Source organism: Pseudophryne corroboree, chromosome 1, assembly GCF_028390025.1.
Source record: "Pseudophryne corroboree isolate aPseCor3 chromosome 1, aPseCor3.hap2, whole genome shotgun sequence".
NCBI lineage: Eukaryota > Metazoa > Chordata > Amphibia > Anura > Myobatrachidae > Pseudophryne > Pseudophryne corroboree.
Window position 1 is genome coordinate 253352540 of NC_086444.1, and position 72089 is coordinate 253424628.

Sequence of the window (72089 nt, forward strand, 5' to 3'; positions counted from 1 at the left end):
TGAGTGCCACCAAGGGCGCCACTATAGACGAAAATCCAGCGATAAATCGTCTATAAAAATTCGCAAAGCCCAGGAAACGCTGAAGCGCCTTCAAACTAGTGGGCTGCACCCAATCCAGGACTGCCTGTACCTAGGAACCCTCCATTTGGAAACTTTCTGGGGAGATAATATATCCTAGAAATGCGATTTGCTGAACTTCAAATTCGCACTTCTCCAGCTTCGCCCCAAGCCGGTGGTCTCTGAGTTTCTGGAGGACTAAGCGTACATGCTTCCGATGTTCCTCCAGGGAATGGGAGAAGATTAGGATGTCATCTAAGTAAACAACTAAGAATCTATCCAAATATTCCCTGAGTACATCGTTCATGAAATCCTGGAAGACTGCCGGGGCATTACAGAGCCCAAAAAGCATCACCAAATATTCATAATGCCCTGAGTGGGTATTAAAGGCAGTCTTCCATTCATCCCCCTCTCTTATTCGGATTAGATTGTACGCCCCGCGTAGGTCAATCTTAGAAAAAATGGTGGCAGTACGAAGCTGGTCAAACAAGACCAAAATGAGAGGCAGTGGGTATGAGTTTTTAATCGTGATACGGTTCAATTCCCTGAAGTCGATGCAGGGTCGCGACGAACCGTCCTTTTTACCCACGAAGAAGAACCCCGACCCAACTGGAGACTGTGAAGGTCTGATAAATCCCTTAGCCAAGTTCTCCTGAATGTACTCTGCCATAGCCTGAGTCTCAGGACGTGACAGGGAGTACAACCTGCTCTTGGGAAGCTTAGCATTCGGCAACAAATCAATGGCACAGTCATAGGGGTGATGGGGAGGTAGTACCTCTGCAACTTTTTTGGAGAACACGTCCGCAAAATCTGCATAACACCCTGGCAATCCTGGCAAACTTAGCTGCGAGAGCCTGACTGGAAGGCTCAAGCAACTCCTGAAACAATCAGTACCCCAACTAAGAATCTCCCCAGAGACCCAGTCAAATTGAGGATTGTGGGTCCTTAACCAGGGTAACCCCAACACCAATGGGGCAAAAGTACAGACAGTCACATAAAAGGACAATTTTTCAGAGTGTGTGGCTCCAATAAACAAAGAAATCTGGCTAGTGCAAGAGGTAATTTTACCTTGGGATAATGGTTCCCCGTTTAACCCACAAATCTCAATTTCCAATGCCAAGGGTACTAAGGGAACAGAGTGTTTCAGGGCAAATTGGCGGTCCATAAAAACCCCGTCGGCCCCACTGTCCACAAAGGCCTCAGTCTTGACAGTTTGACCGAGGATCTTCAAGGTCACCGGAATGATAAAAGTCTTCTTGGGAAATTCTGACTTCTGGCCTGACAGGATATTTCCCATCACCCTCAGGCCCTGAAGTTTTCTGGCTTTTCTGGGCATGATACTACCACATGACCTTTATTCCCACAGTACAAACACAACCCCTGCTGTCTCCTCCGCGTCTTCTCACGCGAGGAGAGGCGGGTAGCCCCAATCTGCATAGGCTCCTCGGAAAATTCCTCAGAGTCTGAGGTTCCCTTGGGAAAGAAGGAAACCTCGGTCTCCCTTTCAAGCCTATGCTCTCTCAGCCGTCTATCCACCCGGATGGATAACTGCATGAGCTGATCCAAGCTATCAGGCAAGGGATATTGTACCAGTTGGTCTTTTATCTGATTAGAAAGACCTCTTTGGTACTGGTGTCTCAGGGCTGGGTCATTCCACTGGGTATCATGGGCCAACCTCCGAAACTCCGTACAGTAAACCTCAACTGGCCTTCGCCCTTGCTTAAGGATCGAAATCTGAGCCTCGGCTGAGGCCGTCTTGTCAGGGTCATCATACAACATGCCCAGTGCCGTAAAAAAAGCATCAACACTTTTAAGCGATGGACAGTCAGGCTGCAACCCATATGCCCAGACCTGTGGGTCTCCTTGTAGCAAGGAAATCACTATGCCCACCCGCTGAATCTCCGACCCAGAAGACTGAGGCCTAAGCCGGAAGTATAGCTTGCAGCTCTCCTTGAAACAAAAGAACTGCGAGCGATCTCCAGAAAAACGATCCGGGAGATTTACTTTCGGCTCCTTAACCCCTGAAGGTGCTGCTGCTGCGGGAGCTCCGCCAGCGGCCTGGGAGGTGTGCATTTTAATGGATAAATCATTAAATTGTCGAGTCAGGACCTGCACCTGATCGACCACCTGTTGCAACGTATTTTGAGGGGTATGCTCCATACTCCCACAAAATTTCAACAGGAGTATTGGGCTGCTGAACATGTTATGCACACCAGTGCCTGCAGGAATGTACTGGTGTCTGAACTGTTATGCACACCAGTGCCTGCAGGAATGTACTGGTGTCTGAACTGTTATGCACACCAGTGCCTGCAGGAATGTACTGGTGTCTGAACGGATAGGGATGCAAAACAAATGAACTCACAGACAGACTGGGGAATATGACATTACGTACACAGAAGGTGATAGGGTAACAAAATAAACACAAAGTGAACAGATAAGCCCAGAGGCTAGAAACTGGGTGTCTCCCTAGTATTAGGAATGCTCAGATGGAAAAAGCAAGATGTTGTGTTTTAATACGTAGAGAACCCGAAATGCTGTTGCTAAGGGCAACAGCAAACCCCTAAAGGGTTACCAACGGGTGTGGCAGTAAACTCCTTGGTCAGAGATGGAATGATAGACACAAGGAGAGTCTCCACAATCATAATCCTCACTTGCAGTGCACAGGTTCACCTTACTGCCACTAAACTGACACCTGAACACCTTTGCACAGTGAGAAAGGATTTAGGCAGGCAAGTCTGAGAATACAGCCGCAAACTTGCTAAGTTCACAGAGTAGCAAAAGAACCCCAGCAAGTTAAACGACTGACTCCAGTCTTACTGCTAGGTCTGGATTGGCAGAGTGTAGTACCAAACCCCAAGGCCTATTTGCAGTAAGCAACAACAAATACAAAGCTACACAGTACTGGCTAACTTTCAGGAACTGACTAACCAACAAAGATTCAGCAGCATCTGCTTAACCTGAGAAGAGGGTTTATATAGCAGGTGCTGTCCACGCCCCACTCAGACCTCACAGACTGTGAGCACAAAAACCAGCACCGGATCCCCTGCCGTGCACAAAGCCTGTAACCACTGCACAGCAAAAGACCCGAACCGGAGTATCAGCTGCGCTCAGGCCACTCCGCTAGCACTTGTCTCCCGGTTGCCATGACGACGTGGCAGCACAGGGCAGGAGACCCTAACACATGTTTGCTATACAGGGCTCTGTTTACCTCATCCAGCTATTACTGTCTTTTGATTGTATCCCCTATTTAATTCTGTTGCAGCTCCGCACCTCTGTCCGGCAGCACTCAGCCTCAGTCAGGAAGTGAGAAAGTAAACACATGACACTTCCTGTTTATCCAGAGGCTGAACAGGAGATGTGCTGTTAGTTCTGCCGGCGGCCACTAGGTGGCTTTGCTGATTAGACAGCAAAAAAAAAAGCAGGGGGAAAAAAAGCACTCTTCCCGGTGATTCTTTTGGCCACCCCGTCCCTGCTCAGACCTACGTTTGCTCAGACAGCAAAACATTTTTTTGATGTTCCAGAAATTCATATGCATCTGTGTATGGATAGCGATCTGCGATGCATTCTCAAACTTCCACGGGGCGTTTTTTCTTCCTGACGGGGTAGTGCTTTTCTACTCGCAGACAACTACAATTTCTCAGAATAACTATCCATGCTGAATTCGGCCCTTTCGGGGTCAGTGATCGCAAATACGCACTATGGTGCATATTTTACCCAAGATTTTATTGTGGGTACTCATAAATTTTAAAAAACAGGGTTCCTCAGGATGCGCAGTAAGTCAGTTTCCATCTCCACGGTAGCAGAGGGAGGCACTTGAAAGGGGAGGAGACAATTCAGAGTGTGTTCTCCCGCCTCCCCTCCCGCCCTGCCTCTCCTCACTGTCTGCTCTGCGCGCACCGTACATGGGGGGTAATTCTGAGTTGATCGCAGCAGCAAGTTTTTTAGCAGTTGGGCAAAACCATGTGCACTGCAGGGGGGGCAGATATAACATGTGCAGAGAGAGTAAGATTTGGGTGTGGTGTGTTCAATCTGCAATCTAAATTGCAGTGTAAAAATAAAGCAGCCAGTATTTACCCTGCACAGAAACAAAATAACCCACCCAAATGTAACTCTCTCTGCACATGTTATATCTGCCTCCCCTGCAGTGCACATGGTTTTGCCCAACTGCTAAAAAATTTCCTGCTGCGATCAACTTGGAATTACCCCCATGGAAGGAATCGTCCTGCTGTGTGTGTGGTAGCTGGGGCTGTGACCTCCGCGTGCAGGCTGAGCTACAGGAGCCAGACCGCAGAGGAAGCAGGAAGATGCCAGCGGTAAGTGGCGGGACAAGAGGCGGTTGCGGGTGCTACAGCATGAGGGTCATATGGGCAGGAGGGGAGTAGGGGATGCTCCTGCAGGACCAGACCCACCCCGTTCATTCCCTCTAACCTGCCGCTCTGTATTGTGCTCATCTCATTCCGAGGACTAGACTCACCCAATTTTTACCCTCCACCCTGTCACCCGCTCCCCTCTTATACGCCTGGCGCAAAGTGTATAATGTGCTATACCTGGCGCAAAGTGTATAATGTGCTTTACCTGGTGCAATGTGTATAATGTGTTTTACCTGGTGCAATGTGTATAATGTGCTCTGTCTGGTGCAATGTGTATAATGTGCTCTGCCTGACGCAGTGTGTATAGGAGGTTTTATCTGGTACAATGTGTATAAGCGGCACTACTGTGTTCTGTAAGGGGAATTGGCACTATTATGTGACCACGCCCCTTCCCAGCAAAGCCACACCCCTACATTTTAGCTGCGAACCTTTGGTACGCACTGTCCATTGTTTTGCATATAGGAGGGGGAACACCAATTCACTTTCTGCCAAAGTGCACCAAAATGTCTAGTTACATCTCTGGTGCGGAGTGTCCTCTATGCTACACAGCCCAGCAGTACTGTCACCCCTTCCTCCCCCTTGCAACACTTTTGTAGTGTCCAAATCAACTCTGTGTTTTTATATTTGAATCATTAATAAGAACCTTCATTCCGATGGGACCCTGAAAAGGACAGGTAGGACCGCAATTTTTAAAAGTGAGAGTTCCCTGGGATCCACTTTTTTTTTTCCGGCTCAGCGCTTTCACTAGCAACTTTTTGCAGCGCTGCAATCAGGTTAAAACTCGTCAAAACTGTGAGAGGGGGAAAAAGAGAGGGGGGGCACATAATTAGGCGCAAAAATCAATATAAACAGCAGCTACTGGGTTAACATTAAGTTACTGTGTTATTCCTGGGTTAATAGCATTCCCTGAGTGTGTGGTGTGTCAGTACGTGTGTGTCGACATGTCTGAGGTAAAAGGCTCCCCTAAGGAGGAGATGGAGCAAATATGTGTGTGAGAGGGTGTCTCCGTCGACAACGTCGACACCTGTTTGGATATGTGTAATTAAGTGCTAAGGTGAATTTATTGCACAAAAGATTAGAGAACAGACAGGAAATCTACCCATGTCTGTCCCTATGTCGCAGAGACCTGTAGAGTCTCTCAATGCTCACTATCCAAAATAATAGACACTGATATCGACACGGAGTTCGACTCCAGTGTCGACTACGATAATGCAAAGTTACAGCCAAAATGGCAGAAAAGTATTCAATATATGATTATTGTAATAAAAGATGATTTGCATATCACTGATGACTCATCTGTCCCTGACACAAGGGTACACATGTTTAAGGGGAATAAAGCTGAGGTAAATTTCCCTCCTCTCATGAAGAAAAAGAGCGGGAATCTCCAGACAAGAGACTGCAGTTTCCCACAAAGAATTCTCAGGCAGTATCCTTTCCCCACTAGGGCCAGGATATGATGGGAATCTTTCCCTAGGGTGTCACGTTTGCCCAAAAGGTAGCCCTGACGTAACAGCTATTCTCAGGGATCCTGCAGATAGCGTGCACATTCCCGATTGCACGCTGCAGTTTTTCGCAGTGTAGCGATCGGGTCACGTCTGCGCATGCGCAGGCGCTGCAGAGCGCCAGCGCATGGCCGCTCTTCGCTACAGTATGATCGCCTCTGCCTGATTGACAGGCAGAGGCGGTCGATGGGCGGGAAGGGGGAAAAACGGCGGCGTAAGGCCGCCGTTTCATGGGCGCGGTCTGGCCAACGCAGGCGTGACCGGACCGTGCGGGGAGTGGCCCGCAGTGGCTGCGTGACATCACACGCAGCCACTGCGGGCCGGGGAGCGAAGAGTAGCTCCCGGCCAGCACGCTAAAGCTGCGCTGGCCGGGAGCTACTCTTGAAGCGCAAAGGCATCGCCACTGTGTGATGCCTTTGCACTTCTGCGGGGGGAGGGGGGGCGTCACTGACATGCAGGGCATACTAGTCCTGTGCTGGGCGTCCCCCCACATGTCTGAGTTCATGATCGTAGCTGTGCTAAATTTAGCACAGCTACGATCAACTCGGAATGACCCCCTTTGTACCTTATTCAAGGAGTTTGTAGCATTAATAATACATACGCAGACTTTTAGATGATAAATGTTGCTGCTCTATTTTATAACTAATATAATATATGTAACATATTTTTAGTACATACAGTTTATATATATATATATATATACTGTATTTACTAAAAATATGTCACATATATTAATTTACATATGTTTTATTAGTTTAGCAGTTTTGTAATTATTATGGCAATATGTAACATTTGCATGGAGTGCTGAATTGCAGGGACTAAGGGTCATTCCGAGTTGTTCGCTCGCTAGCAGATTTTAGCAACATTGCACATGCTAGGCCGCCGCCCTCTGGGAGTGTATCTTAGTTTAGCAGAATTGCGAACGAAAGATTAGCAGAATTGCGAATAGAAAATTCTTAGCAGTTTCTGAGTAGCTCCAGACCTACTCACAGATTGCGATCAGCTTAAGGCCGTTTCGCTCCTGGTTTGACGTCACAAACACGCCATGCGTTCGGCCAGCCACTCCCCCGTTTCTCCAGACACTCCCGCGTTTTATCCTGGCACGCCTGCGTTTTTCCGCACACTCCCAGAAAACGGCCAGTTTCCGCCCAGAAACACCCACTTCCTGTCAATCACCATCCGATCACTTCAACGATGGAAATTCTTCATTCGGACGTGAGTAAATCTACTAAGTTTTGAGCTAAAATACTTAGCGCATGCGTACTGCGTACCATGCGCATGCGCATTTTCGCCTTAATCGCTCCGTCGCGAAAATCGGCAACGAGCGAACAACTCGGAATGACCCCCTAAGACAAGTATTTTGTGTTTAAACATTGCTACAGTATTTATTTTTCTTATTATTATTTTATCAACAGTACATGTCTGTACAAGTAATACAGCACTAATATAGCACTCTACAAATAGATCCGTTACGTACATGTGCTGTATTGTTATTTTCTGAAGCACTTTTAAGAGCCATTTCACAATGATGCAGTTTTATCAGGTTTGTTGACATGTTGCTTAGATACCATGAGATAGCAGATGTGTTATTGTTTCTATAGCTACCTGGTAAACTGACATTCCTGTGGAGTAAGGAGGACAGAGGCAGCAGCAGGTGCAGGCAAGCTGACCCATATCCCTCTTTTTAAGGTAAGGAACACAAATAAACATAAATTACTCTTCTCTGCTTGCTTACTATTTACAATATACTCTCTGGATTCTGTAAATCATTATGTAGACATAAAAAACAGATTTCATGTGGTACTATTGCACATTTAGGTTTTGTACCTCTGTCAGTTTCTAACGTATTTCCATTCATTTACCAGCAGAATTTTTTATTGACTGTATTGGTTACAATATGTTGAATCAATTTCTGAGGAAGTTTTAATGATAACGTGCTTACCAATGATTCAGCCATTTGAACTGCCACTGACATATCAAGCAGTAAAGTAACATTCTAACCAGGAAACTTTTATTTTTATTATATATTTGTGCAGCTACATTATGCCGTGATATTGACTCATTCTCTGCCTCATTGGAGGTGTACCTTCTCAATTCTCTTCCATACAAACAGTGTCTTGGGGATGTGTGACCAGTGCCACTACCCAGAGTGCAAGGTCCTGGCCTGACAGCATCGGCTTCCAGTTAGCATGGTGGCTGGACAGGCACCCTGATACATAGAAAGATGCTTGGTGTCCATCTTTCTGCTTGTTGGGTAGTGTCATGGCAGGATAGCCAGCCGAGGGTGCCTATGTGCCGTGCAATGACACTGCATGTAAACAGCCATGGGCTAGAGTCTAGTTTTGTAAAAAAAAAAATATAATAATATGAATATGAATAACTAAAATACCAAATAGCATATTTTTGGACTGTGAGAAGAAATCAGATCACCCTGAGGAAAGCTACACAAACATGGGGAGAACATACAAACTCCATTTGAATATTGACCTGGCCAGAATCAAACCCATATGACCCCATAGGAAATACATATACAATTTGCCGGCATTTGGGGTGCCGGCGGTCACATGACAACCACAACACTAAAGATGCCAACATTAGGGGGAGTAAGTATTTCTGCCCCCTGTACACTACCCTAACTATCGGGGAGTGGTGCCTAGGGCTAACCCTGCGGGAGTGTCAGCTATGGCTACCCTACAAATGCCTAGCCCTAACCTCCCCCCCTCCTAGTGCCTTACCCTAACTCTCCCCCCCCCCCCCCCTCCAGGCCCTAACCCTATACCTGAACATAGATACTACCGTCAGTGTGCCGGCTGTCAATGTTCCGGCATTGGTCTCCTGAGTTGTGTCAGTATTCCAGTATCAGTCACATAACCACCGGCATCCTGACAACTGGGTTACTAAACGCATCCCTCCCTCATATATTATGAAGCAGAAATGCTAATCAATGTGCAGGTATACCTTAAATGTGACTACTATATCTCTCTGAAAAATGGATGATACATTTCTTTCACAGAAATGTAAATGTTTACTCTTCACCTAATTTAGATTGTAATTGTTAATTAATTAATTAACTGTACTACTGATTACAAGTGCCAGTGCATAAATCAAAAAAACTCTTATCACAAAATACATTAAGTACTTCTATTTTCTCAGACAAGATACATATTTAAAGGGTAAGAAAACCTAGAGACTGGTCATGCGATCTTTGTGGCTTCTGCTCCTTCATTTTAGCAAATGCTACTAAAATATTACATTGCACACTCTCAAAGTTTGGGAAGACTGCTGATTTTTCAGGTAGTCCTCTGCAGCCCTGAAAGAGTGGCCAGATTGCCCGCATCCTGCCCAGTTGCACAGTGAAGTGGGCCGGTTGTAGAGAAAACACAGGGAATCACTCATTTTTGGGAAGGAGGGGGGCTAAATGACGTGAAATCAGATTATTTGGCCCCGCCCCTTCCTTGTGGTCCCACGACACACAGCGTTTTGCCGCTACGGGTACAGGGCCTAATGATGTAATAACCGAGCTCCACCCCTGAAGTTGCCTGCAGTGTCTCTTCTCTAGGCTTCTTCCAGAGAGGAGACATAATAAGTTGGCAATTATGATACATTGGGGTGATACAGAGCCGGCCCTAGGCATAGGCAAACTAGGAAAATGCCTAGGGCATTTGGTATGCTTAGGGGCACCAGCAGCTTCTGCTGATTAAAATGATATGCTGCATGCCTATATTCTATGTGTAACTGAGGCTGTATCTGCATACGAAATGCTGCGTTGCAGTGTATTCCTGGAAATCGCTGTAATGTAGGATTTCGTATGCAGATACAGCAGCAGTCGCAAACAGAATATAGGAATGCTGCATATCATTTTAATCAGCAGAAGCTACTTGTGCATCCTAGTCACATAGTCATGCAAATAAGATGCATTTTCATAAACAAAAGGTGCCCCAACGTTAGCAGAGCTGCCAGCTGACTCATGCCAGGCATGTCCTGCAGAACTAGCGGCGATGCTATGGGGCACCAGCCAAAATCTTGCCTAGGGCATCATATTGGTTAGGGCCGGCTCTGGGGTGATACTTTATATTTGTGGGAATACCTTGAAAACACCCGATATACAGCAAAAGTTGAATGATTAATAGCCACCTTATAGAGGTAATTATCAGCAAACAAATTACATTCACATACCTTCATGTTGAAAAAAAGGATGTAATAAAATGTAATGACAAATAATGTACACTTGAAAGTGAGACTCATTCTGTTTGGACTAGCACCCCTCCCATCTTAGGTGATTTTAATTAGTGTAGGGCCTTGCATTGCAGTCTACACATTGGATGGGCACTATTGTAAGTAAGACCTTGATAAATGTATATAATGTGTCTGCATTAGGGATGATAGTGACCCAACTGATGAAGATCACCTTGACGTGGTAGATGGGCATGTATTCTTGGCCAAACATGTACTAACAACCTCATTAATACTCAATTAGAATTGTAGAGTTTATCATTGTTGTTTTGATTATCAGTATTTTTAGTACTTAGAGCAGTGGTTCCTAAATTCTAAACTCCTAAACCAGCCTTTGGGTGTCTAGGGGCAATTGAAGTGGTGCTCTGGGTTGGTGGTCTAGAACCAATTCAAATTATGGTCAGTGTAATAGGCAACACTAGTGCTTGTAGCTTCCAATCATAAGATATGTGGACAAACAGAAGCAAATCCTGTCCCTTCACCACATAACTGAGCCTAAGGATGTCATACCGTATAAACACAATTTACTTAATTTAATATATTTTCTGAATTTCTCAATAAGAAACTTTTGGCCTAGGGCTTCCGTGAAACAAATTTTGATACTCTAGGGCGGTGTGATCCAGAAAATTTTGGGAACCACTGACTTAGAGTGTGCACCTGAATTTTCATTTATTGCTGTATAGCACTACAAGTCTCGGTATAGTAGGACATCATATTATGTTTAACATTTGGGTGTGCAGAACAGTTCCCCCCCCCCTCCCCTGCCATTCTCATACCTCCATTAAGTTATTACATGCTGATATATAAGTATCATATGGTATCTCCTTTGTCTTCCTTTCGTACTAAAAGTCAGCAGCTATGTAACTTGTAACCAGGGGCGGATCCAGAAAATGATAGGGGGGGCACCATGGAAGCGGCAAGTACATTTGCGTGCGGCTTCGGTGCATGGTGCAGTGTGCAGGGGGCAGCGTTTGAGGGACAGGGGGCAGCGTGTGAAGGTCAAGGTGCAGGGGGCAATGTGTGTGGTGCTGGGTACAGGGGGCAGTGTGTGAGGGGCAGTGTAATAATGCCCACAGTAGTAGCACCCCGTAATACACATAATGCCCACCACATTAGCGCTTCTTATACAATGCCCACAGTTGTAGCGCTCATTATGCAATGTCCATTGTACTGGTAGTGCCCCTTATATAGACCCCATAGTAGTGGTGCCCCTTATGCAATGCCCGTATTGCCCCCAGTAGTAATGTTGTCTGTAGTAATACCCCCAGTCATTTAGCACCCTAGTAGTTATGCCCCCAGTGGTAATGCCCCTGCAGTTATGACCCCAGTAGTTTACACCCCATTTAGTTTAGCCTCCCAGTAGTAATGCCCCCAGTAGTTTGCCTGCTTGTAGTTTAGCCACCAATGGTAATGCCCCCCTGTAGTTTGCCCCATTGTAGTTATGCCCCCCTTGTAGTTTAGCCCCCAGTAGTAATGCCCCCAGTAGTTTGGCCCCTGTAGTTATCGCCCAGTAGTTTGGCCTCCCTGTAGTTTAGCCCCCAAGTAGTAATGCCCCTGTAGTTACGCCACCAGTAGTAATGCCCCTGTAGTTACGCCGCCAGTAGTAATGCCCCTGTAGTTACGCCGCCAGTAGTAATGCCCCTGTAGTTACGCCGCCAGTAGTAATGCCCCTGTAGTTACGCCGCCAGTAGTAATGCCCTCCTGCAGTATGCCCCCAGTAGTTAGCCCTTTGTAGTGTGCCCCCTTGTAGCTTACCCCCAGTAGTTTGCCCCCTTGTAGTTGGCCCCAGTAATAATGTCCCCCAGTAGTTTGCCCCCCAGTAATAATGTTCCCCAGCAGTTTGCCCCCAGTAGATGCCCCCCAGTAAAAATATCCCCCAGTAGCTGCCCCCAGTAGTAATGCCCCAATAGATGACTCCCCCCCAGTAGTAATGCCCCCAGTAGTAATGCCCCAATAGATGACTCCCCCCCAGTAGTAATGCCCCCCAGTAATAATGCCCCAAGCAGTAATGCCCCTTGCTGCTGCCCCCTCCCCAGTAGTAATGTCCCCCGTAAATTGCCCCCAGTAGGTGCCCCCGCTGCACTAAGAAAGAGAAAAAACGACATACTTACCGATCCCCGTTCCCGCTTCCAGACATCCTCCTGGCGTCCTCTCCTCAGCACTATGAGAGAGACGTCATGACTGACGTCTCTCCCATAGCGCACGCCGCACACAGTGACAGCGCCGGAGGCCGGAGCTCAGTACTGAGCTCCTGCCTCCGGCTGCCGCTGTGCAGGGAGACGGGCGCCCGCTGGTAACACAATCTCAGCGGGCGCCCGTCATTTCCCTGTGCGGCAGCGGGGACGGACGACGGAGGGAGAACGGACAGGGGGGGCACGGGCCCGAGTGCCCCCCCCCTGGATCCGCCACTGCTTGTAACTGTTTATGGTATGAGCCAAACAGTATTCCTACATTAAATGTATATTATGTCTATCTCCCACAGATTTTTAAATAGTGGGGGTTTAAACCAGCAATAAAATTGTTATAAGTTTTTGAATGCTCCGATAATTAGAAAAAAAAGTCTTGGGGAGGAGCATAGGCTTTGGAACGGGGGGGGGGGGGGAGGCGCGGGATAGGGGGAGCGCTTACCCCCGGATCCCCGTGGGCGTCTCCTCCTGTAAAATCAGTGTGCTGCCGCTGTCTGCTATGCCCCATGTCCTCCTAGCTGTCTCTTCACTGATGCATTACCGGGAGGGAGGCGTGGCCATGCTGAGCCTGCTGGGACATCCCCGCCTCCTCCCAGTAATGCATCAATCAAGAGCCAGCTAGGAGGACATGGGGCATAGCAGGCAGCGGCAGTACACTGATTTTACAGCAGGAGTCGCCCAGGGTAAGCGCCGCTCACCCGCACTGTGGGGGGGAGGTTTTGGGGGGAGCACCAAAATGTAATTTTTACTATGCCCCCCCAACCTCAAAAACATTCCAGCACCCCTGGGGAGGAGCCTAACTTAATTTAAATTGAAATAAAATAATTTCTTTAATCACTGGTTGAAACAGAATAATTATTCCTGCTATGCATGATACTTGACTAATAGGCTTGTCTCCAGAAAAATATAAGGAACCCTGGGGTAGATATACAGATGGAGCCACGCTAATTGTGGCTCCATCTATGCCTTGGCTCATGCGCCCGGTCGCACCTACTGCCGCATCAGGGGTGCACGAGCGTCCGTGACCCACAGGCGCCCCATTCACTTGAATGTGAGCGTCTCTGTGCGCTCCCGGCGTGACTAAGCGGACGGATCGCCTAGTCACGCCGGGAACACTGGTATGCGATGGAGCCGCATCAGATGTGCGTGTCTCCATCTGTACAGGTGTGAAGCAGTGAAAACAGTGGAGAAGTGAGCCAGTGGAGATATTGCTAGTGGCAACCAATCAGCTGTGAAGTAACATTTATCAAGTACATTCTATAAGATTATATGTAGCAGTTGATTGGTTGGTTGCCATAGGCAACTTCTCCACTGGCTCACTTCTCCACTCATTTCACTGTTTCGTGCATCGGGTATGGGTCATTAGGTCGACCACACTTAGGTCAATAGTCATTAGGTCGACCACTATTGGTCGACATGCATTAGGTCGACATGGAAAAAGGTCAACGTGAGTTATTTGACTGTTTTCGGTGTCATTTTCTTCGTAAAGTGACCGGAAACCCCAATTAATGCACTGTGTCCCCTCGCATGGCGAGCGAGCTTCGGGCAAGGTGCCTTGCTCCGCAACCGCTACTCTCAACACAGGTTACCATTCCCAATTGTAGTCCACGTGGATCGTAAAGCATGTAAAAGTTCAAAAAATGGAAAAAAAATTGAAAAACTCATGTCAACCTTTTTCCACGTCGACCTATTGACCATGTCGACCTAATGCATGTCGACCATTAGTGGTCGACCTAAGTGCTGTCGACCTAATGACCGTATCCCCGTGCATCAACCCCCTTAATTAACAGAAGCTGCAGAATATCACAATATTATTATTGAAGAAATGACAAATCAAGTTGTAACAAATGTCAATACTAACAAAAAAAGCTATTTTTATACACTCTTTATTTTTTTATTTGTACCAAAAATACAAAATTGAGATGAGCGCACTAGTGATCTAGTAATCTGTACTGATGTATCTTTACAAGAATTATCTGGTTATAACGTGCTGCGTATTATGGGGGTAATTCAGATCTGATTGTAGATGTGCTAAATTTAGCACATCTACAAATACTTTCTCTGACATGCGGGGGGACGCCCAGCACAGGACTAGTCTGCCCCGCATGTCAGGGCCTGCCCCCCCCCCCCCCACCTTCCCCCCTGCACAGGTGCAAGAGCATAGCACGGCAGCGATGCCTTTGTACCTGGCAAGTAGCTTCCTGCCTGCGCAGCTCCTGAGCATTAGCAGGAGGCTACCCACTTCGTCCCAGGTCACAGTGGCTGCGTGTGACGTCACACAGCCACCACGGCCCGCCCCCGCAACGGTACGGATATGCCTGTGTTGTCCGGACTGTGCCCCACCAATGGCGTTCTAATGCCGTCGGCATGCTCCCTCTCACCCCGCGACCTCCTCTGCCTGTCAATCAGACAGAGGCGATCACAGCCCAGACATGCTGTTAGCACCTCACTGGGCTCCCGTGGTGCGCACGCACAGTGCGTCCGCTGCGTGTGCACACTCCACAAAGGGATTCAAACTGCGATCGCTGCAGCTGCAGCTATCCAGTCTGAATTACCCCCCATATTGGGTATATGTTAAGAATGAGAATAAAATATACTGCAAATACTGTAGGTTACATGCGTAATATATGCTAATATTATCTGTTGTGTATTTCAGATGGGAGAACTTATTACTGAATGTAAATAAAATGTAATTTTGAGAAGATAAATAAGCCCATCAGAAAGGTGCTAGTCCTTTATAAACACTGAATATGGAGAGAATACCATGCAAAAATTATATCTAGCCTTCAAAAGAAGTTAATCAAAACACATCCAACTTAAACAACGTACAGTATCTAATGACCAATAGCAAAGAAACAAGTAGGACCACTAAAGACGTAGATGAAAAGTCAGTATCACGTGTCCGTAGACCTATCAGACCAGAGACTGCTATATTAGTTAAAAGATCTACCAAAACTATGTCCCAGAATCAGGCCAACAGACCAGTTATCCCTCCCAGAAGACCAGGTTTTAAAGTATGCTACATTTGTGGAAGGGAATTTGGCTCAAAATCAGTTGCCATACATGAACCCAAATGCCTGGAGAAATGGCACGTAGAGAATAAACGTCTCCCAAAGTCTCTCCAACGAGCAGCTCCAATAAAACCCCAGACTTCTGCAGATGCCTCTGATGATGCTGAGAATGCCGCAGCCTGGCAAAGTTCCCAAGCACAGCTTATACCATGTGGAAACTGTGGTCGTACATTCCTACCCGAGCGGCTTCTTGTGCACCAGAAAAGTTGCAAACCAACCGGCAAGAGTTTAGGATCTCCACATTCCACAATTAGCAACTCAATGACAAATCCCAGTTCCATAACAACATCAAAAACAGACAGTGTGTCTTCCGATACTAAGACTCCAATAAAGCCAAAAACATTAGTATGTTACATATGTGGACGGGAGTTTGGCACTAAATCTCTCCCAATTCATGAACCAAAGTGTCTTGAGAAATGGAAAATCGAAAATGATAAATTACCTAAAGGGCAACGAAGGCCCATTCCCCAGAAACCTCAAATGGATTTCTCTGATCAGACTAGCAGGGAAGAACAAAATAAAGCAGCCTGGCAGAGCTTTAAGAATCAACTGTTGCCGTGTCCAAACTGTGGTAGAACCTTTGCAAGTGACCGCCTGATAGTCCATCAAAGAAGTTGCAAGGATAAAGCAGGAGGTCCAAGCGGCAAAAATATTACTATGCATGCCAATAAACAAATGCAAAAAAATGAAGAGACAGAAAGCACAAATCAGAAGGTAAAGCGCTAGTATTTGTGTGTAAACAATAATCTGTTGTAAATATTGAAAAGAAGAAGATTTTCTGGTATATTTGTCACAGTGGCTCACACAGTCCCCTCCCTGCTCTTGCGCCTTACGCACAGACTTTGATTGGCTGTGATTATGATTATACAAACATTCGTATGAAATTGTCACTCAAAAAATGCATAGGGACCAGGTGATGAATTATAGATGATCCATAATATCTACACCCATGACCTTGATACCTTTCGAGACAGTTCTGAATGTTCCTGTAATAATAAACAGACAGTAAAAAAACACAAGATTGGACATGTTACCAAGCAGACAGAGGTAAAAGAGCCATGCTCGCAAACATCCAATCTACAGGCAAAATCTAATCTGTATGTTTATAGCTTCCTGAAGCATGTGAAATATACCATATTACATGCTACATCCATATGCACAATACTAAATAGTGTATGAGGTATTTAAATATGCATGTATTGTAGGTATATGGTAATTATAATTTTATTATTTTATAATTATATATTTATTATACAGTATATAATGCTTTTCTCAGGGCCGAAACTAGGATTTTCGACACCCGGGGAAAGACTAAAATAATCAGATTATCCAAAAAAAAAAATTAAAAAAGGATACTATTGGGCAATATTCCCTTTGAGCCTTAAATGCCCTATGCGTCACATGCCCCGCCAGTAGCGTGTTCAACTACATGCTCCTCTGTGTCCCTATACATTGCACTATATCACTGCACTACATTCCCCTATCCACTGCACTACATCACTATACTACATCCCCTACATGCTGAACTACATCACTACACTACATGCCTCTATACACTGCACTACATACCCTATATGCTACACTACATCACTACACTACATCCCCTTATATGCTACACCACATCAGTGCACTACATGCCCCTATATACTGCAATACATTACTACACTACATACCCTATATGCTACACTACATCCCCTTATATGCTAGCACTACATGCCCCTATATACTGCAGTACATTACTACACTACATACCCTATATGATACAGTACATCACCCTATAAGCTACACCAAATCCCCCCATCTAGGAGGCAAAGCGGAGGTTGATACTGCTAACTGGGAGCACAGTGCCGATAATAAAGTCTGTCTTTAAACTCACCACAAAGCTGCTTTAGTGATACTCGGTGAGAGTTGGAGGTTGTCTAGGCTCTTAGTTTCCACTGTCAAGTGGATAGCTAGCAAAGTGAGCCTTTGCTTCTGTAACATCTGTGACTGCACCTGTTAACAAGCAAAAGCCTGGGGCAGTGTGTCCTCTTATGGTGTGTAGCCTGCAGCTTGTTATCGGCTGGTGCTGAGCAGGCAGTTGGGATCATAGCCTGCCGAAAAACACAGCACCAATAGCTCACTTCTGTAGCTTGCACAGTGCGCCACATGCTAGTCGCAACACTGCATGGCAAAGAAGAGAGTTTAAGACACTAGCCGGCACAGAAGAGATCCCAGGTACCGGAGCTCACCCGCACAGCATCAGAGCCAGCTGTGGGCAGTCAGGTTGGTCAGAGACACTGCCCCGGGAGCCGTCTGCTTTCTCACTGGAGCAGCACAGCACTGCTGGTTAAAAAACAAAAAAACTGCTCCTCAGTAACTCCATGCGCCCCCTCAAATCCTGTACCCGGGGCGCATGCCCCCTTAACCCCCCATCTCTATTTGCGGCCCTCCATAAATACATTTTACAATTTACAAATGTATATTTAATTACCTATTTAACTGTTGAACTGGCATTCAAACTGCAAGGTGAACTGACTGACTCTAACAAGGACAATGATATTCAGCCAGGACATGTTACAGTGAATGCAGTAAATTGAAAAAGTAATGCCACTGTCCCTGTGAACCTACATCCATGTTCCAGTACAGCCATGGTTGAGTTAGTGGACACACACAAGGCAGGTGAGCAGATTGTACTCCAGGACAAAGCATCCAAGACTCAGAGTAGGATCCCACAAGTTACCCAACCAGCCAGGCTGGAGGAAGCATTTACCCAGGGTGAGATCTGCACAGAAGGTCAGAGAGTGGATGTACCTCTGAAGTGCAGGCACTGACTAGGCATTGCGGTGCCGTCAGTGGCGAGAATTCATGGCGAAGGGCACTGTGTGAGCTGGTATCCCAAGCCAGGGGACACAGAACTACTGCTGGCATTTAACAATAGGAGGCCGCAGGCATTTGTAATCCTATACTACTGTGGGGACTTAGTAAGTATGATACCATCATGGCTTGCAATTGTGAATGTTTAGTGTACTGTGTATGTATATTTACAATAAAGGGCATTTGCCACTTTACTAAACTGTTTTATCCTCACAACTGTAATTTATATATTTCACTTTTCTTGTAAGTGAATACAGTATATCTTCCATTTAATTGTGAACATTACTTTCAGCCAGCTTTATATACTGTACTTTATTTGAACTTGTCCTCATCTTGAGCTAAATAAACATCTGTTATCTATTTTCTATCCACTCGCTGTGTTTTATTACTTTTGTGTCATTCTAACCATCGCTTTACTCTTTTAATCTCTTATACTACGCCGGAAGCCTCTTTGTCTCTTTGTTTGAAGCAGATGTCTACCAGGATGACATACACATCTCACAGCATCTCTTATGCATCTCTGTTTTAGTTCAGTCAAGCAGGCTCTAGCTTAATTTAAATAAACTGTCATGGTGGCAGTGCCAGATTACCAAATAGGCAGAATAAGCACTGGCCTTTTAGGGGCCCCGCTACAACAGGGCCCCTAAAACTCCTCATGAACGCAGCAGCATGAAACCAGAAAAACAGAAATAGTTTATGGGGAAGTATTGAAAGAATTTGCTTTATATTTTTACTCCTGATCCTTTCTAATAGAACAATTAAGAAAATATTCAACCTATTAGTGTGTGCAATATATTTTCAACTTACTGATTTATGATACAGTAATAGAACTACTTTCATTCATACTCTTTGTACTAGTATTGAGAGGCATCAGATAATCTGGACACTGTACTGCAATTAGAGATGTGTGATTTTTGCTGGATATGGCTCTGATTCGTCGTCCGGATTTGGATTTGCCAAACCGCCGTGACTGGTTTTGGATTTGCATTTGGATTTGGATTTTTTTGAAACATTGACAAAAAAAGGTCACTCACTGTATGCAGCAATGCCCTCCTCAGTCTGGCGCTCTATTCGGGCCGGCCCTGACTATACTGCAGCCACTTTGTGAAGTCTGGAGTCTGGATACAAGACATCCAAAACAGCATAGTGTAACGCAGCAAATAGCAGCATGCATTGAGTGAAATGGTGCAGAGTCCCGGCCACAGCGCCTTATATGGAATCCAAACCCCGTGAGAATCCGATGCCAGGAAGATGATGTTCAGCCTCAATGTGGAATCCAGGTCTGGCAGGAACACAGGATACCGCGCCTCGGGTGAGCTCGGATCCCAATGTTCGGAGCGGCTCGGATTCTAAGCATTCTGAACTGCTCATCTCTTACCATAATACATTCCAACTTTTCAATGCTAGCCATAGCTACATACACTGTAATATGTTTGACCTGCCTGTGGGCCACCGTGCCTTACCCACAGTCTCTCATGGCAATACCTTCTTCTATTAGCAATGCAACTAAAATGGTACAGTCAAGGCTGTAGCCGGGAACTGAAAACATGTTTTTACTTATCTTCTAAAGTTCATTAAATCAGTTTTTTTTCTAATAACACCATACTGCAGTGTGGCCCAGATGGCTTGAACGGGCCTCATGACTGCTCATGTGATGTACTGTACTGAAAATAGCTTTTACAAACGATGTATTATATATTCCAGCATGTGACTGGCCCATTGATTTGCACTTGCAAACATAAATAGACATCATATTACACAATGGGCCTGATTTCTAGTTGGATGGATCACTGTGCACAGGCGTAAACAGGGAGTTTATGCATACAGCGCATGCATAGATGGGAATTTATTAGAGATGTGCGGCCGGCACTTTTCGTGCTTTGTGCTTTGGTTTTGGATCTGGATCCCCGCTCGTGTTTTGGATCTGGATTGGTTTTGCCAAAACCACCCTTTCGGGTTTTGGTTTTGGATCTGGATGATTTTTGAAAAAAATATAAAAACTGCTAAAATCACAGAATTTGGGGGTAATTTTGATCCTACGGTATATTATTAACCTCAATAAAATTAATTTACACTCATTTCCAGTCTATTCTGAACACCTCACACCTCACAATATTGTTTTAAGGCCAAAAGGTTGCACCGAAGTTGCTGGATGACTAAGCTAAGCAACACAAGTGTACGGCACAAACACCTGTTCCATCTAGGAGTGCAACTGTAGTGGCAGACAGGATGGCACTTTTAAAAACTAGGCCCTAAACAGCACATCATGCAAAGAAAAAAAGAGGTGCAATGAGGTAGCTGAATGACTAAGCAAAGCGACTCAAGTGGGTGTCACAAACACCTGTCCCATCTAGGAGTGGCAGTGCAGTGTCAGACAGGATGGCACGTTTAAAAACTAGGCTCCAAACAGCACATCATGCAAAGAAGAAAAAGAGGTGCAATGAGGTAGCTGGATGACTTTGCTAAGCAACACAAGTGTGCGGCACAAACACCTGGCCCATCTAGGAGTGGCACTGCAGTTGCAGACAGGATGGAAGATTTAAAAAACAGGCCCCAAACAGCACATCATGCAAAGAAGAAAAAGAGGTGCAATGAGGTAGCTGGATGACTTTTCTAAGCAACACAAGTTTGCGGCAGAAACGCTTGGCTCATCTAGGAGTGGCACTGCACTTGCAGACAGGATTACAGATTTAAAAACTAGGCCCCAAACAGCACATGATGCAAAGAAAAAAAGAGGTGCAACGAGGTTGCTGGAGGGTTAAGCTAAGCATGAGAAGCTGAGCTACCAGTCATGAACATAGGCCAAGGCCTTAGCCTTTCCTTGCCACTTTGTGTAGTGAATGGCATATTGACAATTTTACATTTCTCTATGACATTGGGCATCGGCCTTAGCAGACGATGTTGATGGAATTGCATCGTCAATGTTATGACTGTTGGCAGCAGCAGCTTCAGCACTAGTACTAGGAACTGGAAGTGGTTCCTGATCTTCCATTATTTTTTCCTCCAAATTGTTGTTCTCCATTTCACAGGACAGCACCCCTTTATTAGTACAGCACACAGAACAGTGCCCCTTTATTTTCACAGCGCCCCTGTATTCTTACAGCATGTAATGTTATTTTAACAGCAGCAGTAGCACCGCTGAATATATACAACATACAGGGCCAGTGTAATGTTATCATGACATCAGCACCCCTATATTTCACAGCATTCAGGAACAGAGTGCTTTTAATTTTTAACTGCACCCAAACTTTTATAGCAGACAGGGCCAGTGTAATGTTATTAAGACATCAGCACCCCTATATTTCCCAGTGCCCCTGCCCCCTGTACAACACAGTGACAGCCAGGACAGCAACACACATGTACAGCTGCAGCACCCGGCAGTGACACCAGGGACAGCCAGGACAGCACCCCTAACACAGCACAGATAAACCACAGTGACTGCAGCAGCACCCCAACAGAGCACACACTAACCCCACGCCACCACCCACAGAAAGAGAGAGGTCTGTCTCCCTCAAACTCCAAGTCCGGAGTGAAAATGGCGGCAACGCGCAGCTGTTTATATGGGATCCAAAGCCTGCAAGAATCCAACAGTGGGATGATGACATTTTGCCTCGTTCTGGTTTCCGAGTCTGGCGGGAAGTCCCGAGCCGGGCTCGGATCCAGGCTCAGGACGTGAAGTTCGGGGGGGTTCGGTTCTCATGGAACAGAACCCGCTCATCCCTAGATTTTATGCATATTTGTGTATCTCCATCCTAAGCTGAGTTGGACAAAACTTGGCTGAATTTGTCTTTCTGCAAAATAGAGCATTTTGGTGTAGGAACTGGGCAGTGACACTGCGATCACATGTGATTGCCCTGATTTGTGGGAGTATCATGCGAGTCCCGTGGGTGTGCATCTAAAGCTTCAAGCTATTCTGAGCTGGGAAGCCTGTGCGTATGGGTAGCCTGTGTCTGACAGGTAACTTGCACATAGCATGGGGCAGGTGCAAGTGCTGATACTAATGGTGACAAGCAGGGGCGCCGAAAACCTTGCCGGGTCCCGGTAATGGGAGGGGGCATGGCTAATGGGGGGCTGCGGTGAGACTGAGGCTGAATTAGCTGTACAGGGGGGATGCTAGTCCCCTATGCGGTGGGCAGCGGGCGGTGGTGGCAGCAGCAGCAGAGAAAAAGGAATCGGTGGCAGGCGGGTGCAATCGCTACCCATCCGCACATCACGGAAATGGGAGAGAGGATTGACTGACTGCTTCTCCATCTCTGCCCAGCACAGCACACTGCAGTGTGTGCCATATGCTGTGCTGGGGAGATAGGCTGCTGCAGCAGTAAGTCCTCACTCTCCCTCCCTGCACAAAGTACCTCTGCAATGGGGTAGGGATGGAGAGGGGGAAGGGGGGGTGTAGCGGGACCCGGGCCCTCGCCGGGCCCTCCAACAGGCCCGGGTAAACAGTACCCGCTCCTGTCCCATCTCGGCGCCACTGGTGATAGGTGCTGTGGCTGGCATAAAATCAGTGGGCAGCACCTGTTTCTGCTTGCAGACACACGGAACCCTGCATTAGCCCTACAAATTTTGTATTAGCATAAGGCAGTAAGTCAGGCTTAAGCGGCTGCGTGCAACTCAGAATCAGGCCCAATATCTAATTAATATGTGATTGTTTTATACATACAGTATCTTACATAACATATTTTATTTATTTCAATAAATAAATCCTATTTTTGTTTTCATTCGATTAACACCATCCAGGGGTGCTTGTTTAATAAACTTCCCCACGGGTGTGGAATATGCTTGACCGGCGGTCAGCATACCGACGCCGGGATCCCAGCAGCGGAATCCCGGCGTCGGTATGCTGACCGCCGGGATCCGCCATGATCCGGAGACCAATTTGGGTAATGTGCATGTGCGGTAGAGATGAGCGGGTTCGGTTTCTCTGAATCCGAACCCGCCAGAATTTCATGTTTTTTTTCACGGGTCCGAGCGACTCGGATCTTCCCGCCTTGCTCGGTTAACCCGAGCGCGCCCGAACGTCATCATGACGCTGTCGGATTCTCGCGAGGCTCGGATTCTATCGCGAGACTCGGATTCTATATAAGGAGCCGCGCGTCGCCGCCATTTTCACACGTGCATTGAGATTGATAGGGAGAGGACGTGGCTGGCGTCCTCTCCGTTTAGAATTAGAATAGATTAGAGAGACACTTGATTTACTAATTTTGGGGAGCATTAGGAGTACTCAGTAGTGTACAGTGCAGAGTTTTGCTGATAGTGACCAGTGACCACCACTTTTATTTATAATCCGTTCTCTGCCTGAAAAAAGCGATACACAGCACACAGTGACTCAGTCACATACCATATCTGTGTGCACTGCTCAGGCTCAGGCCAGTGTGCTGCATCATCTATTATCTATATATAATATTATATATATCTGTCTGACTGCTCAGCTCACACAGCTTATAATTGTGGGGGAGACTGGGGAGCACTACTGCAGTGCCAGTTATAGGTTATAGCAGGAGCCAGGAGTACATAATATATTATATAGTGAGTGACCACCAGACACACAGTGCAGTTTATTTAATATATCCGTTCTCTGCCTGAAAAAAGCGATACACACAGTGACTCAGTCAGTCACATACCATATCTGTGTGCACTGCTCAGGCTCAGGCCAGTGTGCTGCATCATCTATATATATATTATATATCTGTCTGACTGCTCAGCTCACACAGCTTATAATTGTGGGGGAGACTGGGGAGCACTACTGCAGTGCCAGTTATAGGTTATAGCAGGAGCCAGGAGTACATAATATTATATTAAAATTAAACAGTGCACACTTTTGCTGCAGGAGTGCCACTGCCAGTGTGACTAGTGACCAGTGACCTGACCACCAGTATATAATATTAGTAGTATACTATCTCTTTATCAACCAGTCTATATTAGCAGCAGACACAGTACAGTGCGGTAGTTCACGGCTGTGGCTACCTCTGTGTCGGCACTCGGCAGCCCGTCCATAATTGTATATACCACCTAACCGTGGTTTTTTTTTCTTTCTTTATACATACATACTAGTTACGAGTATACTATCTCTTTATCAACCAGTCTATATTAGCAGCAGACACAGTACAGTGCGGTAGTTCACGGCTGTGGCTACCTCTGTGTCGGCACTCGGCAGCCCGTCCATAATTGTATATACCACCTAACCGTGGTTTTTTTTTCTTTCTTTATACATACATACTAGTTACGAGTATACTATCTCTTTATCAACCAGTCTATATATTAGCAGCAGACACAGTACAGTGCGGTAGTTCACGGCTGTGGCTACCTCTGTGTCGGCACTCGGCAGCCCGTCCATAATTGTATATACCACCTAACCGTGGTTTTTTTTTCTTTCTTTATACATACATACTAGTTACGAGTATACTATCTCTTTATCAACCAGTCTATATTAGCAGCAGACACAGTACAGTGCGGTAGTTCACGGCTGTGGCTACCTCTGTGTCGGCACTCGGCAGCCCGTCCATAATTGTATATACCACCTAACCGTGGTTTTTTTTTCTTTCTTTATACATACATACTAGTTACGAGTATACTATCTCTTTATCAACCAGTCTATATATTAGCAGCAGACACAGTACAGTGCGGTAGTTCACGGCTGTGGCTACCTCTGTGTCGGCACTCGGCAGCCCGTCCATAATTGTATATAGTATACCACCTAACCGTGGTTTTTTTTTCTTTCTTTATACATACATACTAGTTACGAGTATACTATCTCTTTATCAACCAGTCTATATATTAGCAGCAGACACAGTACAGTGCGGTAGTTCACGGCTGTGGCTACCTCTGTGTCGGCACTCGGCAGCCCGTCCATAATTGTATATACCACCTAACCGTGGTTTTTTTTTCTTTCTTTATACATACATACTAGTTACGAGTATACTATCTCTTTATCAACCAGTCTATATATTAGCAGCAGACACAGTACAGTGCGGTAGTTCACGGCTGTGGCTACCTCTGTGTCGGCACTCGGCAGCCCGTCCATAATTGTATATACCACCTAACCGTGGTTTTTTTTTCTTTCTTTATACATACATACTAGTTACGAGTATACTATCTCTTTATCAACCAGTCTATATATTAGCAGCAGACACAGTACAGTGCGGTAGTTCACGGCTGTGGCTACCTCTGTGTCGGCACTCGGCAGCCCGTCCATAATTGTATATACCACCTAACCGTGGTTTTTTTTTCTTTCTTTATACATACATACTAGTTACGAGTATACTATCTCTTTATCAACCAGTCTATATATTAGCAGCAGACACAGTACAGTGCGGTAGTTCACGGCTGTGGCTACCTCTGTGTCGGCACTCGGCAGCCCGTCCATAATTGTATATACCACCTAACCGTGGTTTTTTTTTCTTTCTTTATACATACATACTAGTTACGAGTATACTATCTCTTTATCAACCAGTCTATATATTAGCAGCAGACACAGTACAGTGCGGTAGTTCACGGCTGTGGCTACCTCTGTGTCGGCACTCGGCAGCCCGTCCATAATTGTATACTAGTATCCAATCCATCCATCTCCATTGTTTACCTGAGGTGCCTTTTAGTTGTGCCTATTAAAATATGGAGAACAAAAATGTTGAGGTTCCAAAATTAGGGAAAGATCAAGATCCACTTCCACCTCGTGCTGAAGCTGCTGCCACTAGTCATGGCCGAGACGATGAAATGCCAGCAACGTCGTCTGCCAAGGCCGATGCCCAATGGCATAGTACAGAGCATGTCAAAACCAAAACACCAAATATCAGTAAAAAAAGGACTCCAAAACCTAAAATAAAATTGTCGGAGGAGAAGCGTAAACTTGCCAATATGCCATTTACCACACGGAGTGGCAAGGAACGGCTGAGGCCCTGGCCTATGTTCATGGCTAGTGGTTCAGCTTCACATGAGGATGGAAGCACTCAGCCTCTCGCTAGAAAACTGAAAAGACTCAAGCTGGCAAAAGCACCGCAAAGAACTGTGCGTTCTTTGAAATCCCAAATCCACAAGGAGAGTCCAATTGTGTCGGTTGCGATGCCTGACCTTCCCAACACTGGACGTGAAGAGCATGCGCCTTCCACCATTTGCACGCCCCCTGCAAGTGCTGGAAGGAGCACCCGCAGTCCAGTTCCTGATAGTCAGATTGAAGATGTCAGTGTTGAAGTACACCAGGATGAGGAGGATATGGGTGTTGCTGGCGCTGGGGAGGAAATTGACCAGGAGGATTCTGATGGTGAGGTGGTTTGTTTAAGTCAGGCACCCGGGGAGACACCTGTTGTCCGTGGGAGGAATATGGCCGTTGACATGCCAGGTGAAAATACCAAAAAAATCAACTCTTCGGTGTGGAGGTATTTCACCAGAAATGCGGACAACAGGTGTCAAGCCGTGTGTTCCCTTTGTCAAGCTGTAATAAGTAGGGGTAAGGACGTTAACCACCTCGGAACATCCTCCCTTATACGTCACCTGCAGCGCATTCATAATAAGTCAGTGACAAGTTCAAAAACTTTGGGTGACAGCGGAAGCAGTCCACTGACCAGTAAATCCCTTCCTCTTGTAACCAAGCTCACGCAAACCACCCCACCAACTCCCTCAGTGTCAATTTCCTCCTTCCCCAGGAATGCCAATAGTCCTGCAGGCCATGTCACTGGCAATTCTGACGAGTCCTCTCCTGCCTGGGATTCCTCCGATGCATCCTTGCGTGTAACGCCTACTGCTGCTGGCGCTGCTGTTGTTGCCGCTGGGAGTCGATGGTCATCCCAGAGGGGAAGTCGTAAGCCCACTTGTACTACTTCCAGTAAGCAATTGACTGTTCAACAGTCCTTTGCGAGGAAGATGAAATATCACAGCAGTCATCCTACTGCAAAGCGGATAACTGAGTCCTTGACAACTATGTTGGTGTTAGACGTGCGTCCGGTATCCGCCGTTAGTTCACAGGGAACTAGACAATTTATTGAGGCAGTGTGCCCCCGTTACCAAATACCATCTAGGTTCCACTTCTCTAGGCAGGCGATACCGAGAATGTACACGGACGTCAGAAAAAGACTCACCAGTGTCCTAAAAAATGCAGTTGTACCCAATGTCCACTTAACCACGGACATGTGGACAAGTGGAGCAGGGCAGGGTCAGGACTATATGACTGTGACAGCCCACTGGGTAGATGTATGGACTCCCGCCGCAAGAACAGCAGCGGCGGCACCAGTAGCAGCATCTCGCAAACGCCAACTCTTTCCTCGGCAGGCTACGCTTTGTATCACCGCTTTCCAGAATACGCACACAGCTGAAAACCTCTTACGGCAACTGAGGAAGATCATCGCGGAATGGCTTACCCCAATTGGACTCTCCTGTGGATTTGTGGCATCGGACAACGCCAGCAATATTGTGTGTGCATTAAATATGGGCAAATTCCAGCACGTCCCATGTTTTGCACATACCTTGAATTTGGTGGTGCAGAATTTTTTAAAAAACGACAGGGGCGTGCAAGAGATGCTGTCGGTGGCCAGAAAAATTGCGGGACACTTTCGGCGTACAGGCACCACGTACAGAAGACTGGAGCACCACCAAAAACTACTGAACCTGCCCTGCCATCATCTGAAGCAAGAAGTGGTAACGAGGTGGAATTCAACCCTCTATATGCTTCAGAGGTTGGAGGAGCAGCAAAAGGCCATTCAAGCCTATACAATTGAGCACGATATAGGAGATGGAATGCACCTGTCTCAAGTGCAGTGGAGAATGATTTCAACGTTGTGCAAGGTTCTGATGCCCTTTGAACTTGCCACACGTGAAGTCAGTTCAGACACTGCCAGCCTGAGTCAGGTCATTCCCCTCATCAGGCTTTTGCAGAAGAAGCTGGAGGCATTGAAGAAGGAGCTAAAAGGGAGCGATTCCGCTAGGCATGTGGGACTTGTGGATGCAGCCCTTAATTCGCTTAACAAGGATTCACGGGTGGTCAATCTGTTGAAATCAGAGCACTACATTTTGGCCACCGTGCTCGATCCTAGATTTAAAGCCTACCTTGGATCTCTCTTTCCGGCAGACACAGGTCTGCTGGGGTTGAAAGACCTGCTGGTGACAAAATTGTCAAGTCAAGCGGAACGCGACCTGTCAACATCTCCTCCTTCACATTCTCCCGCAACTGGGGGTGCGAGGAAAAGGCTCAGAATTCCGAGCCCACCCGCTGGCGGTGATGCAGGGCAGTCTGGAGCGACTGCTGATGCTGACATCTGGTCCGGACTGAAGGACCTGACAACGATTACGGACATGTCGTCTACTGTCACTGCATATGATTCTCTCAACATTGATAGAATGGTGGAGGATTATATGAGTGACCGCATCCAAGTAGGCACGTCACACAGTCCGTACTTACACTGACAGGAAAAAGAGGCAATTTGGAGGCCCTTGCACAAACTGGCTTTATTCTACCTAAGTTGCCCTCCCACAAGTGTGTACTCCGAAAGAGTGTTTAGTGCCGCCGCTCACCTTGTCAGCAATCGGCGTACGAGGTTACATCCAGAAAATGTGGAGAAGATGATGTTCATTAAAATGAATTATAATCAATTCCTCCGCGGAGACATTGACCAGCAGCAATTGCCTCCACAAAGTACACAGGGAGCTGAGATGGTGGATTCCAGTGGGGACGAATTGATAATCTGTGAGGAGGGGGATGTACACGGTGATATATCGGAGGGTGAAGATGAGGTGGACATCTTGCCTCTGTAGAGCCAGTTTGTGCAAGGAGAGATTAATTGCTTCTTTTTTGGGGGGGGTCCAAACCAACCCGTCATATCAGTCACAGTCGTGTGGCAGACCCTGTCACTGAAATGATGGGTTGGTTAAAGTGTGCATGTCCTGATTTGTTTATACAACATAAGGGTGGGTGGGAGGGCCCAAGGACAATTCCATCTTGCACCTCTTTTTTCTTTTCTTTTTCTTTGCATCATGTGCTGATTGGGGAGGGTTTTTTTGGAAGGGACATCCTGCGTGACACTGCAGTGCCACTCCTAGATGGGCCCGGTGTTTGTGTCGGCCACTAGGGTCGCTAATCTTACTCACACAGTCAGCTACCTCATTGCGCCTCTTTTTTTCTTTGCGTCATGTGCTGTTTGGGGAGGGGTTTTTGGAAGGGACATCCTGCGTGACACTGCAGTGCCACTCCTAGATGGGCCCGGTGTTTGTGTCGGCCACTAGGGTCGCTAATCTTACTCACACAGCTACCTCATTGCGCCTCTTTTTTTCTTTGCGTCATGTGCTGTTTGGGGAGGGTTTTTTGGAAGGGACATCCTGCGTGACACTGCAGTGCCACTCCTAGATGGGCCCGGTGTTTGTGTCGGCCACTAGGGTCGCTAATCTTACTCACACAGCTACCTCATTGCGCCTCTTTTTTTCTTTGCGTCATGTGCTGTTTGGGGAGGGTTTTTTGGAAGGGACATCCTGCGTGACACTGCAGTGCCACTCCTAGATGGGCCCGGTGTTTGTGTCGGCCACTAGGGTCGCTAATCTTACTCACACAGCTACCTCATTGCGCCTCTTTTTTTCTTTGCGTCATGTGCTGTTTGGGGAGGGTTTTTTGGAAGGGCCATCCTGCGTGACACTGCAGTGCCACTCCTAGATGGGCCCGGTGTTTGTGTCGGCCACTAGGGTCGCTAATCTTACTCACACAGCTACCTCATTGCGCCTCTTTTTTTCTTTGCGTCATGTGCTGTTTGGGGAGGGTTTTTTGGAAGGGCCATCCTGCGTGACACTGCAGTGCCACTCCTAGATGGGCCCGGTGTTTGTGTCGGCCACTAGGGTCGCTAATCTTACTCACACAGCTACCTCATTGCGCCTCTTTTTTTCTTTGCGTCATGTGCTGTTTGGGGAGGGTTTTTTGGAAGGGACATCCTGCGTGACACTGCAGTGCCACTCCTAGATGGGCCCGGTGTTTGTGTCGGCCACTAGGGTCGCTTATCTTACTCACACAGCGACCTCGGTGCAAATTTTAGGACTAAAAATAATATTGTGAGGTGTGAGGTATTCAGAATAGACTGAAAATTAGTGTAAATTATGGTTTTTGAGGTTAATAATACTTTGGGATCAAAATGACCCCCAAATTCTATGATTTAAGCTGTTTTTTAGTGTTTTTTGAAAAAAACACCCGAATCCAAAACACACCCGAATCCGACAAAAAAAATTCGGTGAGGTTTTGCCAAAACGCGGTCGAACCCAAAACACGGCCGCGGAACCGAACCCAAAACCAAAACACAAAACCCGAAAAATTTCAGGCGCTCATCTCTAATGTGCGGCAGCCATTTTGGCAGCGATTTCCACCGCGACCGCAATACTGGACTCCGGAAAGGTAGGTATTAACATGGGTGCAGTGTGTGCAGTGTGGGGACCCAGGGGCCTGTGTGCACCGCACACATTGCACCCATTACAGAAACGCCAATGCATTGCTACTAAGCAATTAAGTTTTCATATCATAACAATTTCTTAACAGACCACTTTAAAAGGAATAAAAATTAAAAGTGTGTGATGCATGGGACTTTATGTTCACTTTCTGGAGAATAATCCATAAACTTATTTTCTTATTTTTCTTTTTTAATAACAGCAGATAACAATACAATAATATGGAAAAATAGGGAGGTATCCAATTACCCGTGGTAATTATATCACGGGGGGTTATCCAATTAGCCCTGATCGGCGCGCTCCTCCCCCCTATTCTGGCATTGTCTCAGGCACCCGAAGCATAAGCCACGATAAGTGGCCTGTCGAAGCAACGTTAACACAAGGGATCGGGAGCTTATCCCGAATCCCATGTGTTATTGCATGATCGTGGGTCCATTTTTGGCCAATCATAAAACCCTCTAATTAGATACCACAATATTGACCATTGGTCAAAAATCTCAATATCCGTCCATTTTGATTTGCCGATAACGGATCGCTTCTAATAGCCCCATAGACAAATAAAATCAAAGCATAAACAATAGAGTTTATTATACAGTTAATAGAAATAATAAACAGACAATCCCAGTTGGCTGCTCACTTTGATTAAATGTTCACAGTTTTTATTCTTTAAAGGTAAGTGAAAGGTATGCTAAAACCCAGTAGTCAAAGTGGGCTGATATACAGCAATATGCCATACTTCCATTTCTCCTACTGCTTCTTTTATAATAATTTTAAAAATGCATTTTAAATTTGCATAATTGTAATATCTATATCAAAAGATACATAAAACACTATGTATGCAGTACCAAACATCTGTAACTGTTATTTATTGGAGTAAGGGAGACTACTCAAATTACTTGTAGTCTCAGGCTCCAATCAGATCTTGCAGCCAATGGTTCTATACAAAGGGCATTAATGAGGGAAGACAAGAGGCAGCCTTGTGTTGTGACATACTGAGGCCAAACATTGACCAACACTTTTGCAATGAGCTTGATATCAATGTTCAGCCAGGAGATAGATCTGTGATAAGAACATTTGGTTGCGGTCCTCAAGTCACCCCAACAGTCCAGGTTTTAGGTATATCCATGGCTCAGCACAGATGGTTAAATCAAATTGACTGAGGTGCTAATTAAGTCACCTGTAGCCAAGCATGGATACATTTAAAACCAGGACCGTTGGGGTGCCTTGAGGACCGCGCTTGGGAACCTCTGGTTTAGGGCGAAACTGAAATAACTGCATTAAGTTGAGCTGATGCCTTGGCATGTCCTCTCTAACCTTTGACTACATGATAATTGCCTATTATAGCCCTTTCTTGTCAGTCACAACCAATGTAGATGCAAATGACATGCATCTGTCTCTGCATCACCCGTATTTGCATACATTTGGTTCCAGAATATACATAGTCTTTAAACCCAAAGAAAATTCAGTTTTGCCCTTGTCAAAATCTAATTGGATTTTCCCTCTCAAGTTCATAATTTGTTTATAGATCTGTCCTGGGTGGGTATATTATGAATCTGCCCCAGCCATTGTAACTTTTAAATTAAGGTGGGTATCAGTCACAATTGATGATTGCGCCTCTTACTACTGATTTATGAGCTGCCAACACCTTAAATAGCTGGAGATCTGCAGTTAAATTTAATTTGAGATATATTTGCAGTTGCACAGATATATATTATCTGTATATCTCGTACAGCTTTATTCAGTCTCCAGCAGTGACGGCTGCAGCGCCAACCATATAGTGCAGGAGGGAACTGCTTAGCACATATAAACATACATGTTTAATGTATATAATATATGTGCTGGCTGGTTCCCATGGGGATTGGCAGTGCTGTGTGCATCAGGTGCCATGTGGCACCCGGGACTCAGCATAAGACATCACACTCCTTCTAAGCCGCAGCCGCCACTGGACTCCAGCACGGAAGTCCCCTCAGGTTATCCTGCAGATCAAAGGAAGACCAAATGATTGAGCGGCCCATGTTACAGTGGATATACAGCCCCTAGAAAAGCTCTAAGGATGTAAATTCATGTCTTTATGTGAGTGGTGAGGGTGTTAGCGCAGAGTAAAATCTTTAAAGTTAGTTTGGTTGCTCACCAACAATCAAGCAAACCAGCCATAGAGAAATGCTAAGTTACTGCTTTAGAGCCGATCAGGAGTTTAGAGATGTGTCTGGTTCCAGATTTATCTTGTGATTAAGATATACAGTATATACATTGTTAATTAACATTATAGGCAGTCAATTAAAATCTATTTAGTAAAGCCAACTTCAGCACTAATGCTGTCACATACATACATACATACAGGGCCAGTTGGAGTTCCTGCTCTCATTCAGGTACAAGAGAAATATAAGCCGGATGCTTACAAGCACCTCCGTATAAAGTCCTTAGACAAACAAAATCCCCTGGACTTTGCAAATGATCTTTCTTGTGAGTTGCTTGGGAATTGAAGCTATTCTCCTTTGATGTAAAAGATGAAACTTACATATTATAACTAGATCAATGAAGCTACGTAACCTGGGAAACAAATGGTGTTTTTTCTTCTCTCACTACTAGCTTTAACATTTTTCATAAAGAAGTCAACATTCATTAGGAGTGCTGTGGGCTTTGTGTTACAGTGCTCCATAAAATTGTCTAGTTTTTCATGATGCCTCTATTAACACTTCATAAATTCTGAAATGTATCAGTCTCTTAGGTTGGCTGTTGCTTTTGTTGAAGTAACTGAATCCCTAAAAATGTTGATCTATTGCTTGTACTAAAGACCAACTCTCCATGACAGTCAATGGAGCAGCTGAAGAAGATTTGTGATGCTAGTTAGCTAAATTCTAGGGGCAAAAGTGAAATGCAGGAAATTAAAGACAATAGGGCAATATACTGTAGTGCTGACGATATTCACCTAGGATTATTACTCACACTTTGGAAATACATGGAAAAGTGTAGATCTTGTCACTCATTAATGGTTTTGCAAAGTATATTTTAAGAGAGTGGGGGTAGATTCTGCACTGTCTGGAAATGTACTTAAAGGGCATCAATAATTACACCAGCAGAAACATCTGTTAGTGTATCCATGGTGTTGGTGGTGCAAAAGATGCAGTAATGTCCAGTACTGTATATAGATATAAAAGACAAAAATAAAGAAACTCCTTTATTGTGTACTTCTTACTAAATTAAGTTTATTCAAATATAACTTTTGATTCAGTATTATTTAAATGGTGTAAGTTTATACCTTGTAATAAACAAAATGCATGCTAAAAAAAAAGTAGACTATAATAGCCATGTTTGTCCATATAGTTTATGACTGACAGCCACCAGTACTGGTTTTGCCTATTACATTGACCATAAATAATTTGAGTTGGTCCTCGACCACCAATCCAAGGCACCCCTGCAAGTGTCCCGTAGCACACAGTTTGAGAACCACTGTTCTATATAATGATGAGAAGCTCTTCTAAGTATCTTTCAAATGAATCAGTTTATTAAAAAATATAATAAAATGCAAAACTGTGAATAAATCGAGAGCTAACCTGAGTCTGTTCAGCTTACAGACAGAAACAATATTGCACATGTGGAAGTATGTTACAGAATATAACATTATTGTACATCAAAGCATTCTGTATGAATCCATACCAACTTATAATGATGGGTTTCCACAAAAGCAGTCTGTCCAGTACTGTACATTAAACAATCTGTCCAAGTACTGTACATTAAGGCACTCAAAACAGGTTCTTAACCATTAAACAGTCGCTCGCACATAATTTTTACATGTAGCAGGTTCATTTATGTGAGCAGTTTAATATACCAGAGAAATATATATATGGGGTTCAAATCAGGTTTGTTTTCAACTTTAACAATTATTAGAAAACATAACATAAAGATAATAAGAAAACATAAATTGCTAAATAGCCAAATTTAGGTTTATATCAGCATGTTTTTGTGTGAAATCCGATTTTCTTACTGTGCATAAAAACAAAATAGTTTTACTTTCCCCACCTATGAAGAGTGTGTTGCATCTTGTGTTTTATGATTCCTTGCACTTAGAGAGGCGGAACGGAGGCGGAATTGGCATAAAGTATAGATCGGTTATAGTAAGGGCATGTTCATGCAAATGTAACTTGGACCCCAATATGCAGCTTCACATCTATCAGGAGGCATGTATATGGTGGGAGCTCAACCCTTGGTGCAAAGTAAGCGATGAAGATGATGATGATGATGATGATGATGATGATGATGATGACGATGATGATGATGATTGGCAGTTACATAGGACTGGATGGGGTATATTTATTAAAGTGTGGGTTTATAGATGTAAAGATTCTACTTATCATTTATCTAGCACCTTCTAGAAGATACTAGCTACAATCTAATTTGTTGCTATGGGCAACATCTCCACTTCTTTAAACCCATACTTTAGTAAATATACCCCTATGAGTACCTTTTGAGCCTTTCCACAAGTACTGTACTATATAAATTACTACTACTACTACTACTACTACTACTACTACTAATAATAATAATAATAATAATAATAATGATGATAATAATAATGTCTCTATTTGCATTCAGTGTACAGCAGGCAAGGAAATTCCCATATGATTTTTAAACAGGTGTTTGTGTTATTTGAACTTAATCATTATTTTCATATTGTTTTTCTGTCTGTATTTAATCAAATTTCACATGGTGAATATGAGTTTCATTTTTATTTAACACTGTCCATATACAGATCAGAGGTAAATCAGCAATCAGAAGCGGCTAGCTAGCATGGGCCATCATCACCATCCTCATCGCCATCATCATCAGTGCATGTACTCAGGCACCTGCAAATGACAGGGCATGCTGTATGTATTTCTCTCTGTGGGTCTGCCTCAGTTGCAATTAAATGAACATGTGCTTACTTTATTCAGACCTTGTTTGACCTCCCTTCCCTCCCTTTTTCCTGCATACAGACTTAGTCATAAGCTTTATTTTTTGTTGGCATGTGCAACACAAAGTTGTGTTTTTATATTACACAAAATAAACAAGCAGACATATGCCCAACTAGCATGGGCTCGCTTAAAGTTCATTTTAAATTACTAGAAAAAGTTTGCGTACTCAAATACTATTTTTGAAAATATTTCTATTTACAGCCTGCAGTAATAAAACCACCACCCACAGTTGTATGCTACATATGTGGCCGTGAGTTTGGCACAAAATCTATCAACATCCATGAACCCCAGTGCTTAAAGAAGTGGCATCTGGAAAATGAAAAATTACCTAAGAATTTGCAAAGACCTGAACCAAAGAAGCCAGAAGTCAGAGCGATTGGGGGTAAGGCAGAAGAAAAACTGCACTTGATACTCTGTGATCTTCTATGTTCTTTAACATTAAATATTCTCAACCATTTTAGTCAAATTTGAGTACTTTAATTTATGCACAGCTGATAATTTTATGCAAGATGTGCTGAAACCATTGTAGATACACTGTAGAATTGATAGGTAATTGAACAATTTCCTAAATCAGGAGTAAAATTTATTTATTTATTTTATCATTATTATTATTATTTATTTACTTATATAGCGCAGCTTATTCCGTTGCGCTTTACAATTAGAACAACAGTGGGCATAAAGAGACAGACATAGAGGAAGGAGGGCCCTGCTTGCAAGCTTAGGGTGTGTACACATGGTGAGATATTTTCTTTCGATTTTGACTATATAGTCAAAATCGCAAGAAAAGTTAGTGCAGATCGCAAGGTGAAAGTCACCTTGCGATCCCAATTCGATCCCGATGCGCGGCCCCGCCAGGTCGGCATCACAAGAAAAGATAGACTGTGCAGGCAAGTCAATCCTTGCTAGATCGGTGTACTATCTAGTTCATCTCACATGTCAATGACATCTCACATAAGCCAAAATCTCACATAAGCCAAAATCGTAAGCACACATAGTCCATATCTCAAGAAAAGTTAGTCAAAATCTGTGGTGCTGGGCTCCGGGGGGGGGGGGAGGTTCAAGGGAAATCGCAAGTGAAAATTGGGCATAGCAAGGATCTCACTGTGTGTACACACCCTTACACCCTTACAATCTATAGAGAAATAGGCATTGATACACAAAGATAGATGCAACCTATTGCATAATGGTCCACTAGATTGCTAGGTTCTTAATGGGTTGGATGATATGATCACTAGAGATGAGCGCCTGAAATTTTTCGGGTTTTGTGTTTTGGTTTTGGGTTCGGTTCCGCGGCCGTGTTTTGGGTTCGAACGCGTTTTGGCAAAACCTCACCGAATTTTTTTTGTCGGATTCGGGTGTGTTTTGGATTCGGGTGTTTTTTTCAAAAAACACTAAAAAACAGCTTAAATCATAGAATTTGGGGGTCATTTTGATCCCAAAGTATTATTAACCTCAAAAACCATAATTTACACTCATTTTCAGTCTATTCTGAATACCTCACACCTCACAATATTATTTTTAGTCCTAAAATTTGCACCGAGGTCGCTGTGTGAGTAAGATAAGCGACCCTAGTGGCCGACACAAACACCGGGCCCATCTAGGAGTGGCACTGCAGTGTCACGCAGGATGTCCCTTCCAAAAAACCCTCCCCAAACAGCACATGACGCAAAGAAAAAAAGAGGCGCAATGAGGTAGCTGTGTGAGTAAGATTAGCGACCCTAGTGGCCGACACAAACACCGGGCCCATCTAGGAGTGGCACTGCAGTGTCACGCAGGATGGCCCTTCCAAAAAACCCTCCCCAAACAGCACATGACGCAAAGAAAAAAAGAGGCGCAATGAGGTAGCTGTGTGAGTAAGATTAGCGACCCTAGTGGCCGACACAAACACCGGGCCCATCTAGGAGTGGCACTGCAGTGTCACGCAGGATGTCCCTTCCAAAAAACCCTCCCCAAACAGCACATGACGCAAAGAAAAAAAGAGGCGCAATGAGGTAGCTGTGTGAGTAAGATTAGCGACCCTAGTGGCCGACACAAACACCGGGCCCATCTAGGAGTGGCACTGCAGTGTCACGCAGGATGTCCCTTCCAAAAAACCCTCCCCAATCAGCACATGATGCAAAGAAAAAGAAAAGAAAAAAGAGGTGCAAGATGGAATTGTCCTTGGGCCCTCCCACCCACCCTTATGTTGTATAAACAAAACAGGACATGCACACTTTAACCAACCCATCATTTCAGTGACAGGGTCTGCCACACGACTGTGACTGATATGACGGGTTGGTTTGGACCCCCCCCAAAAAAGAAGCAATTAATCTCTCCTTGCACAAACTGGCTCTACAGAGGCAAGATGTCCACCTCATCTTCACCCTCCGATATATCACCGTGTACATCCCCCTCCTCACAGATTATCAATTCGTCCCCACTGGAATCCACCATCTCAGCTCCCTGTGTACTTTGTGGAGGCAATTGCTGCTGGTCAATGTCTCCGCGGAGGAATTGATTATAATTCATTTTAATGAACATCATCTTCTCCACATTTTCTGGATGTAACCTCGTACGCCGATTGCTGACAAGGTGAGCGGCGGCACTAAACACTCTTTCGGAGTACACACTTGTGGGAGGGCAACTTAGGTAGAATAAAGCCAGTTTGTGCAAGGGCCTCCAAATTGCCTCTTTTTCCTGCCAGTATAAGTACGGACTGTGTGACGTGCCTACTTGGATGCGGTCACTCATATAATCCTCCACCATTCTATCAATGTTGAGAGAATCATATGCAGTGACAGTAGACGACATGTCCGTAATCGTTGTCAGGTCCTTCAGTCCGGACCAGATGTCAGCATCAGCAGTCGCTCCAGACTGCCCTGCATCACCGCCAGCGGGTGGGCTCGGAATTCTGAGCCTTTTCCTCGCACCCCCAGTTGCGGGAGAATGTGAAGGAGGAGATGTTGACAGGTCGCGTTCCGCTTGACTTGACAATTTTGTCACCAGCAGGTCTTTCAACCCCAGCAGACCTGTGTCTGCCGGAAAGAGAGATCCAAGGTAGGCTTTAAATCTAGGATCGAGCACGGTGGCCAAAATGTAGTGCTCTGATTTCAACAGATTGACCACCCGTGAATCCTTGTTAAGCGAATTAAGGGCTGCATCCACAAGTCCCACATGCCTAGTGGAATCGCTCCCTTTTAGCTCCTTCTTCAATGCCTCCAGCTTCTTCTGCAAAAGCCTGATGAGGGGAATGACCTGACTCAGGCTGGCAGTGTCTGAACTGACTTCACGTGTGGCAAGTTCAAAGGGCATCAGAACCTTGCACAACGTTGAAATCATTCTCCACTGCACTTGAGACAGGTGCATTCCACCTCCTATATCGTGCTCAATTGTATAGGCTTGAATGGCCTTTTGCTGCTCCTCCAACCTCTGAAGCATATAGAGGGTTGAATTCCACCTCGTTACCACTTCTTGCTTCAGATGATGGCAGGGCAGGTTCAGTAGTTTTTGGTGGTGCTCCAGTCTTCTGTACGTGGTGCCTGTACGCCGAAAGTGTCCCGCAATTTTTCTGGCCACCGACAGCATCTCTTGCACGCCCCTGTCGTTTTTTAAAAAATTCTGCACCACCAAATTCAAGGTATGTGCAAAACATGGGACGTGCTGGAATTTGCCCATATTTAATGCACACACAATATTGCTGGCGTTGTCCGATGCCACAAATCCACAGGAGAGTCCAATTGGGGTAAGCCATTCCGCGATGATCTTCCTCAGTTGCCGTAAGAGGTTTTCAGCTGTGTGCGTATTCTGGAAAGCGGTGATACAAAGCGTAGCCTGCCTAGGAAAGAGTTGGCGTTTGCGAGATGCTGCTACTGGTGCCGCCGCTGCTGTTCTTGCGGCGGGAGTCCATACATCTACCCAGTGGGCTGTCACAGTCATATAGTCCTGACCCTGCCCTGCTCCACTTGTCCACATGTCCGTGGTTAAGTGGACATTGGGTACAACTGCATTTTTTAGGACACTGGTGAGTCTTTTTCTGACGTCCGTGTACATTCTCGGTATCGCCTGCCTAGAGAAGTGGAACCTAGATGGTATTTGGTAACGGGGGCACACTGCCTCAATAAATTGTCTAGTTCCCTGTGAACTAACGGCGGATACCGGACGCACGTCTAACACCAACATAGTTGTCAAGGACTCAGTTATCCGCTTTGCAGTAGGATGACTGCTGTGATATTTCATCTTCCTCGCAAAGGACTGTTGAACAGTCAATTGCTTACTGGAAGTAGTACAAGTGGGCTTACGACTTCCCCTCTGGGATGACCATCGACTCCCAGCGGCAACAACAGCAGCGCCAGCAGCAGTAGGCGTTACACGCAAGGATGCATCGGAGGAATCCCAGGCAGGAGAGGACTCGTCAGAATTGCCAGTGACATGGCCTGCAGGACTATTGGCATTCCTGGGGAAGGAGGAAATTGACACTGAGGGAGTTGGTGGGGTGGTTTGCGTGAGCTTGGTTACAAGAGGAAGGGATTTACTGGTCAGTGGACTGCTTCCGCTGTCACCCAAAGTTTTTGAACTTGTCACTGACTTATTATGAATGCGCTGCAGGTGACGTATAAGGGAGGATGTTCCGAGGTGGTTAACGTCCTTACCCCTACTTATTACAGCTTGACAAAGGGAACACACGGCTTGACACCTGTTGTCCGCATTTCTGGTGAAATACCTCCACACCGAAGAGCTGATTTTTTTGGTATTTTCACCTGGCATGTCAACGGCCATATTCCTCCCACGGACAACAGGTGTCTCCCCGGGTGCCTGACTTAAACAAACCACCTCACCATCAGAATCCTCCTGGTCAATTTCCTCCCCAGCGCCAGCAACACCCATATCCTCCTCATCCTGGTGTACTTCAACACTGACATCTTCAATCTGACTATCAGGAACTGGACTGCGGGTGCTCCTTCCAGCACTTGCAGGGGGCGTGCAAGTGGTGGAAGGCGCATGCTCTTCACGTCCAGTGTTGGGAAGGTCAGGCATTGCAACCGACACAATTGGACTCTCCTTGTGGATTTGGGATTTCGAAGAATGCACAGTTCTTTGCTGTGCTGCTTTTGCCAGCTTGAGTCTTTTCATTTTTCTAGCGAGAGGCTGAGTGCTTCCATCCTCATGTGAAGCTGAACCACTAGCCATGAACATAGGCCAGGGCCTCAGCCGTTCCTTGCCACTCCGTGTGGTAAATGGCATATTGGCAAGTTTACGCTTCTCCTCCGACAATTTTATTTTAGGTTTTGGAGTCCTTTTTTTACTGATATTTGGTGTTTTGGATTTGACATGCTCTGTACTATGACATTGGGCATCGGCCTTGGCAGACGACGTTGCTGGCATTTCATCGTCTCGGCCATGACTAGTGGCAGCAGCTTCAGCACGAGGTGGAAGTGGATCTTGATCTTTCCCTAATTTTGGAACATCAACATTTTTGTCCTCCATATTTTAATAGGCACAACTAAAAGGCACCTCAGGTAAACAATGGAGATGGATGGATTGGATACTAGTATACAATTATGGACGGGCTGCCGAGTGCCGACACAGAGGTAGCCACAGCCGTGAACTACCGCACTGTACTGTGTCTGCTGCTAATATATAGACTGGTTGATAAAGAGATAGTATACTCGTAACTAGTATGTATGTATAAAGAAAGAAAAAAAAACCACGGTTAGGTGGTATATACAATTATGGACGGGCTGCCGAGTGCCGACACAGAGGTAGCCACAGCCGTGAACTACCGCACTGTACTGTGTCTGCTGCTAATATATAGACTGGTTGATAAAGAGATAGTATACTCGTAACTAGTATGTATGTATAAAGAAAGAAAAAAAAACCACGGTTAGGTGGTATATACAATTATGGACGGGCTGCCGAGTGCCGACACAGAGGTAGCCACAGCCGTGAACTACCGCACTGTACTGTGTCTGCTGCTAATATATAGACTGGTTGATAAAGAGATAGTGTACTCGTAACTAGTATGTATGTATAAAGAAAGAAAAAAAAACCACGGTTAGGTGGTATATACAATTATGGACGGGCTGCCGAGTGCCGACACAGAGGTAGCCACAGCCGTGAACTACCGCACTGTACTGTGTCTGCTGCTAATATAGACTGGTTGATAAAGAGATAGTATACTCGTAACTAGTATGTATGTATAAAGAAAGAAAAAAAAACCACGGTTAGGTGGTATATACAATTATGGACGGGCTGCCGAGTGCCGACACAGAGGTAGCCACAGCCGTGAACTACCGCACTGTACTGTGTCTGCTGCTAATATATAGACTGGTTGATAAAGAGATAGTATACTCGTAACTAGTATGTATGTATAAAGAAAGAAAAAAAAACCACGGTTAGGTGGTATATACAATTATGGACGGGCTGCCGAGTGCCGACACAGAGGTAGCCACAGCCGTGAACTACCGCACTGTACTGTGTCTGCTGCTAATATAGACTGGTTGATAAAGAGATAGTATACTCGTAACTAGTATGTATGTATAAAGAAAGAAAAAAAAACCACGGTTAGGTGGTATATACAATTATGGACGGGCTGCCGAGTGCCGACACAGAGGTAGCCACAGCCGTGAACTACCGCACTGTACTGTGTCTGCTGCTAATATATAGACTGGTTGATAAAGAGATAGTATACTCGTAACTAGTATGTATGTATAAAGAAAGAAAAAAAAACCACGGTTAGGTGGTATATACAATTATGGACGGGCTGCCGAGTGCCGACACAGAGGTAGCCACAGCCGTGAACTACCGCACTGTACTGTGTCTGCTGCTAATATAGACTGGTTGATAAAGAGATAGTATACTCGTAACTAGTATGTATGTATAAAGAAAGAAAAAAAAACCACGGTTAGGTGGTATATACAATTATGGACGGGCTGCCGAGTGCCGACACAGAGGTAGCCACAGCCGTGAACTACCGCACTGTACTGTGTCTGCTGCTAATATAGACTGGTTGATAAAGAGATAGTATACTACTAATATTATATATACTGGTGGTCAGGTCACTGGTCACTAGTCACACTGGCAGTGGCACTCCTGCAGCAAAAGTGTGCACTGTTTAATTTTAATATAATATTATGTACTCCTGGCTCCTGCTATAACCTATAACTGGCACTGCAGTAGTGCTCCCCAGTCTCCCCCACAATTATAAGCTGTGTGAGCTGAGCAGTCAGACAGATATATAATATATATAGATGATGCAGCACACTGGCCTGAGCCTGAGCAGTGCACACAGATATGGTATGTGACTGACTGAGTCACTGTGTGTATCGCTTTTTTCAGGCAGAGAACGGATATATTAAATAAACTGCACTGTGTGTCTGGTGGTCACTCACTATATAATATATTATGTACTCCTGGCTCCTGCTATAACCTATAACTGGCACTGCAGTAGTGCTCCCCAGTCTCCCCCACAATTATAAGCTGTGTGAGCTGAGCAGTCAGACAGATATATATAATATTATATATAGATATTATGATAATAGATGATGCAGCACACTGGCCTGAGCCTGAGCAGTGCACACAGATATGGTATGTGACTGAGTCACTGTGTGCTGTGTATCGCTTTTTTCAGGCAGAGAACGGATTATAAATAAAACTGGTGGTCACTATCAGCAAAACTCTGCACTGTACTGAGTACTCCTAATGCTCCCCAAAATTAGTAAATCAAGTGTCTCTCTAATCTATTCTAAACGGAGAGGACGCCAGCCACGTCCTCTCCCTATCAATCTCAATGCACGTGTGAAAATGGCGGCGACGCGCGGCTCCTTATATAGAATCCGAGTCTCGCGATAGAATCCGAGCCTCGCGAGAATCCGACAGCGTCATGATGACGTTCGGGCGCGCTCGGGTTAACCGAGCAAGGCGGGAAGATCCGAGTCGCTCGGACCCGTGAAAAAAACCATGAAGTTCTGGCGGGTTCGGATTCAGAGAAACCGAACCCGCTCATCTCTAATGATCACCCAGCAATGTTGGCCAAGGGTCAGGAGGGTGTGAGAGCAAAGACATATTTTGATTGAATTATATAAATATATATTTCATTAATGTACTTAAATTGTAGCAAATAGCAATGTTTTCCTTTTTTTTTTTATGTCAGTGTGTACTCTGTGTATGTACATGGTGAAAGCAACTAATAATATAATAATCTAAATTCTGTAAGGGGCACCAAGCCCGGCGACAGGGGGGGTCAAAGGGGACACCTATCCCGGGCCCCGACGTTCTGAGGGGCCCCAGGGTCCAGCGGCAGCATGGCATGGATTTAAATTATTACATAGATCACTGCATCGCGCCGGCAGCGGCCCTGCCCTCTGTATAGCTAAAACTTCCTAGTGGCAAACGCCCCACTGCCCACCCCCAGCCCACCCCCAGGTCAGCTGTCCAGCACTCCGGCAGCCAGTCCCCATGTGCACTGATGTCACGACACTGCGTCTTCCTCCCCTCCTCTCCTACCCGCTTGCCCTGTCTGCTGTGAGGAGCAGCCAAGCAGGAGTGGGACTGCGACTAGGAAGACTGCCAGCCCAGCACGCAGACACACTGAGATAGGCTGGCTGGCAGCTTGTTGTGGGGACCCGGAGCCTGGTCTAGATAGCGGTGCGGTAGCTGTGTGTTGATGGTAAGTGTGCGTCCTCTGTTCTCCAGGAGTTTGGGGATTTGTGTTTGGTTGCATGTCAGATCAGTGAAGAAGTCTGTGGTGGCTGGTGCAGCTCAGCACAGACAGTGCAAGACTGCCTGGCCATTACAGTGAGTGTCAAATATTTTTCAATACATTTATTGGCACAGACAGGGAGGAATGTGTGGGTGTGAGGTCAAGGGGGGTTGGGTGGGGGGCCTGCAGAAATATCAGTGTACCGGGCCCCAAGATTTCTGTTGCCGGCCCTGAGGGGCACTGGCAAAGTGTTCTTTGCAATATATTTCATAATGTATGCAGCATACTAAAGTTGTCATTTGCAAACTTGCTTCAAGATCCAGTGCAGCTCAAAGCTTCTGCCCAATTACCAATACCGTTTATATTTGTAAATTCCAAAATTATCCTGTTATTTTTGTATAGTGTATCCTCTTTTGGGTGAACAATTTAGATGTTCCCTGACACTTTCTTTTACTATTAAATTGCCTTTTTGGTTACAAGCAAGGGCAAAAGTTGTAAACTTATATTTTACAAATATGAATACTGAAAGTTCAAACTATTTAAGCCAGCTCAAAATTTGATTGAAATAGACAATTTCAGCAAATCCAAAGTTTGGTCAAAACAAAGTAAATTATCTATTTTATTTTATTCTATTTTTTTTTTTTTAAGCAGAAGACTAAGCTGCAAGGCCAAATAGGGGCTTCCATTGTAATGCTCATGTGTGACCTGGTAATATCAGGTCATTATCCCTCTGAGAGGCTCCCTGCACTGGTCTGGTGAGTGGTAAGAGTACTCTTACCACTACCTGCCACTATTACTAGGGTATAGAGCATCACTCAGCTATTCTGGCAATTTTTTATTATTACTAGGCTGAAAAAATATTTTGTAGATGATTGGACTACCATATTGTGTATATTTTATAACTGCTAAACTGTTAACTTGGTTGGAAATTAAAGTTTAAAGTTGGCACTTATAGCTCGCTGTTTAAATACATTATAACAAACTAAAAAATTCATATGCGAGCCTGTTCAAATATGTTCAAGATTAACTGGCTACACTACAGTATACAGTATAGTATTTTAATGTTTCTGGTTTACATTGAACTTGTGACAATTACTGTATTTTACTGTAAACTGAATTTGAAATTTGAATCCACCATTCTCATGGAAAACTTCAATTTGTTTGAATCAGCTTAAACAGTGTCAAACCTGTTCATTTTACTCAAATTTACCTCAATTTTAAATTTTATGTAAAGTTCAATAATTTATTGAACATTTTAAAGTTTTTCACTGGTTCAAAGAACCGGTTCAAGACCTACATTTATGATTACATTAAAAATATAGGGCAATTACCATTTTTTTATGAGAAGTAAAAATCTCAAAGATCAATTATAAAAGAAAATCACACTAAAATGTGAAATGTAATGTCCAGAGCCCCTTGAATGCTATTTTTATGCCGATGCTAATTTGTTTTTTTATTGTTTGTGACTTTGTTGAATTTACTTAAATTAGTATTTTGAATGTAAACAAGACCGACATTATTGGGTAATGGTTTAGTAAGTTGTTTTGACTAAACTCACATGGTATATTATACAGAAAATTATTGTGGAAAAGTTTTGCACTCAAAGCAAAAATCAGATCCTGAAAACAATGTTTGTTGTTACATCAAGTTTTGGAATATGAATTACATTAAAACTGGGCTGAATATATATCCTTACTGTGCCAGCAGAGGCATTGTAGCATGTAAAAAATGCATGGAGCCTTATTGAAATTAATAGCGTCTGCTCTTCTTATGCTGAGAAATGAAAAATAATTTCAAATTGAACAAAAAAGCATTTCATTGTCTTTTGTGCCAGGAAAAATTTGTTAGCCGTATAAAAAAAATAAACTGCATAAACAAGAGGTTAGTTCAAACAGGGGATGTGGAGAATTCATGCACAATTCATTTTTCTTTATATTTTATATTGTTCTATACAGTATTTCCATTCAGAAAATTAGACTAAATTATAAAAATGCCCCATGGAAAATCCAAAAGATATATTCTATTTGAAAACAAAAGGAGACCTGCAGCATGATAATGGGCAGTATTTAATTGATTATCAAGCCCAATCTCCCATCTACAGTAACGGGAGATCGAAATATTCAATTGTATGTCGTTTTCAAGCTGATCTTGCCCATAGAGGTTGGGTTTAAGTGTATAAAGCAGCTAAAACTGACCAAATTGGTAACTTTTCACCATTTCAGCTTGCCACTTACGGAGGGTATAGTGGAAAAAGATAAAAAAGGGCCCTTTTTTCTCTTTTTCCACTATACTTACCATAGCTGTAGTTGGCAGCACCCCCTAAATGAATGATATTTATCAATAACGCAATTGGGGTCTTTCTCTTGGAGCTTCGGTTCCGAGTCTTTATTTAAGAAATTGTGTGTGTGCAGATACAATATCGTTCACTTACTGAGGGTGCAAGCTAAAATGTAGACACCATCAGCCATCGCGCTTGAACAGAGCTAAAATTGAAAAGCTTCATTTTGGTTCCATCTAGTGGATGCCGGCAGAAAAACAATTTAATTCTGCCCAATGTGCACTGGCTTAATAAATGTCCAGAAAAAGATACTCTATTCAATATGCTACAACCAGGGCCATAACTGGAGGTGTGCGACTAGTGCTGCCAGACAGAGAGCAGGGCTCAGTGGGTAGCACCGTTGCCATCACATAATCCTTGGTTCTGGCTAGCAGTCACCCAGCCAGTAACGCTGCAGCAGTGCCACCCTTACAATCAATTGGACAATACGGGCAGACAGCTTGCCACTTATAACCCTTTCAGGCCGCCACCACTGAACATGGGTTATTGGCACATGAGCGCGCATAACCAGTGTTCATGTGCAGTCTGAAAGGTGCAAGGTTTGAAGTACCGGCCGGTATTTCAACCCTGGCTGTGAGCAGGGTTGAACACGTGTTCAAACCAGCTCACTGTGCGGTGTGAATGGGAGCCTGGTCAATGCAACCTGCTTCCCGTTCACAATCTGTGTACAGGTGGCGCTTGGAGATCATGTGATCTCCAAGCACCGCCCCCACTGCGTCACCGCTGGCATCACCAACCCTGTAATATGCCGGGCTGCAGTCAGCGGCGGCAGGGCGCACATTGGGTGCTCCCATGTGCGACCTGCCTCAGGCGGTCTGAAAGGGGTAAAATACTGCTGCATGGAGTGTATTCTAGACAATCCATGCACTGCTGCACTGGTCCTGCCCTCAGTGCACAACATCATGACATAATGCGCAAGGGGGGGTGGGGTCTGTACAGTATGCCCATGAAACACTTTAGCTACGTGTGAATGCCCAGTTGTTGCCCAGTTACACAAACTCAGCTGGAGATGTGGCTGAGATGTGCACCTTCCAAAATTGCCGGTAGTTGCTCACTGTTGCCTATGCTTGGCTAGCATAGGAGCAGGCACAAAATAGCACAATCCGTCAGCAAAAGGGGCTTGCGTATGAATGAAACAAACCCTGAGCCTCTATCATTTTTCTTAAGGACAGACTCTCAGACCTAAGAAACCCTACCATACTCTGCTAGACATGAGGAAATGCAAGAATCATGGAACAATAACATATATATCAGTATATTCATGTGATAACTATATTTTTAATTTCTACTTTGCAATATATTTATACATTAAACTTTTCAATTTATTTCCTTGCAGTACTTAATCAGAGTACTAGTACAATCCATAAGGAAAATGAGTGGAAAATATTCATATGATCAGATAAACAATGCGTAGCTAATTGTTCTGTTATGTTCCGTCAGGATAAGGCATAATGTTTTTTAATTCCACTCCTGAGACAATAACCAGAACATCTTGTACAAGCACAATGACTTGGTTAATTTAGCTCATGCTAAATCTACAGGTATTTCCTGAAAATGTTTTCCTACTTACTTAACCAAAATGAAAACTGATATTCTGTCTTTTTTTTCCAGCAAAAGGCTCCTACGATCTTGTTGCTTTAAATGAGGCTGCCTGGCAGAGTGCCCAGAGCCAACTGGTTGCATGCAATATCTGTGGACGTACCTTCCTGCCAGACAGACTTCTTGTCCACCAGCGGTCCTGTAAAGTGAAGAAAACAAAGTAGTGCGAGTCACAGTCCCGTCTAATAATGTAATACAGGACTTGAGGGAACTGTAAAATCTCTGCACAGTAAGTGTGCCTTCAGGATAACGCATTACATTGTTATATTGGCAATGACGTGATTACCATTGGTTACCATATTAAATGCTGAGAAAATTCTGATACTGTGTAAAGGCTACATTATTTTTGAGTGTGTTAAAATCATTATATTTTTAATAAAGATATTAATTTTCATGTCTGGAGCAACTATGGTATTTCAAATTGCGGCACCACAGTGCGTTCTGGACAGGCAGAAATCCAGTGAAGATCGTCAGCTGTTTTCAGGTAACAGGTGTCTATTTGGGATGCAGTCACTGTACCGGCTGTCTATTCAATGTTATACTATTCTGTCAAAGAGTTACTATCAGAGTAAATAACAACTATTAATACAGTTACTCTGTTATGGGCAGTTGTAATGGGAAAACATGGAAGGCTTTTAAAATTTTAACAACATCAGAAATGGCCAAACACAGGCTATAAAAGATCACTGAAAGCAAGCAATGTTTTATCCACTGACATCCCTCCCTCACCTAGTGCAAAAACCCTTTGATCACTTGCACTCTGTCAGGCTGATGCCAAGTTGGATATACTGTACACAGTTTTATAAATAATTATTTTTTTAACTTGCTCATATTAAATGGGTATTAACACAACACTATGTCCACTCTCCATCTGTAGCATCTGTGCTGAGGAGGGCATGTCATTGCCATCTTGTGGGTGCGGTTACACCTAAATGGCACCGCCAGACCCCCAGAGGGGCTTTCTCCCTCTCTCTATACCTCTATACTTCTGGATTAAAACAAATAAACTTACACCCAAACGGGGTATAAGAATTTTTTTTAATAGTTGTTTTTCAATTAAAAATGTTAGATTTAAATAATAAATATCCAGTAATATAGGGGTCTATTTATGTACAACACACACTAAATGAAAATCTGTATCACCACTCATTGTAGCAATATAGATTTTAGTAGTGCCGCTGTTTTCCAATCAGGGGCTACAACATGAACCCTGCACATCAATACAGCACAAATACATAAACATAGAAACATAGAATTTGACAGCAGATAAGAACCATTCTAGTCTGCCCCTTTTTTTATCCTTTAGACAATCTCAAGCCTTTTTGAACCTTAATTCTTTGTAAGGATATTCATATACCTATCCCAAGCATGTTTAAATTAGAGATGTGCACCGGAAATTTTTCGGGTTTTGTGTTTCGGTTTTGGGTTCGGTTCCGCGGCCGTGTTTTGGGTTCGAACGCGTTTTGGCAAAACCTCACCGAATTTTTTTTGTCGGATTCGGGTGTGTTTTGGATTCGGGTGTTTTTTTCAAAAAACCCTAAAAAACAGCTTAAATCATAGAATTTGGGGGTCATTTTGATCCCAAAGTATTATTAACCTCAATAACCATAATTTCCACTCATTTTCAGTCTATTCTGAACACCTCACACCTCACAATATTATTTTTAGTCCTAAAATTTGCACCGAGGTCGCTGGATGACTAAGCTCAGCGACCCAAGTGGCCGACACAAACACCTGGCCCATCTAGGAGTGGCACTGCAGTGTCACGCAGGATGGCCCTTCCAAAAAACACTCCCCAAACAGCACATGACGCAAAGAAAAAAAGAGGCGCAATGAGGTAGCTGTGTGACTAAGCTCAGCGACCCAAGTGGCCGACACAAACACCTGGCCCATCTAGGAGTGGCACTGCAGTGTCAGGCAGGATGGCCCTTCCAAAAAATACTCCCCAAACAGCACATGACGCAAAGAAGAAAAAAAAGAGGCGCAATGAGGTAGCTGTGTGAGTAAGCTAAGCGACCCTAGTGGCCGACACAAACACCTGGCCCATCTAGGAGTGGCACTGCAGTGTCACGCAGGATGGCCCTTCCAAAAAACACTCCCCAAACAGCACATGACGCAAAGAAAAAAAGAGGCGCAATGAGGTAGCTGTGTGAGTAAGCTCAGCGACCCTAGTGGCCGACACAAACACCTGGCCCATCTAGGAGTGGCACTGCAGTGTCAGGCAGGATGGCCCTTCCAAAAAATACTCCCCAAACAGCACATGACGCAAAGAAAAAAAGAGGCGCAATGAGGTAGCTGTGTGACTAAGCTCAGCGACCCAAGTGGCCGACACAAACACCTGGCCCATCTAGGAGTGGCACTGCAGTGTCACGCAGGATGGCCCTTCCAAAAAACACTCCCCAAACAGCACATGACGCAAAGAAAAAAAGAGGCGCAATGAGGTAGCTGTGTGACTAAGCTCAGCGACCCAAGTGGCCGACACAAACACCTGGCCCATCTAGGAGTGTCACTGCAGTGTCAGGCAGGATGGCCCTTCCAAAAAACACTCCCCAAACAGCACATGACGCAAAGAAAAAAAGAGGCGCAATGAGGTAGCTGTGTGACTAAGCTCAGCGACCCTAGTGGCCGACACAAACACCTGGCCCATCTAGGAGTGTCACTGCAGTGTCAGGCAGGCTGGCCCTTCCAAAAAACACTCCCCAAACAGCACATGACGCAAAGAAAAATGAAAGAAAAAAGAGGTGCAAGATGGAATTGTCCTTGGGCCCTCCCACCCACCCTTATGTTGTATAAACAGGACATGCACACTTTAACCAACCCATCATTTCAGTGACAGGGTCTGCCACACGACTGTGACTGAAATGACGGGTTGGTTTGGACCCCCACCAAAAAAGAAGCAATTAATTTCTCCTTGCACAAACTGGCTCTACAGAGGCAAGATGTCCACCTCATCATCATCCTCCGATTCATCACCGTGTACATCCCCCTCCTCACAGATTATCAATTCGTCCCCACTGGAATCCACCATCTCAGCTCCCTGTGTACTTTGTGGAGGCACTTGCTGCTGGTCAATGTCTCCACGGAGGAATTGATTATAATTCATTTTAATGAACATCATCTTCTCCACATTTTCTGGAAGTAACCTCGTACGCCGATTGCTGACAAGGTGAGCGGCGGCACTAAACACTCTTTCGGAGTACACACTTGTGGGAGGGCAACTTAGGTAGAATAAAGCCAGTTTGTGCAAGGGCCTCCAAATTGCCTCTTTTTCCTGCCAGTATACGTACGGACTGTCTGACGCACCTACTTGGATGCGGTCACTCATATAATCCTCCACCATTCTTTCAATGGGGAGAGAATCATATGCAGTGACAGTAGACGACATGTCCGTAATCGTTGGCAGGTCCTTCAGTCCGGACCAGATGTCAGCATCAGCAGTCGCTCCAGACTGCCCTGCATCACCGCCAGCGGGTGGGCTCGGAATTCTGAGCCTTTTCCTCGCACCCCCAGTTGCGGGAGAATGTGAAGGAGGAGATGTTGACAGGTTGCGTTCCGCTTGACTTGACAATTTTCTCACCAGCAGTTCTTTGAACCCCTGCAGACTTGTGTCTGCCGGAAAGAGAGATACAACGTAGGTTTTAAATCTAAGATCGAGCACGGTGGCCAAAATGTAGTGCTCTGATTTCAACAGATTGACCACCCGTGAATCCTTGTTAAGCGAATTAAGGGCTCCATCCACAAGTCCCACATGCCTAGCGGAATCGCTCTGTGTTAGCTCCTCCTTCAATGTCTCCAGCTTCTTCTGCAAAAGCCTGATGAGGGGAATGACCTGACTCAGGCTGGCAGTGTCTGAACTGACTTCACGTGTGGCAAGTTCAAATTAAGGTTGCAGAACCTTGCACAACGTTGAAATCATTCTCCACTGCGATTGAGACAGGTGCATTCCACCTCCTATATCGTGCTCAGTTGTATAGGCTTGAATGGCCTTTTGCTGCTCCTCCAACCTCTGAAGCATATAGAGGGTTGAATTCCACCTCGTTACCACTTCTTGCTTCAGATGATGGCAGGGCAGGTTCAGGCGTTTTTGGTGTTGCTCCAGTCTTCTGTACGTGGTGCCTGTACGCCGAAAGTGTCCCGCAATTCTTCTGGCCACCGACAGCATCTCTTGCACGCCCCTCTCGTTTTTTAAATAATTCTGCACCACCAAATTCAAGGTATGTGCAAAACATGGGACGTGCTGGAATTTGCCCATATTTAATGCACACACAATATTGCTGGCGTTGTCCGATGCCACAAATCCACAGGAGAGTCCAATTGGGGTAAGCCATTCTGCGATGATCTTCCTCAGTTGCCATAAGAGGTTTTTAGCTGTGTGCGTATTCTGGAAAGCGGTGATACAAAGCGTAGCCTGCCTAGGAAAGAGTTGGCGTTTGCGAGATGCTGCTACTGGTGCCGCCGCTGCTGTTCTTGCGGCGGGAGTCCATACATCTACCCAGTGGGCTGTCACAGTCATATAGTCCTCAGTCTGCCCTGCTCCACTTGTCCACATGTCCGTGGTTAAGTGGACATTGGGTACAACTGCATTTTTTAGGACACTGGTGAGTCTTTTTCTGAGGTCTGTGTACATTTTCGGTATCGCCTGCCTAGAGAAATGGAACCTAGATGGTATTTGGTACCGGGGACACAGTACCTCAAACAAGTCTATAGTTGGCTCTGCAGTAATGATGGATACCGGAACCACGGTTCTCACCGCCCAGGATGCCAAGGCCTCAGTTATCCGCTTTGCAGCAGGATGACTGCTGTGATATTTCATCTTCCTCGCAAAGGACTGTTGGACAGTCAATTGCTTGGTGGAAGTAGTAAAAGTGGTCTTACGACTTCCCCTCTGGGATGACCATCGACTCCCAGCAGCAACAACAGCAGCGCCAGCAGCAGTAGGCGTTACACGCAAGGATGCATCGGAGGAATCCCAGGCAGGAAAGGACTCGTCAGAATTGCCAGTGACATGGCCTGCAGGACTATTGGCATTCCTGGGGAAGGAGGAAATTGACACTGAGGGAGTTGGTGGGGTGGTTTGCGTGAGCTTGGTTACAAGAGGAAGGGATTTACTGGTCAGTGGACTGCTTCCGCTGTCGCCCAAAGTTTTTGAACTTGTCACTGACTTATGATGAATGCGCTGCAGGTGACGTATAAGGGAGGATGTTCCGAGGTGGTTAACGTCCTTACCCCTACTTATTACAGCTTGACAAAGGCAACACACGGCTTGACAAATGTTGTCCGCATTTCTGTTGAAATACTTCCACACCGAAGAGCTGATTTTTTTGGTATTTTCACCAGGCATGTCAATGGCCATATTCCTCCCACGGACAACAGGTGTCTCCCCGGGTGCCTGACTTAAACAAACCACCTCACCATCAGAATCCTCCTGGTCAATTTCCTCCCCAGCGCCAGCAACACCCATATCCTCCTCATCCTGGTGTACTTCAACACTGACATCTTCAATCTGACTATCAGGAACTGGACTGCGGGTGCTCCTTCCAGCACTTGCAGGGGGCGTGCAAATGGTGGAAGGCGCATGCTCTTCACGTCCAGTGTTGGGAAGGTCAGGCATCGCAACCGACACAATTGGACTCTCCTTGTGGATTTGTGATTTCGAAGAACCCACAGTTCTTTGCTGTGCTTTTGCCAGCTTAAGTCTTTTCATTTTTCTAGCGAGAGGCTGAGTGCTTCCATCCTCATGTGAAGCTGAACCACTAGCCATGAACATAGGCCAGGGCCTCAGCCGTTCCTTGCCACTCCGTGTGGTAAATGGCATATTGGCAAGTTTACGCTTCTCCTCCGACGATTTTATTTTAGATTTTTGAGTCCTTTTTTTACTGATATTTGGTGTTTTGGATTTTACATGCTCTGTACTATGACATTGGGCATCGGCCTTGGCAGACGACGTTGATGGCATTTCATCGTCTCGGCCATGACTAGTGGCAGCAACTTCAGCACGAGGTGGAAGTGGATCTTGATCTTTCCCTATTTTTGGAACCTCAACATTTTTGTTCTCCATATTTTAATAGGCACAACTAAAAGGCACCTCAGGTAAACAATGGAGATGGATGGATACTAGTATACTTATGGATGACGAGCGACTGCCGACACAGAGGTAGCTACAGCCGTGGACTACCGTACTGCGTCTGCTAGTATAGACGGGATGATAATGATATAAAAAATATATATATATATCACTACTGCAGGACAGGTATATATTGTATAATGACGGACCTGCTGGACACTGTCAGCACTGCAGACTCCTAAACTACTAGTATGAAGAAGATAGAAAAAAAAAAAAAACACCACAGGTAGGTATACAATTATGGACGAGCGACTGCCGACACAGAGGTAGCTACAGCCGTGGACTACCGTACTGCGTCTGCTAGTATAGACTGGATGATAATGATATAAAAAATATATATATATCACTACTGCAGGACAGGTATATATTGTATAATGACGGACCTGCTGGACACTGTCAGCACTGCAGACTCCTAAACTACTAGTATGAAGAAGATAGAAAAAAAAAAAAAACACCACAGGTAGGTATACAATTATGGACGAGCGACTGCCGACACAGAGGTAGCTACAGCCGTGGACTACCGTACTGCGTCTGCTAGTATAGACTGGATGATAATGATATAAAAAATATATATATATCACTACTGCAGGACAGGTATATATTGTATAATGACGGACCTGCTGGACACTGTCAGCACTGCAGACTCCTAAACTACTAGTATGAAGAAGATAGAAAAAAACAAACCACCACAGGTAGGTATACAATTATGGACGAGCGACTGCCGACACAGAGGTAGCTACAGCCGTGGACTACCGTACTGCGTCTGCTAGTATAGACTGGATGATAATGATATAAAAAATATATATATATCACTACTGCAGGACAGGTATATATTGTATAATGACGGACCTGCTGGACACTGTCAGCACTGCAGACTCCTAAACTACTAGTATGAAGAAGATAGAAAAAAAAAAACCACCACAGGTAGGTATACAATTATGGACGAGCGACTGCCGACACAGAGGTAGCTACAGCCGTGGACTACCGTACTGCGTCTGCTAGTATAGACTGGATGATAATGATATAAAATATATATATATATCACTACTGCAGGACAGGTATATATTGTATAATGACGGACCTGCTGGACACTGTCAGCACTGCAGACTCCTAAACTACTAGTATGAAGAAGATAGAAAAAAAAAAACCACCACAGGTAGGTATACAATTATGGACGAGCGACTGCCGACACAGAGGTAGCTACAGCTGTGGACTACCGTACTGCGTCTGCTAGTATAGACTGGATGATAATGATATAAAATATATATATATATCACTACTGCAGGACAGGTATATATTGTATAATGACGGACCTGCTGGACACTGTCAGCACTGCAGACTCCTAAACTACTAGTATGAAGAAGATAGAAATATAATGAATGACGGACCTGCTGGACACTGTCAGCAGAATGCGTTTATAGAATAAAAAAAAAAACCACCACACGAGTGTTTAACTTTTTCAGGCAGACAATATACTGGTGGTCACTGCTGGTCAGTCACACTGGCACTCTGGCAGCAAAAGTGTGCACTGTTAAATATGTACTCCTGCTATAACTGCTCCCCAGTCTCCCCCACAATTAAGCTGTGTGAGCAGTGAGCACTACTCAGCACAGTCAGAATTACATAGATGATATTATCATGCAGCACACTGAGGCTGAGCACAGATATGGTATGTGACTGTGTATCGGTTTTTTTCAGGCAGAGAACGGATTATATTAAATAATAAATAAAACTGGTGGTCACCACTAGTATAACTATCAGCAAAACTCTGCACTCTCTGAGTACTCCTAATGCTCCAGTAAATCAAGTGTCTCACTCTCTATCTAAACGGAGAGGACGCCAGCCACGTCCTCTCCCTATCAATCTCAATGCACGTGTGAAAATGGCGGCGACGCGCGGCTCCTTATATAGAATCCGAGTCTCGCGATAGAATACGAGCCTCGCGAGAATCCGACAGCGGGATGATGACGTTCGGGCGCGCTCGGGTTAGCCGAGCAAGGCGGGAAGATCCGAGTCTGCCTCGGACCCGTGTAAAAAGCGTGAAGTTCGGGGGGGTTCGGATTCCGGGGAACCGAAACCACTCATCTCTAGTTTAAATTGCTCTACAGTCTACCACATCTGATTGGAGGCTATTCCACTTATCCACAACCCTTTCTGTGAAGTCATTTTTCCTTAAATTTCCCCTGAACCTCCCTCCCTCCAGTTTCAGTGTACATAATAAAGGTACACCAGTTTATTGGCAGTAGAAGTACAGAGACCACAAGAAAAATCAAAGGGGGGGACTGCGGAATGCAGGTAATACTCCATATAATACAAATATTGAACCCCAGAAAGGCGTGCAATGGTTAAGGGGGTGTAACCCCTTGCGACGGTGTGAAGGGCACGTAGGGCACGATGAAGCACCTAGTATAATAATAAGAATTTACTTACCGATAATTCTATTTCTCGTAGTCCGTAGTGGATGCTGGGAACTCCGTAAGGACCATGGGGAATAGCGGCTCCGCAGGAGACTGGGCACAAAAGTAAAAGCTTTAGAACTACCTGGTGTGCACTGGCTCCTCCCCCTATGACCCTCCTCCAAGCCTCAGTTAGGATACTGTGCCCGGACGAGCGTACACAATAAGGAAGGATTTTGAATCCCGGGTAAGACTCATACCAGCCACACCAATCACACCGTACAACCTGTGATCTGAACCCAGTTAACAGAATGATAAGAGAGAAGCCTCTGAAAAGATGGCTCACAACAATAATAACCCGATTTTTGTAACAATAACTATGTACAAGTATTGCAGACAATCCGCACTTGGGATGGGCGCCCAGCATCCACTACGGACTACGAGAAATAGAATTATCGGTAAGTAAATTCTTATTTTCTCTGACGTCCTAGTGGATGCTGGGAACTCCGTAAGGACCATGGGGATTATACCAAAGCTCCCAAACGGGCGGGAGAGTGCGGATGACTCTGCAGCACCGAATGAGAGAACTCCAGGTCCTCCTCAGCCAGGGTATCAAATTTGTAGAATTTAGCAAACGTGTTTGCCCCTGACCAAGTAGCTGCTCGGCAAAGTTGTAAAGCAGAGACCCCTCGGGCAGCCGCCCAAGATGAGCCCACCTTCCTTGTGAAATGGGCTTTTACAGATTTTGGCTGTGGCAGGCCTGCCACAGAATGTGCAAGCTGAATTGTACTACAAATCCAACGAGCAATAGTCTGCTTAGAAGCAGGAGCACCCAGCTTGTTGGGTGCATACAGGATAAACAGCGAGTCAGATTTTCTGACTCCAGCCGTCCTGGAAACATATATTTTCAGGGCCCTGACTACGTCCAGCAACTTGGAGTCCTCCAAGTCCCTAGTAGCCGCAGGTACCACAATAGGCTGGTTCAAGTGAAACGCTGAAACCACCTTAGGGGGAAATTGAGGACGAGTCCTCAATTCCGCCCTGTCTGAATGGAAGATCAGATAAGGGCTTTTACAGGATAAAGCCCGCCAATTCTGACACGCGCCTGGCCGAGGCCAGGGCCAACAACATGACCACTTTCCATGTGAGATATTTTAACTCCACAGATTCAAGTGGTTCAAACCAATGTGACTTTAGGAACCCCAAAACTACATTGAGATCCCAAGGTGCCACTGGAGGCACAAAAGGAGGCTGTATATGCAGTACCCCTTTTACAAACGTCTGAACTTCAGGAACTGAAGCTAGTTCTTTCTGGAAGAAAATTGACAGGGCCGAAATTTGAACCTTAATGGACCCCAATTTTAGGCCCATAGACACTCCTGTTTACAGGAAATGCAGGAATCGACCTAGTTGAAAATTCCTCCATCGGGGCCTTACTGGCCTCGCACCCCGCAACATATTTTCGCCAAATGCGGTGATAATGCTTTGCGGTTACATCCTTCCTGGCTTGATCAGGGTAGGGATGACTTCATCCGGAATGCCTTTTTCCTTCAGGATCCGGCGTTCAACCGACCTGCCGTCAAACGCAGCCGCGGTAAGTCTTGGAATAGACAGGGTCCTTGCTGGAGCAGGTCCCTTCTTAGAGGTAGAGGCCACGGGTCCTCCGTGAGCATCTCTTGAAGTTCCGGGTACCAAGTCCTTCTTGGCCAATCCGGAGCCACGAGTATAGTTCTTACTCCCCTCCGTCTTATAATTCCCAGTACTTTTGGTATGAGAGGAAGAGGAGGGAACACATACACTGACTGGTACACCCACGGTGTTACCAGAGCGTCCACAGCTATTGCCTGAGGGTCCCTTGACCTGGCGCAATATCTGTCCAATTTTTTGTTTAAGCGAGACGCCATCATGTCCACCTTTGGTTTTTCCCAATGGTTTACAATCATGTGGAAGACTTCTGGGTGAAGTCCCCACTCTTCCGGGTGGAGGTCGTGCCTGCTGAGGAAGTCTGCTTCCCAGTTGTCCACTCCCGGAATGAACACTGCTGACAGTGCTATCACATGATTTTCCGCCCAGCGAAAAATCCTTGCAGCTTCTGCCATTGCCCTCCTGCTTCTTGTTCCGCCCTGTCTGTTTACGTGGGCGACTGCCGTGATGTTGTCCGACTGGATCAGCACCGGCTGACCTTGAAGCAGAGGTCTTGCTTGGCTTAGGGCATTGTAAATGGCCCTTAGCTCCAATATTTATGTGAAGTGATGTTCCCAGGCTTGACCACAAGCCCTGGAAATTTCTTCCCTGTGTGACTGCTCTCCAGCCTCGCAGGCTGGCATCCGTGGTCACCAGGACCCAGTCCTGAATGCCGAATCTGTGGCCCTCTAGAAGATGAGCACTCTGCAACCACCACAGGAGAGACACCCTTGTCTTTGGTGACAGGGTTATCCGCTGATGCATCTGAAGATGCGATCCGGACCATTTGTCCAGCAGGTCCCACTGGAAAGTTCTTGCGTGGAATCTGCCGAATGGAATTGCTTCGTAGGAAGCCACCATTTTTCCCAGGACCCTTGTGCACTGATGCACTGACACTTGGCCTGGTTTTAGGAGGTTTCTGACTAGTTCGGATAACTCCCTGGCTTTCTCCTCCGGGAGAAAACACCTTTTTCTGGACTGTGTCCAGGATCATCCCTAGGAATAGAAGGCGTGTCGTCAGGATCAGCTGCGATTTTTGAATATTGAGAATCCAACCGTGCTATCGCAGCACTATCTGAGATAGTGCTACCCCGACTTCCAACTGTTCCCTGGATCTTGCCCTTATCAGGAGATCGTCCAAGTAAGGGATAACTAAAAACTCCCTTCTTTCGAAGGAGTATCATCATTTCGGCCATTACCTTGGTAAAGACCCGTGGTGCCGTGGACAATCCAAACGGCAGCGTCTGAAACTGATAGTGACATGTACCACAAACCTGAGGTACCCTTGGAGAAGGGTAAATTTGGACATGTAGGTAAGCATCTTTGATGTCCAGAGAGACCATATAGTCCCCTTCTTCCAGGTTTGCAATCACTGCTCTGAGTGACTCCATCTTGAATTTGAACCTTTGTATGTAAGTGTTCAAGGATTTTAGATTTAAAATTGGTCTCACCGAGCCGTCCGGCTTCAGTACCACCAATAGTGTGGAATAGTACCCCTTTCCCTGTTGCAGGAGGGGTACCTTGATTATCACCTGCTGGGAATACAGCCTGTGAATGGCTTGCAATACTGTCTCCCTGTCTGAGGGAGACGTCGGTAAAGCAGACTTTATGAAACGGCGAGGGGAAGACGTCTCGAATTTCTTGAGACGGGCCCCCACCGTGCCTGAGACCGCTTGTAAAGCCCCAGCGTCATGCTGAGGACTTTGCGGAGGCGGGAGAGGGCTTTTGTGGGAATTGGCTGTTTGCTGTAGCCTTTTTCCTCTCCCTCTGCCACGGGGCAGAAATGAGGCGCCTTTTGCCCGCTTTATGGGGCCGAAAGGACTGCGCCTGATAATACGGCGTCTTCTTAGGTTGAGAAGCTACCTGGGGTAAAAATGTGGATTTTCCAGCCGTTGCCGTGGCCACCAGGTCTGTTAGACCTACCCCAAATAACTCTTCCCTTTTATAAGGCGATACTTCCATATGCCTTTTGGGATCAGCATCACCTGACCATTGTCTTGTCCATAACCTTCTTCTGGCAGAAATGGACAGCGCACTTACTCTTGATGCCAGTCGGCAAATATCCCTCTGTGCATCACGCATATATAGAAATGCATCTTTTAAATGCTCTATAGTTAGTAATATACTGTCCCTATCTAGGGTATCAATATTGTCCGTCAGGGAATCCTACCAAGCCACCCCAGCACTGCACATCCAGGCTGAGGCGATTGCTGGTCGCAGTATCACACCCGTGTGAGTGTATATACATTTTAGGATATTTTACTGCTTTCTGTCAGTAGGTTCCTTAAGGGCGGCCGTATCCGGGGACGGTAGTGCCACCAGTTTAGACAAGCGTGTGAGCGCTTTATTCACCCTAAAGGGTGTTTCCCAACGTGCCCTATCCTCTGGCGGGAAGGGGTATGATGCCAATAACTTTTTTTATCGGGGGAAACCCACGCATCATCACACACTTCATTTAATTCCTCAGATGCAGGAAAAACTACAGGCAGTTTTTTCTCACCCAACATAATACCCTTTTTAGTGGTACTGGTATTATCAGAAATGTGTAAAAACATTTTCCATAGCCTCAATCATGTAATGTGTGGCCCTACTGGAAGTCACATTCGTCTCTTAATCGTCAACACTGGAGTCAGTATCCGTGTCGGCGTCTGTATCTGCCATCTGCGGTAACGGGCGTTTTAGAGCCCCAGATGGCTTTTGAAACACCTGGACAGGCACAGACTGAGTCGCCGGCCGTCTCATGTCATCAATCTTTTGTAAAGAGCTGACACTGTCACATAATTCCTTCCATAAGCTCATCCACTCAGGTGTCGACTCCCTAGGGGGTGACATCTCTGTTACAGGCAATTGCTCCGCCTCCACCTCATTTTCCTCCTCATACATGTCGACACAACGTACCGACACACAGCACACACACAGGGAATGCTCTGATAGAGGACAGGACCCCACTAGCCCTTTGGGGAGACAGAGGGAGAGTATGCCAGCACACACCAGAGCGCTATATATATATACAGGGATAACCTTATATAAGTGTTTTTCCCCTTATAGCTGCTGTATTGTTATACTGCGCCTAATTAGTGCCCCCCTCTCTTTTTTAACCCCTTTCTGTAGTGTAGTAACTGCAGGGGAGAGCCAGGGAGCTTCCCTCCAACGGAGCTGTGAGAGAAAATGGCGCCAGTGTGCTGAGGAGATAGGCTCCGCCCCCTTCTCGGCGGCCTTTTCTCCCGTTTTTCTGTGGAATCTGGCAGGGGTTAAAATACACCCATATAGCCCTGGGGGTTATATGTGGTGTATTTATGCCAGCCAAGGTGTTTTACATTGCTGCTCAGGGCGCCCCCCCCTAGCGCCCTGCACCCTCAGTGACCGGAGTGTGAAGTGTGCCTGAGTAACAATGGCGCACAGCTGCAGTGCTGTGCGCTACCTTGTTGAAGACTGATGTCTTCTGCCGCCGATTTTTCCAGACCTCTTCTTGCTTCTGGCTCTGTAAGGGGGCCGGCGGCGCGGCTCCGGGACCGAGCTCCGAGGCTGGGCCTGTGTTCGGTCCCTCTGGAGCTAATGGTGTCCAGTAGCCTAAGAAGCCCAATCCACTCTGCACGCAGGTGAGTTCGCTTCTTCTCCCCTTAGTCCCTCAATGCAGTGAGCCTGTTGCCAGCAGGTCTCACTGAAAATAAAAAACCTAAAACTAAACTTTTCACTAAGAAGCTCAGGAGAGCCCCTAGTGTGCACCCTTCTCGGCCGGGCACAAAAATCTAACTGAGGCTTGGAGGAGGGTCATAGGGGGAGGAGCCAGTGCACACCAGGTAGTCCTAAAGCTTTTACTTTTGTGCCCAGTCTCCTGCGGAGCCGCTATTCCCCATGGTCCTTACGGAGTTCCCAGCATCCACTAGGACGTCAGAGAAATAATAATATAAACACAACCAATAAAAAAAAGCACTATCAGCTTCAGACAGTGGGTCTGCCTAATTGGCAATTACCCTAACATGCCCATACTGTGTGCACACTGCTTTTGCCTGCCTTTTCCCTCTATCCCTTTGCCTCTCCAAGCGTAAGGTGGCAAAAGTGCAGCTCTGCTTATGGTAGTAGACATACGCACTGACAGTAGACAGTACTACTTACTACTTAGACTTGCAAAAAGGCATGGCTTAGTTAATATGGGTGTGACTATGCAGATCTGGGTGTATTTAGAGGCGGATCACAGGAGGGGTTTAGTGTATGCCATTTTGTTTTTTAAAATGTTATGAAGTATGTCTCCTAGATTCTACCGTATGCTTATCTGGACTTATAATTGCATTTTTAGAATGTTCTCAATGTATAGCACTGCAAAATATGTAAGCAACTTATAAATAAAGGGTAAACATAATAATATGGTAGGGGAACTGTATGATGCATACACAGTGGCTATATGGGAAGGAGAACTAGCAATCCAGGTTAACAAAATATATAAACCTGGCAGTGAAGTTTGCTGAAGATAAACCCAGAAGCTGCCTTTCTAACACGTTGCTTTTTACATACAAACTTTTCCAGGCTGCTAGCTGTGAAGAATACAACTGAATTCAGACCCAAAATGATTAATGGAATGTGGGGTGGTGACTAAGAATGTAATTTCCATTGCCAATACAGCATGACCTATCAGTGGACACTATACTGTGAAGACCCAGGACTGCCATGAGATCTGCTGGGGGTGTGGTCACTTGTGAGGGTGCGGCAATACCTCAGTGTACCAACATGCCACAGGTTACTTTATAACACCTCCCTCGCAGCCCACCTTCCAAAACCTGAACCTCTATTTTGCAGAGTTATTGACAAAATTAGAATTCCTCATGCCCATTTTATATAATTAAAATATTTTTTTTAATTTTACATTTTTTCAATTTCTCCATATTTATTTTATTTTTACAGGTGACAGGGTTTTAGTTTCTGTATTTTTTATACAAACCAACACAACAAATTCTCCTATAACTTTACATTTATCAGATTCATGTCATAACAATTCACAGAGCAATACCTAATAATAAAGATTAATCTCTGTTTGCAAGAATGTCCAACTTGGAAATAATATATATTCTAGGGAGTATGATATCAACCAAACAATTGCTAACAGGGAGCGTCTCCTAGTAACAGTTCAGGAAGAGTAAATAAAAGCTCTGCTCATTGGGGAAACAGAGGGAACCAGTGAATAAATTAGCTCTAGAAATTTTAAAGACCTGTCTCATGTAGCGTCAGCAAGCTAAAGGCTCAATAAATGTAATATATGTATTCTAATATCTTATGAGGTAGCATGTTCTAAAATACATATTATTTGCATTTACACTGGAGAGTTTGTGTCAGCTTCCAATATAAATAGCTTCTCTAGGGCAAACTTACCAACTCTCCTGGATCTTGCAGGAGACTCCACATTTTTCTGGTAGTCCCCTGGGTTCCTGGAAGAAAGAGTGGATCTCCCACATCCCACCCACTTCTTAGTGAAGTCGGCAGGAGAGGTAGAATAATATATGGAATCATGGTCCATGATGAAGAAGCGGGGCCTAGTGACATGATTCTAATAAAGGTTCCGGCCACCTGCATCTCCTCTCAAGGTTTCTCCCGAAGAGAGGAGATTATAAAACAGGCAAGTATGATCTAGGGACATATTTAGTAAGTGGCGATATGCCCTCAACACCCATTTTTGGTAGACATGCAGTAGGGTTTGTCTTCTGGCCTGCAATAACTATTGCCAGCTATCAACAATGATAGTTTTCACCATCTGCAAAATCCTATTGGTAAATTCCGGTGAGTGGAGATAGAAAATCTTTCTTAATGTTGGAAACTAATAGATTGCCCCCTAACCTTTTACGATGCATTTTAGCTAAACGATTGAACTGATGTTTAACTGCTGTACAAGGGTTCACAAATAAGGAATGCCTCTCCATGACCAAATGTAGGTGATTGTTACGTGACATATATACAGGGTGCTTGACATAGGTAACTGCAGCACCCGTGTTTGCATCTTTTGCCTGTTTGCATCTGCGACTTTATGCTGATTCCACTACAGCTGTGCATATGAATGTGCAAGGACGGAGACGCCACTAAGCATCTGCAGATGCTGGAATCATGCTTGGTATGTTTTTAGATGCTACCATCGGTCGCATCATCCACACTTGCACCAGCCCTATGCTAAATGCAGATTGTCAATCTTGGTATGACCTACAATGTGTGAAAATAAGTGTCTGTGCACTCATCCATTCCAGCGACATATCTGTGACACTTCCTTAACAATCATATGACACTACATCTCCGTTTTATTAGCCACCTCCCTGTTACTGTACAGAATACATCCTGGGGTAATTGTAATCGCACACCCTGCACCCATTATAGATACACCACTGTCTGGCAGCTTATACTAGATACAACGTATAATATAAAGACAGAAGACTCTTTGTTGGGCACAGTTAAAAAAAGTTTTTCTATATGTTAAAACGTAACTTATATTTTTAAAAATATTAAGACAAGTTCAAAACAAACAACATACCTAAAAACTCATGAACATGACATGAGTGATGCTCTTACTGTACCTTGGGAGGAGAGATTACATACAGTATAATTGCTTAGTGATAACATATGTTTACCAGGTATTATGTTTATAAAGTATTTTTCTTAGCATTATTCTTAAAATAAATATCAGTAAGCCGGTGTAGTTAGAATTATAAATTTGGCATTTATAAAATTCTATTCAACGTGATAATATTTTTGATAATTACTGCAAAATTGCTAGTGGGGATCACTGGGGGGAGCTCTGTACTAACTTGTAGGAGTATTGAGACATTTATTATGTGTTGAGATCTATCAGATGGAATTTCAAATACATTTTATTGAAACAAAAATATATTACTAATTTACAGCTGATATTAATAAAGTATATGCTCACTACCTGCCATATTTATATGAGTCACAAAAACACTTGTACTCCTGTCAGTATAAAAGATTTGTAGTGTATATTGCAAGAAGTACACCTGATACATATAGATCATCAATATCATCACAATATATACAACACAGTGGCATTTAATCTCTAAGATAATAACAAGAATAATATTTTCATAAGGTAGTACTGTATCACTTGGTAGGAACACATAAAGGCAAATATAATCAGCATATATTCATGTCCATAATGTTGTATTAATGTACAGACTATTGGGAGCACCACCAACATATGTCATTTGTTTCCTGAGGAATAGTATGGGGTATGTTGTTGTTGTTGGTCAATGACAACATAAATACTACCTTATACCTTTTTATTAAGCTCACAGCGGGTCATTCTTTTTCTTTATATCTTATGCTAGATCCCTGGCAGCGTATTCTCTGGAAATGCTAGGCCCTCTCTCCTGGATTTTACAGGTCCCCCTGTGAGCCTGGCAGATTTTCTAGTAACATGACAGTTTTTCCAAATAGATTGGCGGCTATTTTGGAAATTCAGGTAGCCGAAGGTTAGCACCTCTCTGTAAAAATACAGTTTTCTGTGGGAGACTTGTCTCTCTAAGGCAGGGATGGGGAACCTTCGGTCCTCCAGCTGTTGTAGAACTACACATACCAGCATGCCTTGCTACAGTTTTGCTATTTGGCCATGCTAAAACTGTTGCAAGGCATGCTGGGATGTGTAGTTCAACAGCAGCTAGAGGGCCGAAGGTTCCCCATCCCTGCTCTAAGGGACTGGTAACACTTATCATCATCTTGAGGCTCTCTATATCTTTGCCTTACATTGCATTTTCCTGTGACATCTATCTCTTACAGACTACATGAACTTACCTATGCTCCAGTCTGTCTCACATTGGCTCTGCTTGGTCAGACAATTGTCCCAGTAATGACTTTGCCTACCTTCACTATGGCTACACTCTTGTGCTTCTTCTTCCTCCTCACTTCTCCTTCCTCCTATTTGCTGCCAAGCTCTCCTCTTTTAAAGTGCTCTTTCCATACTCCTCAGGAATGACGAGGTAGCATTGGACAACCCCTCCTGTTGGTAAATCCTCCTCCAGTTTTACCTAATACCTAGGACAGGTGAGCGCATGGCCAATGTGTTATATAAAGAATAGTAGGGGAAGTTTGCGGCTTCATTAATAGGATAATTTGTGTACATAAATGGAATCATTTAATACTTATTCTGTGCCTGACTTAAGGTTGGGGCATCTGTGTTATGTGTAAATGCTTAAAAAAACATTGCTTAACTATGTGAAACTACAATTCCAAGCAAGTCCTGACAGTCAGTGGCAGCCATGGGCATGCTGGTATTGTTATGGAATGCCAGCACATTCAGACTAGGCTGAAGCTGAATCACATTATGATAAGGGAGCTGCAGTCCCCTTTTAGGAAAAAACACCATCAATAGTCTTGATGATTTATTTATTGAGCAGAGATTTTGTTACACAGGGAAGATGACAAGAATATGAAAGGAACTGGATGTGTGGTGTGAGACTGAGGGCAGAGTCTATGATGACACCAAGGGGACAGGAGAAAAAGCTAGTTATATGGTAAGAACTTACCTTTGTTAAAACTCTTTCTGCGAGGTACACTGGGCTCCACAAGGATAGACATAGGGGTGTAGAGTAGGAGCTTGATCCAAAGCACCAACAGGCTCAAAAGCTTTGACCTTCTTCCCAAGATGCATAGCGCCGCCTCCTATTTCACCCTGCCTCCGTGCACAGGAGCTCAGTTTTGTTAACCAGCCCAATGCAGTAGCAAGTAAAAGAGATGACAACTGCCAGTTGCCACAAACACCACACTCTCCCGACAGGAGAAGTGTCAGCGGCTAATGCCATACCAACCCAAAGAAGCTAAGTGCGTCAGGGTGGGCGCCTTGTGGAGCCCAGTGTACCTCGCAGAAAGAGTTTTAACAAAGGTAAGTTCTAACCATATAACTCGTTTTCTGCTGCGGGGTACACTGGGCTCCACAAGGATAGACATAGGGGATGTCCTAAAGCAGTTCCTTATGGGAGGGGATGCACTGTAGCGGGCACAAGAACCCTGCGTCCAAAGGAAGCATCCTGGGAAGCGGCAGTATCGAAGGCATAGAACCTTATGAACGTGTTCACAGAGGACCACGTAGCCGCCTTGCACAATTGATCAAGGGTCGCACCACGTTGGGCCACCCAAGAAGGTCCAACAGACCGAGTAGAATGGGCCTTAATGTGATCAGGAGCAGAGAGACCAGCCTTCACATAAGCATGTGTTATCACCATTCTAATCCATCTGGCCAGAGTTTGCTTGTGAGCAGGCCAGCCCCGTTTGAGAAACCCAAACACAACAAAAAGAGAATCAGATTTTCTAATAGGAGTATTTCTCTTCACATAGATACGGAGAGCCCGTACCACATCCAAAGACCGCTCTTTGGGAGACAGATCAGGAGAAACAAGTGCCGGAACTACAATCTCCTGATTAAGGTGGAACAAAGAAACCACCTTAGGTAGATAACCGGGACGAGTCCTAAGAACCGCCTGGTCACTGTGAAATATCAGATATGGGGAACTACAGGACAAGGCACCCAAATCCGACACTCTTCTAGCTGAAGCAATAGCCAGCAGAAACACCACCTTAAGGGAAAGCCACTTAAGGTCAGCTGAACCAAGAGGTTCAAACGGAGACTCTTGTAATGCCCCCAAAACCACCGACAAGTCCCAAGGAGCCACAGGCGGGACATAGGGAGGTTGGATACGCAACATGCCCTGAGTAAAGGTATGCACATCAGGTAAGGTTGCAATTTTTTTCTGAAACCACACCGACAAGGCAGATATTTGAACCTTGAGGGAGGCCAGACCCAGGCCTAAGTCCAGGCCCTGCTGAAGAACAGCCAACAACTTGGCTATACTAAACTTGGAAGTGTAATAATCGTTAGATGCACACCAAACAAAGTAAGAATGCCAGACCCTATAGTAAATCCAAGCAGAAGTCGGTTTCCGGGCCAACAACATAGTTTAAATGACCGCCTCAGAAAACTCTTTCGCCCTTAAGACGGAAGCTTCAAGAGCCACGCCGTCAAAGACAGCCGGGCTAGGTCCTGGTAGACACAGGGGCCCTGAACGAGGAGGTCTGGGCATTGTGGAAGTAAAATTGGACGCTCTGACGATAGGCCTTGCAGGTCTGAGAACCTGTGCCGTCTGGGCCACGCTGGAGCTATGAGAAGCAGAATTCCTTTTTCTTGCTTGAACTTCTGAATTACCCTGGGCAGGAGTGACACCGGAGGGAACACGTATGGCAGCCAAAACCTCCATGGTACCTCCAGCGCATCCATGAATGTTGCTTGAGGATCCCTTGTCCTTGCTCTGAAGACCGGAACCTTGTGATTGTGTCGAGACGCCATCAGATCTACGTCTGGAAGGCCCCACCTTTCCACTAGGAATTGAAACACTTCTGGATGGAGGCCCCACTCGCCGGCATGCATGTCCTGACGACTGAGAAAGTCCGCTTCCCAATTCAGGACTCCCAGAATGAATATTGCCGATATGGCCGGTAGATGGCGTTCTGCCCACTGTAGAATCCGCGAGACTTCCTTCATTGCTAGGCGGCTTCGAGTGCCGCCTTGATGATTTATGTAAGCCACTGTAGTGGCGTTGTCCGACTGTACATGAACAGGATGGTTCTGAATTAAATGCTGGGCTGGGTTCAAGGCATGAAGACCGCCCGCAACTCCAGAATATTGATCGAGAGGAGGGACTCCTGCTTGGTCCACCGCCCCTGAAGGGAGTGTTGTTCCAGCACCGCGCCCCAACCTCTTAGACTGGCATCTGTCGTCAACAGGACCCAGTCAGATATCCAAAACGGACGGCCCCTGCACAGTTGCTGTTGAGGCACAAACTTCGTACCCGGGTTTTCCCAGGGTTCCTGATGTATATCAATTAGGTGGTCAGAGTGAGGTAAAACTTGTTTAATCACCTTTTGACGCTTGAACCTATCTGGTTTCTTAGGAGGAACAGATGGCTCGGGATTATCCGTAAACTGTAAAATCAACTTAATAGCCTCCAAAAGATCAGGAACATCCACATGTGAACCACCCTCCCCATCAGCCGTATCTGAGTCAGAACCTGTGGGGTCAGTGTAAGTGCCGTCTTCATCCGACGAGGTGTCAGTGACAGCAGTGGATTGTGAGGAGACAAGCGCTCGCTTAGAGGACCACTTGGATGTAGGCGAGTGCCGGTCAGACTTTTTAGTAGTCAGGGACTGGTTCAACTTCTTTATTTGAGCAGATAAATTGTCCGGCCACGGCGGGTTAGCTGCAGGGACCACAAACGGTTGCACCGGCATTGGGGATCCCATAGGGGGTGTTAGTTTATGAACTAGCGTATGCAGAAGTGTGGAAAAAGTGGCCCACGGCGGGTCATTATTTGCCTCCGTTGCCACCGTCCCACTGGGGGGCAAGGAGCCCCCAGAACCAGAGCCCAAAGCTGCTATATTCTCCTCATAGGTATCTGCGGCTTCAGCAACACCGGCAGTGTGTTCAGCCCCAGAACAGTTACCCTCAGAAGCAGACATGATATAACTTGCAGTATCAGGTAACACAGTACAATTTGTCAGCAGCACAATACCTCTAGCCCAAACCCCTGCGCAGTGTAGTCAGCACCAGCAGAGATAAAGGAGAGATATGGTGACTAAATCACAGAGAAAAATACATAATACAGTATATCTTTGTGAAAATCCTATATTAGATAAAACCTGATGCACCAAGCCCCCTCAGGTTATAGAATATAGGGATAGCAGGTTGAGTGAAATACACGAAATGGACACCACTCAGCTATCAAATGCACACACAAACAGTCACAGCAGGGGCATAAGTTAATACCAGACGCCCGGAGGCAAAAAAAATTATATTGCCCCCCCCCCACACCCCCTTGGCCCAGTTATGGTATACACACACACAGCCACAAATACACACACTCATATGTATACAAATACACACCCAACCACATATACACACAGTCATATATACACATACACACAAACACACACTATCCCACTTATACACAAATAGACACATATACACACACACAGCCACATAGCTACATACTCACACCTATACAAATAAACCCACACTCACACACACACACACACACACACACACACACACACACACACACATTGACGTACACACTTTCCCAACCCTCACACTCTCCCCCATCATTCAGTTACAGCTTAGTTCTCACCATTGGCAGATGTCAGCATGTAGGAGTCAGGCAGCGGCACTGAGGGGAAGTAGCCAAAGCTGGCCAGCTGTGCTGTGAGGCGGGCGCCGGGCAGCTACCCTGTGGGGCGGGAGCTGGCCAGCCATCCTGTCATCAGGCTGAAGCCGGAGCTGGGCAGCTGCGCCTTCGGAGTGAGAGGGAGGGCGGGCGGAAGGCGGCCAGACATGCTATCATTATCTGGGAGCCGGAGCCGGCCAGCCGCACTTGTCAGGGGGTGGGACCTGGCGGGTCATGCGGGAGACAGGAGACGCAGCCGGACAGCTGCACTGTCAGAGGCAATGGAGAAGGTGCCCCCATCACTGCTGGAGCACGGCGGCAACTGACTCCATTGCCTCCCGGACTTCCGCCACTGAGTCACAGTCTGTACAATGCAGAGTTTATTACTAACAATAATACAGCACTGGACTAGCTTACACAGCTATATAACAATAGATATAACAGTGCACAGTAAGAACTGGATGTATATCACAGGGTAATTGTACTAGGAAACCCTGACTAAGTGCACTCTTTCTTAACTAACACTGACTAAAAAAGGCTTGTAGAATACTTAAGTGTCTTGTAAAGTCACAGCACTGACAACCAGGCGGCTTTACATAGGAGGATTTGCCCAAGCATTCCCAGGAACAGTGAGTTGAGGGATAATGGCACCGCAGACACTGCCAGGGAGTGAGGGAGAGACAGATATGCAGCTCCAGAGCGGGAACATTTGCGGGAAATGGCGCCCTTGGGCTGGGGGAGGGGCTCCAGGTCTAATCCTTATACGCTCTGCTGGCAAAACCACCGGGTACTGCGGGCTACTTGTAAAAAAAGGTTTAGAGAGAAAACCTGACCTGCACCCATGCCCTGGTAAACTAGTGGGATCGCCTGTACTGCCACAGTGTCCACCGCCAGCTCGCGCGGCCTGCCTCCCACCGGCCGCGCTGGATCACGATAAAGTGTGGGTCCCGCAAGCGGGACCCACTTACCTCCTCCCAAAGTGAGGCCACGCGATCCCGGAGAGCCCCAGCCGTGTGTGACTAACTTGGAAGAAAACCGGAGCCTCCTGCTGTAGGTACCCGGCAACCAGGGCACGGGAGTGTACAGCGCTGCTGGGGGAGAGATGGAGCTGCAGCAGGCAATGTCTACTGACATCCAGCACAATCTGTGCCTCTGCTGCAGCCCTTGTAGTCTTCTTTTTTCCTCAGAAAAAGCTTTTTCTAGAGCTGCTGTGAGCAGCTCTTCCTGTCACATGCTTGCACTGCAAGCACCAACTACAAACCGAGCTCCTGTGCACGGAGCCGGGGTGAAATAGGAGGCAGTGTTATGCATCTTGGGAAGAAAGTCAAAGCTTTTGAGCCTGTTGGTGCTTCGGATCAAGATCCTACTCTACACCCCTATGTCTATCCTTGTGGAGCCCAGTGTACCCCGCAGCAGAAAGCTAGATTTGGGTGTCATTTGAAT

General features: G+C 45.4%; 1 protein-coding gene across 1 annotated transcript; it reads left to right on the top strand.

Annotated features, from left to right (window-relative positions):
• Positions 1 to 7541: 7541 nt before the first annotated feature.
• Positions 7542 to 48565, top strand: LOC135063450 (zinc finger protein 474-like). The gene is made up of 4 exons (XM_063964209.1): positions 7542 to 7618; positions 15005 to 16133; positions 35831 to 36011; positions 48256 to 48565. Exons 2-4 carry the CDS (start codon positions 15186 to 15188, stop codon positions 48405 to 48407), a joined length of 1281 nt encoding a protein of 426 aa, XP_063820279.1. The 5' UTR covers positions 7542 to 7618; positions 15005 to 15185; the 3' UTR covers positions 48408 to 48565.
• Positions 48566 to 72089: the final 23524 nt, after the last annotated feature.

Excerpts from the sequence above, each read along its gene's own strand:
- LOC135063450 (XM_063964209.1), top strand. The coding sequence starts at position 15,186 with ATGACCAATAGCAAAGAAACAAGTAGGACCACTAAAGACGTAGATGAA. Across the intron at positions 16,134-35,830 it reads CAGAAAGCACAAATCAGAAG|CCTGCAGTAATAAAACCACC; the intron begins GTAAAGCGCTAG and ends TTCTATTTACAG. Across the intron at positions 36,012-48,255 it reads AGAAGTCAGAGCGATTGGGG|CAAAAGGCTCCTACGATCTT; the intron begins GTAAGGCAGAAG and ends TTTTTTTTCCAG.